This window comes from Pezoporus wallicus, unplaced genomic scaffold, assembly GCF_028554395.1.
Source record: "Pezoporus wallicus isolate ANWC-B61680 ecotype Strahan unplaced genomic scaffold, APGP_CSIRO_Pwel_v1 contig_10769, whole genome shotgun sequence".
Lineage (NCBI taxonomy): Eukaryota > Metazoa > Chordata > Aves > Psittaciformes > Psittacidae > Pezoporus > Pezoporus wallicus.
Window position 1 is genome coordinate 1,498,317 of NW_026635715.1, and position 70,481 is coordinate 1,568,797.

The 70,481-nt window shown below is 57.7% G+C and overlaps 1 protein-coding gene across 1 annotated transcript; it reads right to left on the minus strand.

The window, feature by feature from the left end:
* Nucleotides 1-24,729: 24,729 nt before the first annotated feature.
* Nucleotides 24,730-50,055, minus strand: FOXO6 (forkhead box O6). The gene is made up of 2 exons (XM_057397891.1): nt 49,573-50,055; nt 24,730-26,804 (listed from the first exon to the last, which is right to left on the minus strand). The coding sequence occupies exons 1-2, from the start codon at nt 50,011-50,013 to the stop codon at nt 25,392-25,394; spliced, it is 1,854 nt and encodes a 617-aa protein (XP_057253874.1). The 5' UTR covers nt 50,014-50,055; the 3' UTR covers nt 24,730-25,391.
* Nucleotides 50,056-70,481: the final 20,426 nt, after the last annotated feature.

Sequence of the window (70,481 nt, forward strand, 5' to 3'; positions counted from 1 at the left end):
GTCAAGCCGGGGAGCCGGTGCCGATGCCCAGCGGTGGTGAGAGGTCCGGGTTGGACATCCCAGCACGGAGCTGTGTGCATGGGGAGGGGGGTTGGCACTGCCTCTCCCTCTCCTCCGCTTCCCCCCCCCCCCCCCCCGGCTCGCGCTCCCTCCTAATCCCCACAAATGCTAAGATATTTAAATGTGGTATTTTCAAATCTAATCAGCGTTCCAAAGCTGTGCTGCCGCCACTCACATTTAATTTGATCCATTTACCAGCTTTGTGGTGCATCTAATCAAAGAGAGGGAACAATTAGGTTAATGTCAGGGGTCACCCCGCGCCCTCCCGCGCCGCTCAGCAACAGGAGGCATCCACGGAGACACCGGCCCCCAGGAACAAAAGCAGGAGCCAGGGGTCTGTGGGGCCTGGGCTGGAGGTGGCCGCAGAGATGGATGAAGTCGTGGGTCATGCACATCGCAGGGATGGCTCGGAGGGTGGATAGGTGGGATAAGGCATCCTGCTTAGCTTCAGCATGGGAGGACATGGGGACTATCCCAGCCTCATGTGAGGGTGTGCGTCCTGCTCCAGCCAGCTCTTGACTCCTCTGGCCCTAGAAGAGGCTGTTCCATGATGTGATTCACCAAGCACATTACAGCTTGGTGCACGATAATCTGGATAATATAAGTCACTTCGTCTTCCAAGGACACAGATCATAGAATCCCAGCCTGGTTTGTGTTGAAGGGCTTCAACCCCTGCCAGGGGCAGGGACCCCTTCCACTAGAGCAGCTTGCTCCAAGCCCCTGTGTCCAACCTGGCCTTGAACACTGCCAGGGATGGGGCAGCCACAGCTTCTCTGGGCACCCTGTGCCAGCGCCTCAGCACCCTCACAGGGAAGAGCTTCTGCCTAAGAGCTCATCTCAGTCTCCCCTCGGGCAGGTTAAAGCCATTCCCCTTGGCCTGGCCCTACAGGCCCTTAGAGGAAGTCCCTCTCCAGATGGATACTCCAGGTCTGAAGCATCCTTGTGTGTCCTCCCTGCTCCATCCCCCATGCCCTCTCTTCCCCCTGCCCTAAACCCCCTTATCCCTATGGTTGTTACACCTTTCCCTGCCAATTCCCCTGTGAGCATCCCGACAGCAGCAGGATCTCCAGGATCCATGCCATCATCCATGTCCCAGGCCATCACCACCACTGACCGCTCCATGCCCACGTTCCCTGGGATGTGACAGCAGTGTGGCGCCTTGCTAAGCCATGTCCCAGCCTTCCCAGTGGCTTTTCTCTCCCCACACGAGCTATAGGGATGTTTATGCACTGGGTGATTCAAACACACTCTTTGCAATCTGCTGCAGAGGAGGGGTGCTTGGCAAGGCTCCCCTGCCCAAGCTGCGCAGGGACTCTGGGGCTCGGGCACAGCTGGGGGCTCCCAGCATAGACCAGGCTCAACACAGGTAAGTGGGGGCAGAGATGTTTGTCCCTGTCCCCTCCACAGACCTGCTGCCTCTGCTCAGCTTATGGGTACCCAACAGTGTTTGATGCCCAACCCACACCCATGGAGCTGGTGGGATGGATGATGAAGGACGGATGCTCTGGGAAAAGGGGATCAGAGGGAAACCTTCCACGTGTTCCTTTCATGGGCAGGAGGGTGGGAAGCAGTCTGGGGGCTCTGACAGAAGCTCAGTGCCCCCCACTTTCATCCTGAGGCTTGCCTGTGGCTGCAGGGTTTGGTCCCTCTCTGATGTCTTCCCTGGGATGTGTGCCCAGCAAACTGGCACTCACCGGTGCCTGCCCACCCTGAGCCCTCTCCATCCCCAGGGAGCTGTGGAAGGGATTTGGGACGTTGCATTTCTCAGCCCACCTTCTCCAAAGAGGCTTTTTTGTCCCCGGACAGAGCTGCCCCTCTGCAGCATGGGTCCACACAGCTGTAAGATGATAAGAGCTGGATCTTCAGCCCATTTTCCTGCATTTCAGCATGCGCAGGGCACAGCAGCATGGAGTTGCCCATTTCCTTATGGAGCACAATGGAGCTGAAGTCTCTTTATTGCGGAGAATGGGGAAACGTGAGACTTAAATGCTTGTTGGGGCCACCCTTAATTTAGAGTGGGCACTGCATTTCCTCCTTCCTTGTGCTCTCCTTTCATCCCCTTCACTACCTGCTGGCTCATTTCACCTCCCCTTCACCCATGGTCTGTGTGTCTGACCCAAGACTGCAGTGTCCCTCCCCTTCCTCCTCCTTCCTCTTCTTAGCAGGGCCTTAGCATCACCCCTGGTTGCGATGGGATGAAGGGTGATGGTTTTAAACTAGAAGAAGGAGATTCAGGCTGGATGTGAGGAAGAAATTCTTTATGAGGAGGGGGGTAAAACACTGGCACAGGGTGCCCAGGGAAGTGGTAAATGCTCCATCCCTGGCAGCATTCAAGGCCAGGTTGGACAGGGCTTGGGGTTTGAGGGTAGGAATGTTCAAGGGCAGGAATTCACTGGAGCGACCCTCTTGATGGGATGTCTTACGGAGCTGGGAGACAGCAGCATGAACCGGCAGCACCGGGAGCCCTCTTCCCTTGTGTCATCACGGGCCATACCCTCTCCCTGTCATTTTTCCCACACGCATCCCTCTCCATCACCCTCTTCCCCCTCCCATCTCCCTGTCTCTCCCCCTTATTCCCTTCTCCCACCCCACACTCCTCCTCAGCAGGGAGGAAGGCTGCAGCACCAAGGAGCATGCACGGGAGCGCATTGAGGACATGGGAACAGCATCGGAGAGACAGCGCCGGGGAGGAGAAAAACATGGGAACAGTTGGGAAAGCTGCCCCCCCGTTTGGCTGCAAGGAGTTAATACTGTGATCTGTTGTGTGAGTTCTGATGAGAAGCTAGTTGACATGCAGTGCTGGAATAATGAAACGTAATACACATTAATAGGACCTCCTTCTGTGTGATTGCTTCTGCTCCACTAGCCCCATTGAAGATTTCACTTTTCTTTTAACAGTCAGAATAACAGAATGTGACATTAAGTCTTTTACATGCAGCAATTTATTTTAAAATATTGGGGCACTCAAAACAGTATCCAGAATGTTAAATAAGATATGCATGAGATGGAAATCAGAGCAGCACTGCAGTGAGGAGACAGGAGTCAGACACAGCCCTTCCCAGGCAAAGGCAGCTCCACTTTTATTCTTAATTGCTGGTTCAGGCACAAAGGACCAAGTTGGAAAGAGCATTGGATGCTCTTAGCTCACAGGTCCAGATGGGAAGTCAATGATCAGTGGGGATCCCACCTTCCCACCCATCCCCATGGTCACAGATAGCACAAGCAGCCTGTGAGGTGCCCTCTCATGCTGTGGGTTCAGCCTGGTCCAGCACTCAGCAAGCCCACGGAGGGTCCAGTGCTGCCCTTTGGTTGTGTTTGTGATGGGAGCCGATGGATCCCTCCTGCTTTGCTGGGTGCTGGGGGTACTCTGTCTCCGTCCCCAGTTGGGTTGGACCTGTTTTGAGAGCCCCAAAGCTGGAGGCAAAGAGGGGCAGCTCCTCTCAGTGGGGTGATGGATGGTGGATGCATCAACAGAGGAAGGGCTGGGTGCCTGCAGGTCCTGGTGCTGGCTCCAAAGCATGGTGTAACCTGATGTGGCTCCATGTGCCAGTGGAGGAAGGGAGGAACCAGGATCTTAGAGGTTTCTCTGCCTTTTTCAAGCTGCACATACATGGTAAAATCATTTGAAATAGTAGCCTTGAAGGACCCATGTTCTCACCTTCGGTTCTGCACAACCTCCATCCCTTCCATAGGGTGATGTCCTGTAGGGTAGATGCCCATTGATTTCTACACGGATCACAGGGGGAAACCTGTGCCCTGCTGCACGAGGCATCCGCTTCCCCTAACGTGCCTCCAGAAGAACCACCACGTCCCCAGAGCAGGCAGAGACTTGCCTGTCATCAGCTGGCTCTGCCCTGCTGGCAGGGGCTGAGTGGCAGGTCCCCCCCTGAGCTGCTCCATCTGCCTTGCTCACTGCATAGGGAATGGCAATGCCACTGCCTGGGTGGCGATGGCTCCTTGGCTTCTCTTCCAACACTGAAAGCATTCCCATAGGGAACGCTGCCTGCTGAGCTCTTGATCACAATGACAGTGCCCAGTCCCTGCCTCCAGTGACCGTATCCCTGCTGGTGCTGAGGTCTCCTCTCTGCCAGGCTGGCATTCCGTCAGGAATATTGTGCTGCCAAAACCCTCATGTTTTGCATTCACCCTCCCTTGGACTGAGCTGTGCTTCCAAGCCAGGGACTGGGGCTCATCACTGTGGGAGCTGGGGGTCCCCATTGTGCCACCCATGGGTGGCAGGACCCTGTGCTGAGCCAGTTGTGAGCACTCTGCTGCTCCTGGAGCCCAAACCCAGCACTCGCTTGATCCTGACCTTTGTGGTCCCTCAGCCACTGTCCAGATGCAGCGTTTTGAGACATCCTTTCTGCCTGTGCATGGTGGCATCACCATCACGACATCTGGATACACGAGAAAACACCACAGGGGCTCTCAAGCTCCTCACACCACAGACTGCACTGCATTCCTCCCACAGCTCCTCTGCCCAGCCCTAGACGCTGGGTCAGAGGCCTGAAGCAAAGCTGAGGGGCTGAGGATGCAGTGAGTGCTCCCTGCCCACAGCACCCCCTGCTTTGCCCCTTGCTCTGGGGAGCCATCCCTGCTTGGCTCCACATCCCAGCGATCCCAACGCCAGGCACCTCCCTGCTCCTGCAGACCACGTGCAGAGCTGTCCCCATGTGCCCTTTGCTGGCTTAAAGCACCGCTGGAGACTTAGATTGTCCCCAGGCCAGACCCCCCCTTGGATGTCGTGCAGGGCAGTGCTTTGCCTCCTGCTCCAGCCCAGCAGCAGGACCCTCCCCTCTCTGCAGCACTGCCCTATACTCGTTGCAGGGGGTCGAGGGGGTGTTTGGAGGGGGATCTCCTCCCCAGTGACGCCTGCGGTGCCTGGAGGACTTGATGCAGGCACAACCCGTGCGCATCTGGCTTCAGCACTTGCTAAGTAGTGGGGGGAAAGAGCCAGCATCCTGCAGGAGAGCTGCTGCAGCGCTCCTGAGGAAGAGCCGCTTCTGGAAGCACTCCTCTTGCCTGCAAGCACTGGGAGCAGGCGCTGACTTCATGCTGCACAGCTGGACGGTGGGAGCCGCACATCTGGGGGTGCTGAGCGGGGCAGCGGGGCCATGGCCTTTGTCACCCATCTCCAGAGATCTGGAACCTCTTCACCCCAGAGAAAACCCGACCCATTGCTGTGAAAGGGGCCTGGGAACGCGCTGGTGTCCTTCCTGCCAGGCTTGTCCCCGCGCCAGCTCCACTTCAGTGTTATTCTAATTTAGGGAGCTGATGCAAAGCCTGTCCTGGCAGCCCCGCTCGGCTTGGGCCGGGGTTATTTTGGTTTAGCTTCAGTCATCTGAGGACAGGTCACGCTCTAACCCAGCCTCTCCCTGCACGGCAAGGGCTGGCAGCGGGTCACAGCCATCCCTGACACGGGTTAAAGGGACTCACTGCAGGAGCACAGCAGCTTTGGGGTGCTCAAGTGCACCTAGGAACACCACACAGGGCTTTGGCTGTGGGTTCGGGTGCCCTCCGCCCTGCACAGACACCCGGGGCTCCCATGGGGATGCTCTAAAGCATGTTCCTGAGCGCGGATCCCATCCATGAGAGCTGCTTTTATTCCCCTAAACCTTGGCAGGTCCCTGCAGCCTTGCTGGGGGAGGATTTTCCTTCTGGATGGGCTGGATGGACCTCACCCTCTGGCACCAGCGTGTCTGCTCTCCTCTGCCCTAAACACCCACTTATCCCATGGGACAAGTTAAATAGGGGAGCGCTGGGGTGGGGAAAGGGCTGCGGCATTCGGGAGCGTCGGCACAGGGGTGGGAATGGTGCTCTCTGGCACTGAGCTGCCCAAAAGTGGGGCTGCAGAGGGGGTGCTGCTGCAGGGAAGGGGTGCATGGCATGGCAGGAATGCCGTGGGCTCCCGGCACTCGCCTCCAGTACAGCCCGGCACAGCCCCACTGTGATAAACCCAGCCTCGGCGCTTCGGGCTTGGACACGGGTCTGCGTCTACACGTTAAATTCAATGTGCCCAGGGGGTGTTGCTGCAGACTGGGGCCAAGGAAAGCACAACACAAGTCTCCACGATGTCCTCTTAGCCTCCAGAGTGGGATGCTGAGCCTGGGAACGGTCCCCAGTGCCTCCATACCCAAGAGCTGGCTGTCTCAGGAGGAAGCTGTGCTCTGGCTCTCTCGATGCCCGAGTGCCTGTGTGCAGCACTATTCCCCAGCACAAACAGGCTCTTCTGCTCAGCCAGGACCACAGCCCACAATGGAAACACCAGCCCCATGCTGGGGAAGCACCTGAGCCAGGCACAGAATGGGGCTGCCCAAACCCACTCCACAAACGACCAAAGGATCCCAAGCGTGATGTGCTGCTGCTGGGAAACGGGGTGGCTGGAAGGGAATCAGCACCCGGCCCCAAGAAAGATGCTTTTCCCTTGGAGCGGAGCGTGAGGGTGCTTCCTCAGCACTGTCATGTTGTCACGTTGCAGCAGGCAGCCTTGCTGAGCCCTGCTTTCTGTTTAACTGAAGCCACAATTCCCTGGGGTCCCGGTCCTGGGATCCCAGGCACATGCGCTCTGCAGAAAGGGAAAGGAGCCGCCAAGGCTTTGGCATCCAGGCCCCACTGGATTCACAGAGACCCTTGAGGAGGTGGAAGGGCAGGACGAGGCTGAGGGAAGGAGCAGCAGCGATGCCATCACATCTGGAATGAAGCTGCAAAGCATCCGGGAGCTGTGCACACTGCGGGCTCCAGGCTGGAGTTGATGTTGAATGGGGACAACCCATAGGAAGCAAAGGCTGAAGGTGCCTGAGGGGATGGAAATGTCCCTGCACAACCCTCCAACAGCCAAGCAATGGCAAAAGAAGGCCATGGACAGCTGCCTGAAGATGGGTCTCATTCAGTGAGGTGTTTCCCAGCACAATTTGGTTTAAGGGCTCCACATCCATCCCACCTTAAGGACCACAGGAACGCTGCCAGGGTGAACGCTGCCCTGGTGCATGTGCTGCATTTTGGAAAGCTGTTCTCTAACACACACACACACACACACACACACAGGAAACCTGAGACCAAACTAAGCAAGTCCCTTAGCACCTCCCTGGGCTCAGCATCCTGCAGAGACTCCTGGGGCTGCTGAACCTGGTGCTCATGCTGGTGTCAAGCATGTGGCATCCCCTGACTGCAGGCTGGGAATGAAAATCAACCAGTGGAGCTCATTAGGCCAGGTTGGATGGGGCTTGGAGCAACCTGCTCTAGTGGAAAATGCCCCTGCCTATGGCAAGGGATGAAACTGGATGAGCTTTAAGGTCCCTTCCAACTCAAACCATTGTGGGGTTCATTCTGTGATTGACACCAGCCGCATGACTGTGCTCCTGGGCCGTTGAACCCAAGCAGAGCCAAGGACCAGCCTGGCATCCCAGGAGATGCTGATGGTGCAAAGGCAGCAGCCTATAAAGGAGCCTCAGCCTTGTTTCACTGGAGCTGGGTGATGGCAGGGTGATGGCAGGGCTCCATCACTCTGAGCCTGTGCAGGCCATGCTTGGCCATGCCCCACAAAAGCAATTCTGACCCTGAGCAAGCTCTGCAATCATCAGTGCTCTTCAGGGATGGCTGACAGCAACGAGCAAGAGCAAAGAGGTGCTGTGCCCCCTCCACCTGCCCTCCCTGGCATGGGAAGCTGCCGGGACACAGCCGTTATCCCAGGCTGGAATCACTTTGTCCTGCTTTCCATGCAGGAACACATTACCCCAGGAATCAGGTGGCTGGTGGGAGCACCGTGCTGTGTCTGTGTGTGTGTGCTGGCTGCTCTATGCAGTCATTACATGATATTTACGGTCTTTATTAAACAGCAAGGGGAAAAAAACCCCATCTGATACATGCAGTGAGCGATGGAACTCGCTTGGATAGGCAGAGAGCAAGCAGCATCCGGCCACGGATGCCCTCAGCACCCCGCGAGGGGCGAGCTCTGTGTCTTTAACAGTGGTGGGAGCAGGCTGGGAATGTTGCTGGCAGGGCTGCACAGGAGCCGTGACGGGGATAAAGCACAGTCTTGTTTAGCTGATGGAGAAAATGCCTCTTTCTGTGCTTATTTACCACGTCCGGTGTCAGGGCCCGCAGCAGGGGTGAGCACGTGTTGCCATCCCAAAGGGATGTGGCACCGAATCTCCCCTTGATTCAGTGCCACGCAGCCTGTGAGCTGCTGGAGGGGACGGTGCCTGCAGCCCTGTGTGCAGCACAGCCCATGAGTGGGTATTACCCACTGCAGACCAGCCAAGGGCCAGCACACTGAGTCCCTAAGGGGCTCTGAGTCCCAGGATGATGGGGAGGACAGGGACAGAGTCTCAGTCCCATGGCTCTTAGAAGCATCCCTCTCTTATCCCTACATGCACTCTAGCACCGAGGAGACATGGTCCAGCTCCCCGGGGACCCCTTGCAGCAGGGGACCCCCATGTCCCATGTCCTGCTGCTGGGGTCCTCGGATCCAGCTGCAGCCCCCTCGCTGTCATCCCACTGCCTCTTGAATCCCATTGGGAGCAGCGGTGCCAGCGTGTGCGGGAGACCTCCCTGTGTGGCTGCGGCGTTGGAGCTGTGGGTTTGTAGCCTGGCTGCTTCCTCGCTCAGCATGGAAGACACTCTACAGTTTTTAATTTGCCAAAAAAGCCCTCTTTTTAGTTTACAGGGACAGAAGGGGGACTTTTATGTGCAATCTGTACAGCTCTCCAGAAAGCACTTACATTTATGATGTTCATGAAATTTATAGCCAGTTGGCAGTGCTGCTTTCTCCTCTCCTCTCCACCAGCCACCCTGGCAGGATGGCAGACTATAATAAGCAAGCCACACATTCAAGTGGCATAAAAGGCATTTCTACAAGTTAGCCTCCTGCCCAGCCTTATAAACTCTAACAAGTCTCTAACAAGTAGGCAGGATCTCTTTATACCCAGGGAGAAAAACCCCTTTCAGAAATGGCCTTTTCACAAAGCCCACACCTTTCTTCTAATTAAGGTTAAATAGCTCCATGTTTTCTGGCCAATTTCATTCTTTCCCCTTATTCCCCTCTTAACAAGGCAGCCTTTAAAAAGACATCACTAATTGGTGTCTGCTTCTCACATACCATGCGTGCTTTGATAGTCAGTTAGAAAGCCTTCCCCATCGATCAAACTTCCACTGAAAGCCTGCTAATGTGCTCCATGTGTCTGCCACAAGACAAAGCCAAGTGGCGGGTCCCCAGCTCCCTTCTCCTCCTGTTCCCATACTCCCGCTAAGGGACCGGGGGTCCACAGCCAGGTTCTGCCCCTCGGGCACCCCCGGCACCGGCCTCCCTGGGAATAGCCCAGCATTGAGAGCAGCGCAGGGGAAGCAACGGCCCCTCGATGTGTGTGGCAATTCGGAACTTAATGGGGAGTGGTTAAATGTTAAGGGCAGGATCTAAAACAGAGCAGGCGGGAGCAATTGTCATGATGATGAGGCTGGAGGAAGGCCAGGGAGCTTTCCTGCGAGTCCCTGGCTCCCCAGTGCTTCCTGGGCTATTCAGTGAACTGCTCCCGGGGAGGGGGATGCTGCCATGGCAAGGGGCAGTGATCGGGCCCCCAGCTTTGGGAAGGAGGGAGCGGGGTTCCTTGGATGTGCTGTTCCCCTGCACCCTGGTCCTGGAACGACAGAGGCTGCTTCTGCAGCGGGTGCAATCTGCAGCTCATCAGCCCTGCTCCAGCAGCAGGTCAGAGCCGCCGCAGCGCCCTTGGGGAGCCACAAGAGATGGTTGTCGTTAGGACAAAGCCAGACCCTGCCCAGGGCCCTGCTTTATCCTGGCCCCGTTCCTCACCTCCACCCTCCATCCGTGCCCGGGAAGATGCTCTGCCATGGCCCCACTGGGCTTCCAGCTCTGAGCGGAGCAAAGCTCCCGTTCCATGCTGCTCTGTGGGGTCTCAAAGCACTGATGGTTTAACTGCAGTGATGGAGAGGCCACCCAGCAAGGGACATGCTCAGGTCCAGAGCGGGAGATCCCTGGTGTCTTTTTGGAGGCGATGGCAGCAACAGACACTGGAAAGGAGCCTTTGTCCATGACCCAGGCACCTCTGCCCGGCGAGGGGATCAAAGCAACCACCATGCAGGAAAGCAGCAGGGCGTTGCTGTGGTGCTGTTCTGACTCAGACATCCCTCTGTTCCCTACATCTAAGGAATTACTATTCATTTCTTAGGAAAAGTTGCCTTTCCCAGCTCTAACTCGTTCTGGCTGCCATACCTGCCCCTGGGGTGAAGCCTTCATGCTGCAGGTTTAGAGGTCTCTAGCGGGGTTATGAAGTTAAGCTTGGAAGTGTTGTCTTCCAGCATGGTCAAAGGGGCTTTTTCCTGGGGTAAGAGCCAAGGATTCCCAGAGGAGGCTCATGAGGGTCGCAGCCAAACCCAGGCATCTCTTTGGCATCGCTCTGTGACAGGCACATGCTTGGCACAAGATGCTCTGCAGAGCAGCAACCTCTGACCGCACGACCGTGGCGAGGTGATGGGGTGTCCCCAGAGGACACATGCACACACACCCCCGACTGTTCTTTAGCCCTTTGTGCTGCCAGAGCCAAGGAGGAGAGAGATGGTCGGTGGCCAGGCGCTGGCTCCCTCCCAATGCTCAGTGGGGCTTGTCAACACCATAGGTTGTGCAGATGGAGACCTGCCAGGGAACGGCGTTCCCAAACCTCCCAGGCAGGCTGGCAGGTGGCTTCCCAGCTCAGCAGCCAGGGATGCGGCTGGTGAGACGTGCAGAGCCCTGACATGGGTTTGGAAACCCTCCCGCATGCTTCTGACCCTGCCATTCCCACTCAGCCCTTCACGAGCCGGGCAAGGCGAGGGATTACCCGGCTGCTTACAGCTTCATCCCCATTTTTCCACTGCAAGACAGCACCGGAGCTGGATCTTCCCTCTCCGTGGGCCCACAGCAGCTCCTGGGCACGGCAGCACGTCCCCAGGCTGGTATCCAGGCCTGAGGGCATCTCCCAGCTCCCTCGGCAGCCAGATGAGGTGGGATGCAGCCGCTTCCATGGGCAGGCTGCCAGGGTAGAGACGCATCCCGGTGGCTCCAGCCCATGGATAGGCGGCACAGCTGCTTGTGCAGAGCTCATTCAAACGGCATTCCCGGTGCTGCCGGCAGCCTCTGGTTAACAGGTGGGAACCGAGAGCGCACGTTTCCCACTGCACAGCTCTTTGTTCAGCTCCTGCTGCTTCCCTGGCTCCATCCCGGCTGCCAAGCTCACAAATCTTTCCCCTAACAGAGTTAAAGGCTTCCCGGAGTTTGGCTTCCTCGGATAACACAGTCCCGTGGCCCACATGTTAACTGGGATCTATGGCATAAGCTAAAGTGGGACTGGCACTAAACCTCACAGACCCCTAAAGCCCAGGCCCTTGGCTCATCCTCACCTCTGCAGGGACCTCCATTTGCACCTATTGCCTTCAGAGGAGATGGAGCCTGGGTTGAAAACCATGTCTAAGAGGGGCAGGCAGCACACATGGCCTCTGCCTTCAGCTCCCTGCATGGCTCCAGGACTGGAGAGGACAGGAGCAGCCAGGTCCCATGGTCCTTGAGGCCATGGTGCTTGGATGAGCAGCACAAGGGGCTGCAGGACATCAGACATCAGGGCTGGGGTTGCCTTTTCCCTCTGCTCCCCACTAACGCAAAGGTGCTTCACTGATGTATCCGGACCTTCACCCCACCAGCTCCATGTCCCCCCAGTGCCTGACCCACAGGGACCCTGCAGGGCTCATTCCCCAAGTAACTCACCCTGAGTACTCAAGCACCTCATTACATGGCTGAGCTAATCCTCAGTGTCAGATGCACCACCCCACATCTGTGCTTTAAGCCAAGTGGCCCCACTGGTGCTCCATGCACCGCATGGCACCGGCTCTCCAGAACACAGAAGGAGCCTGCCAGGGGCTTTGGATCAGAGCAGCCCTCGTGTTGGGCTGCTGTAATGAAGTGCTTGGGGAGAGGTACATGAAACATCCGAGCAGCACTGGGAGTGTCCATGCAGGGTAATCACACTGCTGATAGCAGGGCTCTTGAATGAGGGGTGTAACTCAACAGAGGTGCACGGTGCAATCCAAGAAGCTCTGGGGGACCAGAGACATCTCCATGGGGCTGGCAGATGTGATACAGGATCTACGGGAAACCTGTGACCTTCTGTCGTGGCAGACGGTGGCCAGGTGGGGTACCCATGGGTGTCTCAGATGGCACTGGGTGTCAGCGGCAGGATGCTCAGGGACACACCTCCATACACAGATACCTGATACACATGTGCCTATGCATGTGCATGTGTCATAGACATCTGCCCCTCGGTGCTTCAAGTTCAGAGGAGGCCACAGGGATGCTGCAAGGGCTGGAGCAGCTCTGCTCTGGAGCCAGGCTGAGAGAGCTGGGTTGGGTCAGCCTGGAGAAGAGAAGGCTCCTGAAGGGGAGACCTGAGAGCAGCACCAGTGCCTGAAGGGGCTGCAGGAAACCTGGAGAGGGGCTTGGGACAAGGGATGTAGGGACAGGCCAAGGGGAATGGCTTTAACCTGCCCGAGGGGAGACTGAGATGAGCTCTTAGGCAGAAGCTCTTCCCTGTGAGGGTGCTGAGGCGCTGGCACAGGGTGCCCAGAGAAGCTGTGGCTGCCCCATCCCTGGCAGTGTTCAAGGCCAGGTTGGACACAGGGGCTTGGAGCAAGCTGCTCCGGTGGAAGGTGTCCCTGCCCGTGGCAGGGGTTGGAGCTGGAGGAGCTTTAAGGTCCCTTCAACCCAAGCCAGGCTGGGATCCTGTGCTTCCATGGAATTGGTTGGGAGCAGCTTGCCCTGACTCTGCAAAGGAGCTGCGGCACTTGGGGATCTTCTCAGCTTTGCAATAAGCTCGCTGTCTACCCTTTGGTCTCCCCGTGCCTCAGTTTCCCCACTTGCATGGATCCTGCCATGAACAGTCCCGAGGGAACGGGGGTGGTTCCTGTAGCAGTAAATTCCTTGTACCAGGCAGAGCTGCGTTTTCTTGAGCCCAAGGAACTGAATGGTGAAGGAGTGGAGGTGAGAGAGGGAGATCCATCAGCTGCACAGAAACGCACTCAGTGGAGGAGTCAGCACGGCAGGCATGAGCAAACCCATGCCTGGGGCTGATTGAAGCCCCCGAGATGAGCCCCATGTGCAGAGGGATGAGAAAGCCTTGTGGGGAGACCCGCAGTGCCCGCTCTGCTCAGCTTATCAGAGGCAAGAGTGAGAAGTGTTTTGATTGCAGCCTGTAAGTGCCTTCATGGGGATAAATCCCAGGTACTAAAGGGTCTTTAATCTAGTGGTGAAAGACAGAGCAAGAGCCAGCAGCTGGAAACAGGAGCCACGGGAGCTGTATTTAGAAAGGAGGCACATTGTTAATGGAGGCAGAGAGAGGGGATGCAGTGCCCAGGGGTGACTTGGACCCAGGCTGGACCCCCCTGGCAGAGGGGCTTCACTGAGCTTAAGAGCTCATCTCAGTCTCCCCTCGGGCAGGTTAAAGCCATTCCCCTTGGCCTGTCCCTACATCCCTTGTCCCAAGCCCCTCTCCAGGTTTCCTGCAGCCCCTTCAGGCACTGGAGCTGCTCTCAGATCTCCCCTTCAGGAGCCTTCTCTTCTCCAGGCTGCCCCAGCCCAGCTCTCTCAGCCTGGCTCCAGAGCAGAGCTGCTCCAGCCCTCGCAGCAGCTCCATCCAACAGCTCCATGTCCCTCTTGTGCTGTTGCCCCAGAGCTGGACCAGGACTGCAGGGGGGGGTCTCCCCAGAGCGCAGCAGAGGGGCAGGATCCCCTCCCTTGACCCATTTGATGCAGCCCCACACACGGATGTTGATGTTCTTCCTTTGTCATTGAACCAATGTTTGAACGTGGTTCTCTTGGAGGAGGGAGAGATGCAGCAGCAGCAACCTCTGCCCCTGCCAGCTACGGGTGCAGGAGAAGGGACAGGCAATGATGGAGGTTGCCTGTCTCCAATGGAAGGGATGCTGGCTGGGGCCAGGAGGACCACAGACCTCCCCTGTAGCTCCTCCTTCCCTCCCTAAGTGCATCCAGGGCTCTGGGTGAGGGCAGCCATCACCCACCCTGTCAGACACATCTCAGTGCCTCTCTCCCCGCTGAAGGGTGCCTTGCATGATTGACTTTAAATATAAGAAGTCAAAACAACCGAAGGCCGCCCATGGAAAGCTGCATTCCAGCTCCTGACAGCCCACGCGGCCTCCTCCCGGCTCATCAGCAAGGCTCAGCTCCCCCTGACACGACATTTCTCTTTCTCTGTCAGCTGGCAGAAGTCACCTCGCGAGGTCCTCGACGGGGAGGGGGACCAGGATGCGAATGGGTTTGTTGCTGCTTCGCAGATGAGCATCAATCTGGATGAGGCTGAGCGTGCCCCCGAGGTGAGAGTGCACCAGTGTCTCAGCATTTGATGGGTGGCTGGGGACGTGCCACCTCTGATGGAGGCATGGCAGTGTGTGCTGCTGTCACATAGGGGAGAGAAGGCAGGATGAGAGACGAGGCACCGTGGGTATCTCCTGTACAAGCATCCCAGGCACTGCAGCCTGCCAGGCAGAAATGCAGTGAGGGCAATGCACTGGAAGGGGGTTTTGAGGGGATTTGCAGGTTTGGTGGTGCTGGAGGTTGAGGCGTGGGGACAGGGAAGCAGTGGGAAGTGAGGATGTATTGACAGAGTGAGATCCTCTCCTCCTGGAAAGGAAGATGCCTTGCTCCAAACCCATGGGGTGACCTTAACTCTGCCCCTGGGCCACAGTGGCACAGCCCTGATTGCCCCTAAGACCATGATCACACTCACACTGACAGGAGACTGTGCCTGTGCAGTGCCATGCTGCCCACACGTAGGGGTCCTGCTGGGCACCGGGGGGATGACTGTCATAGAGAAAACAGGAGCTGATGGGCCATCTCTGGACTTAGATCTGCTCATACCAGCAAAGAACCTTAGGGGCTCAGGCAGGCTGGAGGCAGCATCTTTCTGCCCCAGAGACATCCCTGACCTCCCCAAATGGCCCTTCCCCTTGCAGTTTGCAGCAGTAAATGGGGCTCGTAGGCTGGCTTCTGAGACTTGGTGTCTCACCCAGGCCAGGATCAGCAAGCAGCATCCACCTGGAGCAGGACATGGGCAGTATTGCCAGGTGAGGAGAAGCTTGCGCAGGAGCAGGGAGGACCGAAGCCTGTTGTCTGCAGAGAGGAGGTCTTGCTTTGGCTGCAGGGTCTTCTGGATGCTCAACCCATGGGTCTGGTGAGAGGTTCATTCTTGTCTCAAGCAGATTAGACCAGAAATAATGGCAGAGCAATTACTGTGAGGAGACAGATACCAGGCACCCTCCAGACCTCTTGTGCCCTGTCTGCAGCCTCAAAGGCAATGAAGGAGCAGCTATTCACAGTGGGTTTTAAAGTTCAGATGTGCTGGAGCAGTGTCAGGAGCTTCTCCATAAACTGATCTTTATTCTACTCCTACATCAGCCATGGCACAGGGGTGTCAAGCAGGGGGTGACTGCCTTGAAGGGTCTGCGACGTGCAGTAATCACCCTCTAAAGTCACAAAGAAGGCAGACAGCATCTTCAAAGAGCTGCCAGAGCAAGGAGCTCTCACCTCAAATAGCACAGGCCAAGAGCTTTCACAGCCTTTTATGCATAGCCAAGAACTGAGAAGCATTTGCAACCCATCATCTTCACCGTGCCCTTGCAAAATAGCATGAAGAGCATGTGCCTATGGAGAGCCAGCAGCCACCCAACAAAAGGGGACAGATCTTGCTGTGGGAGCTCTTCATCAATCTCCTGCATAAGACTTTGGTCTGGAAAGCTTTGGTTTATTAGAACAGGGTGCCCAGAGAAGCTGTGGTTGCCCCATCCCTGCAGTGTTCAAGGCCAGGTTGGATAGGGCTTGGAGCAAGCTGCTCTAGTGGAAGGAGGGGGACAATGGCCAAGGACTGTTAGAAGTGACCGAGTCAACCCCCTGATGCTCACTGACATTGGTTGGGGTTTGTTCCTTCCTATGTGTGTGCATAAAGCAAATGTCAAAGCAAGCAGCGTTTCAAGATAAAATCAGTGTTAATAACACTGATTCTGATAACGCTGCTACCAAGAATAACTGTGTCAGCACTGAGAGAGGGCAGGGAGAGCCCAGGTTCCAAGCAGTGTGCACGTGGAATGCTGCAGCAGGACAGTGGGTTTAGGCTGGAACTGTCTGCCTGGCTGTCCATGCTATCACAACACTGATGGAAGGCTGAGAACAGGCTGAAGTTGTGTCTGGAAACCAATGGGGTTGATCTCAGGGTCCTGAACTGGAGACGGGGTGAAGGCAGGATGTGCTGGGTCACTGCAGGCTGTGTGAGGGGCTTGTCTGAGGGTCTTTGGTGCCGGCATGGGTGAGTATGTGCATGTGCAATGCAGCAAAGGGAGGGTCTCACTCTGTTTCTTTCTGCTGGAGCCCCATTGCCCTGTTCCTCCCCATCACAGGCGATCTCTCTGCTGCTGTTTCCCTCTTATTACTACCCAGCGCAGGAGATGGAGGATTTTCTGCCATTGCCTCGGAGCAAGCGTGCTCTTAAGTTCCTTCCAAGACTCACACCAGGGCCGCGGCTCTGCATGTGTGGTCTCTTGGACTGCGCAGCGCGCTCATAAATAAATAAGGAGAAAAGTTCTTAATCTTCATTCGAAAGCTCCTGGTATCACAATGCTGCTGCACAAAAGCCATCTTATTAGCCCCAAGTGCAAAATGCTGCCTTTTCTTGCAGAAGCTCATTAATTGCAGGTCACCATTCAACAAGAAAGATGAGGCACTTGAGTTCTTCAGGCTCTCATTAGCCACCGAGCTGAACAGTATGTGTGAAATTAACAGTCACCTGAGTACCTCTATAATTTCATAATTATTAGGCCTAATGGGTTAGTCTCTGCCAAATGGTTTTAACTCCTTCCCAGCCGGAGCAGGGACTCAGCCGCGCGCCATGCCAAGGTTGGCGGATTTCGCGACGTTTCTACCCATTTTAACAGCTTTCCTTGTGGAAATAATAATAAGGAGAGGAAGTTTCCAGGATCATGTACTGTTTGCATGGTTTAGCATATGTTTAGCTTTTAATTATTCATATACAGCGCGCCAAGGAAGCAGATAGCCTGTATCCCAGAGAGTGGGTGAAAGAGCTCTCTCTGCAAAGGGATTTTAATTGGGTTTAAAACGTGTTCTCCGTGTGTGTGTGTTTGCATTTGCGTGTGTGTGTGTGTGTGTGTGAGAGAGAGAGTTGAGCCTTTGGTTTCTCTTCTCCTTGATGATTACACTACATTATTTCCCGTCTCTTGCGTTTTTATTTATCTTAGGCTTAAAAAGCAGAATCGGAGCTGAGATTTCGGTCTCTGCTTTTGAACTCGAGGATCTTGGAAATGGCACTGCCTTTTCATGGGGATTTGCTCCTACTTGAAGCCAGCTTAGGTGGGGAGCCGGAGAGGAAGGCTGCCTCTCACCTCCAGGTACCTCACTGTTTTCCTTGCTTTTCTCTTGCAGTCCAGGTAGGAATATGCACAGCACAGCCCTCACTGAATTGGGGCGCCTCTGTCCCCTTGCACCCCATAGGTGGGCACTGGGCAGCCCTCCTACCTCCACAGCCTGGGGATATAACCCCTGCTCACCCCAGCACTGCCCATGCTGCTGGGACAACCCTGCCCCTTCCCATTGTCCTGGCAAAGGCTGGATCCAGGCACAGGGTGGCCACCACGTCCAGTTCCAAACATACAGTAGGTTGAGTACCTGTGAATTGAGGTTGCTTCTTAAAACACCTCTGCACCCACCATAGGATGGGTTCTATGGGGATTGATGTGCTCTTCGCCAGGACCCAGGATACCACCCCCTTTCCCATGGCTGGGCTCAGGCACAGGGTCCAACGTGCTGCAGGAGTAAAACCCTGGGAGCTCTTCTTGGTGAGGAGCTGTGGCTCCAGCAGCTTCTCTGGCATCAGCAGAGGTGGCTGTGCTGCACCAGCCCTGAGCTGTGCCCACCCTCAGCCCACAGCCTCCCCATTCATTGCCTCCATCACACTGGGGTCATGGTTGGGGTTTTCAGCTGATGCTGTCCTGACATCGTTTTTCATTGTACAAGAGCTAAGGAAGGGGGTGCATGAACCCCCCTGTGGCTGCAGTGGGTCTGAGCAGTGGTTGTGTCCTCACAGTGACTGCGACACAGCGGGGTCCCAGGGCTGCACCAACCTCCACCAGCAGCCCCAGTGCCAGGGGGCTCATGGCAGCAGTGGGGACGTGAAGCTCCCAAAGATGCTGTCTCCCAGTGAGAGCAGGGACGGGCTCCTCAGGACCCTTTTCAAGACGGGAACCAGCTGAGATACCTGCAGACCATTGGAAAAGACAGAGGCTTGGATGGAATCCAGCATCAGAGCCCATGAGCTAATGTTTTCATGGCAGCATCCAATTCCCTGCGTTGCCTGAGCTGGGAGATCAAGGCTGGGAGGAGGGAGGGTCTCTCTTCACTTAGGTGCTGCAGAAACGTCTCCTTGGATGATATTTCACCTTACCTCTCCTTGCCACATCTGTCAACTTCTGCTAATTACTGAGTTTGCTATCACCCTCTGCACTGATGTGAAGGGTAGGGAAAACAGAAAAAGGAGGTTAAGGGATTCTACAATTATAAATGATGTCTGGCAGGCTAAGGTACCATATAATGCATTATAAGCACTTAAAAAGCTAACCCGTTCTGTCTTCTTTCTTTGGCATAAATAATGGCTTTTTTATGAATAAATCATGCAGCCAAGGTCTCTGAAAATAGCAGGAACCTGGAGCAGAATGTCTCCATCCTCATTTTTGCTAGGACAGCAGAGAAGTCAGCAATCCACTCCATCAGCGCTGATAAACCAGGGCGAGCGCAACTCCCGGTAATGAAACAGGGAGATAAAGTTTGGGGAGGGTGAGCGGGGCAGGAGGGATGCTTCTGCCAAAGCACCGAGTGCACCCGGGCTCCAACTGAAACATAATGGACTCTGAGGAGATAAGCATTTCTTCCTTGCCCCATGAATAAAGCAAGACCTCGTAACTCACAGAGAGGCAAAGCTGCCAGCGACTTGAAAGCGCTCCCTTCTGCTTCTGGTTTGTGTTTCCTTCTAATGAAGCTCCTCCAAAGCCGGGGACGGGGGGGGCTCAAAGTGGGGCTGGAAGCGAGCCCTGCCTTTGCGTGTGTGGAGTCCGGCGCTGCGGGCGGCGGGACCCACCCGGACCTCGGCACAAAGGGCTCGCAGATGCGCTGCGCGCCGGGGGGAGCCGGCCCGGCCGACGGGGAGGTCCCGCTGGCCCCCGGGGCGGTGGGAGCAGGGGGAGCGCTGCTGAGCAGTTAGTGAGGCACAGAGACATGGAAGGGTTTGGGTTGGAAGGGACCTTAAAGCTCATCCAGTTCCATCCAGGGACCCCTTCCACCAGAGCAGCTTGCTCCAAGCCCCTGTGTCCAACCTGGCCTTGAACACTGCCAGGGATGGGGCAGCCACAGCTTCTCTGGGCACCCTGTGTCAGCGCCTCAGCACCCTCACAGGGAAGAGCTTCTGCCTAAGAGCTCATCTCAGTCTCCCCTCTGGCAGGTTAAAGCCATTCCCCTTGGCCTGACCCTACAATCTCTCTCTGAGGTGGAGGTGGACCCTGATGATCGATCACCTTACAAAGGGTCCTTCCTTGCTCCCTGCTCTGGCTGGAAATACCCCACTCCCGAGTGACCACATCAGGGCACGTCTGCAGGTTTCATGCTGCCTGTCAAGGCACACGTGGTGCAAGCATCGCGGGGTCGGGCTCCCTGTGCACAGCACCCTGCATCCTGTCCCAGTCCTGGGCTCTGCCAGCTGCAGTCCCTTTCCTTCAGGCACAGCCAATCTCTTGCTTGCGAGAAGCTAGTGAAGAAAAGCCCATCCCCTTAAAAACACTTTCCATGTGGGTGCAGGTATAGGAGCCCCTGCCCGTACTCACCCTGCTCCATGCAAGGATTTGGGGATTCACATTCACCTCATGGATCTCGGGCAGGACAGCGACTGCAAACAAGGTCCAGGGCCTCAGCCCACAACCAGAATGGCCCCTGCACAAGCCAAGCCTGTTGTGAAGTTGTGAAGCGCTTTTGTGCTGGGCAGGCAGCCCCCAGGCCTCCCATGCATCCCCATCATGTCCAGAGCTGCAGCACCAGTGTCAGAGACCATACAGCTCATGACAGTGGAAGGTGTCCCTGCCCATGGCAGGGGGTTGGAACTGGATGAGCTTTAAGGTCCCTTCCAACACAAACCAGTCTGGGATTCTATGATCCTATGATCGTGCCATGCCATGGACCATCTCCCATGGGGTAAGCAGCAGCTCCCTGTGCATCCACCTATGCGTGCACATATCCAGCGATCCTCCATCCAGTTATCCTGGGGTTCAAGCTCAGTGAGAGCTCAGCACACACGGGCACAGCCCTGTGCCCATCACTGGGCTATGGCAGCCAACAGCACTGGTACCAGCAGGCTCTGTCTGGTACATGTATGTGCAGCTCATTCACACTTGTTTGCATAACCCCTGTGACACACATCCCAGCAGCACCCACACTGGGGTCCAGTGCTGCCCTCTTTGATTCTCCCCAGGTCCCAATGGCTTTCCCAGCAGACCCTTCCCTCTCCCCTTGCTGCAGGGAGATGCAGGTTTCCTGGAGACAGCACCTAAAGGAGGCTCCACGCTCCTCCTCCTCCTCCTCAGGGTCTCCCTGCACACAGTGCAGCCCATGCCGAGGAGGGATGGTGGAGGCTGCGGCGCAGGGAAGATGCTCACGGTGCCCTCATGCTGTCTCAGCAGGCAGGCAGCCCCAGGCCAGGTGGTTGGGCTCCTTCCTTGGGCTTCATTCAGCAAAAGCAGCTTGTGCTGTTTCTCCTTCTCCCTGGGGTGGGCTGCTCATTTTTGCCCTGTAAGACAATGCCCTCTTCCAAAAAACAAAGAAATTATGAAGTACATATGAACATATGGTAACATATATTCTGGGCTGCCTATGTGGCCAATTTTCTGTATGTTACCATATGGTGCCGCGTATTTAGCAAAAATATAACTTGACTGTTTCTCTTTCCATATGGGGATTCTTTTGCCTTAATTAATAACATTGAGCAAAAACTCTTTCTAAGGTTTCCAAGATTTCTGCAAGGGAATATCTTATGACAGACACATGCTCCTGAAGGCTTTCCTCCTTGTTTGTCTATAGCCTTCTGTCCTCATCCTCTTTCGTGTGCTCCAAGGGCATCTGTGGATACATCTACCCGTGGGACCACAGGGAGGGAGATGCTGCACTCCTCAGCTCCCATGGGAACCCCTGTCCCCTCCCTGGGAGCTGACCTTCAGCTGGATCCCTCCAGCTCATCCAGGAGCTTTGAGGAGCTGAGTTAAGGAGCACGGGATCAACGGGGAGGCCGCTGGTGCAGTATTCATGGCCACACAGGGACTGCTGCCTTCAAAGGAGTGGGAAGCAGAGTACACTTCTGCAGCTCTCCAATTAGGGCTCTCAAGCACCAGTTATCTCATAGCAGAGCAGAATGTGTCCAAGTGTCCTCTCAGGACCAGCCTGCAGCCAACGGCAGCGAGATGAAGCCAGTGCTGGCTCTGTCTAGGCAGGATGGGATGGGAAGGGTCAAAGGCATGGCTCCGGCTGCCAGGCTCCATCCCGCTCTCCCGGCCAAAGCCTGTCCATGGACAAGTCTAAAGACAAACCCAGATGTGCCCCTTGGCCCCACAGGGATGTCCCTGCCCCATAGGCAGGCGAAGGCAGCGGGCAGAGGGGAGCTGGATGGGGATGGAGAGTGGGGACAGCAGCAGAGATGCTGGATTCCCACCTCTCCCAGTGCCTAGGGTCTCAGTGGGGAACCTGATCCCTTTTTCTCCTCCAGCACACACAGCGGGGTGGGAAGGGACACGGGCAGTGCCTGGGGTGGCTCAGCTTTGCTGTGGGATGGGTTTGTTCCTCCTGCTCAGCAGCAGCACATCTCAGCCAGCAGCTGCTCCCCATGGGGCTGTCCCCACTCCCTGCCTCCCAGCAGCACACAGGCCCCATGCGATGCTTTGCTCGAGTGGTCTCAGCCTTCCTCAGCTCCCAGATCCTCTCTGTATTAAAAATGATGAATTACCTAAAATTGTAAATAATGATATAAAATAATATAAATTATATTAAAATTAATTATCTAAAATGGGCAATTATGATGCAAAATAATATGAATTATAGTATAAATTATCTAAACTTGTAAATTCTAATACAAAATAAATTATATTATTAATGACTCATCTAAAATGGTAGAAAATAACACAAAATAATTGAATTTAAATTATGAATTATCTAAATTATCTCAATTATTATAACTTATATAAATTTTTATATTTCTATAACATAAATGTATATGTATATCATTATCTCAATTATTATAACTTTTATACATTTTTATTTTTCTATAACTTAAATTTGTATGTATAGATGATGTCCAAAGCCCTGTGTCCAGGTGGGACTGCATAGACCCCCCCCAAGCCACCCATCCCCATGCACTGTGTAAGACCAAACACCCCCCCTTCTCCTCGGTGGCTCTCCCCAGCTTCACCCATCCATCCCTGTCGCTCCCCTCTCGTCCCATGGCCACGCACGCACAAGCAGCGGAGGCAGGAACGCGGCCTTGTAATATTTAAAACAATTTTATTCATGAAAATATGCTGTACAATGCACTATACACAGTTCTTTACATTGCCACATACACAAACTCTAACAGCACGACCAAGAAAGTTACCATTGCCTACGATAGATGCGTGGTGAGAGATGACGCCTGTCAGAGACCCACCCCCCCCAGTCTGTACAGTTATAAATACGAGGGAAAGGACGGAAACTGCTCTCTGAAGCCAACCCATGGGGCCCCTTCGCCATCCCCTCGCAGGGACAGGATGCTCCTTGTCCCCAAAGGCTGCCCTGTGGGGCAGGAGAGAGGGAGCGATGGAGCGGGGCGGTGGGGAAGCTGTGTCCAGAGAGGGAACCCGGAGCCTTGCACATAAAATGAAGCCCTGGTTTCCTACCCCCACCAGCCCCCCCAGGACCAACCTGCCCCACGGCACGGAGCCCAGCACCCCGTTTCCATCACCGCCACCCCGCCCCATCCTGGTACCCGCACATCCCCTGGCTCCACGGCGGGACCAGCCCGTGTCACCTCTCCCTCCAGCCACCCCTTTTTTGCCGGGGGTCCCAGCCCTCGGGGGTGCCCCCCCCACCCCCCCCCCCCCGCCGTCCCTCGCACCGCACAACGACTGCACACACGACGCTGCACCAACACGACTCCACCGCACACACGAGAACCCCACGGTCACGGAACCACAAAGACACCTTCGCAATGGGACGTGCCCCGGGGCAGGGGGGAGGCGAGCGGGACAAAGGCTGGGGGGGGGGGGGGGGGGGGGGGGAAGCGGAGGAGGGGGCTGCTTCTTTCCTACTGCTGGTGCGGCTTCCCCTGCGCCATGGTGGTCCTATCGGTGACACCCAAAGGGGGGCTTGGGGGGCCCTGTGCCTGAGCATCCCATCTGCAAATGCTGGTGTGCTGCTGGATGTGTGCCTACAAGAGCCAGGTCCCCTTCCCTTTCTCCCATGCTTTGGGGGGGGGGGGCAGAGCCCCCCCTTTTCCTCCCCTGCTGCCTTCCCTGCCTGTCCTTCATGTGCAGAACTGGGGGTGCCAGGGATTAAATAGCCATTTGCAGTCGGTTTCCGACCGTGTTAATTATGCCTGACACGAGAGGTGGTGTATAAAAGGAATGTGGTAATGCTCCTGACCCTAAAGAATAATTCCTTTTTAAAAAAAGCATTCGAGAAAGGTTATATATAATAGAATATATTAAATTCTGTACATGGTCAAAGAATGTAAACATAATGAATTAACTTGTAAGAGCATCTTTAGAGACTCTGCCCAGGGCGAAGGTGAGCGCTGGCGCATGGGGCTCCTCTCTCACACCCATAGGTTAGGTGAGGTGCCCACCCATGGGTCCCACCTTGCCCGCTCTGAGCTGTGCTTCCCCTATGGCTCAGTGGGACCCAGCGCCTGCCCCATGGTAGAGGAGGGACAGAGGGAGAGGGGATGAGCTGGACAATGTGCTGGTTCAGTGGGGTAACCCGCGCTGCAGCACGGGGCAGGGGGTTAGAGACAGCCCATGCTGTGCAGAGAGCCCCGTGGGGCAGAGCAGCAGCTCCCACAGCCTCTCCTCCCACCCTCCCCATCTCCTCTGGACCAGCCCGCAGAGCAGTGGGGCTGGTTTGGGCTCCTGACACATCACAGGACCACGTGTGGATGGTGGTCCCTGTCCCCATGGTGCAGGGCTGACCCTTCTTGCTGTCATTCCCCCCACCCCAGCAGCTCTCCTGGCATCCCAGGGATGAGCAGGAATGATGGACGCTGTCTGGAGTCACTCCTGACACCGGGACTGGCCCCTAGGAGCCCTGTGCCACCTCCCTGAGCAGCGTGAGTCACCGCAGGCCTGCCCACCGCATCCCTCTTCCACCCCATCACCCAACATCCAACACCACGGCCAAGCCAAGATGAGGCGTGCGATGGGGAGCAGCCATCGGCGTTGCCCACAGCCTCTCTCCTCCCCTCCCTTTCTTCCTTCCAATGCAAAAGCTCAATGGCAAAAGAGTGCATGAAATCAAATAAATACACCCCCCTCCCCGACCCTGCGGCTGCCCCCGGCACAGGGGACCCAGCCCAGCAGCACATCACTCCAGCAGGACCACGTTGCCCTCCATCACCAGCCCCTTCCTCACTGCTTGGAGCCATTGAGGTGGCCTGGGCATGGGGCTTGGCAGAGCTCCGATCTCCACCGGGATCTAGGGGTGAGGAGCCCCCCCCCCATGCCGTGGGGCAGGGTCCCTGCTCCTGACACTTGTACTCAGGGGACTCGTTTCCCAAGGGGGCTCAGAGCAAAGGGTCCCTTTCCGAAGGGGGGTTCCCATGCCACCAGCCATCACTGCTCCATCACCCAGCCCAAGCACAAACCAAACTGGCACCGTCCCAGCGGGGCACTAGGACTGTCTGGAAAGGTTTTCCCTTCCTGCTTCCCCCTCCGTGGACCCGGCTGACTCCGGCTGCCTCTCCTGGCTGCCTGCCCCTGCATCCTCAGAGGATGCTCCCGGGAGGACCCAGCAGATTGGGCACATTTTTGGGCTGGGGGCTCAATATTTGACCCTAGGGTTTGCGTTTCGTGTTCGACCTCAAGCTCAGACCGACGGCTCTAAGCCCATCTTAACAAACAAAGGCAGAAGAGAAAAGGAAAAGAAAACCCAAATGAAGTTAGTCTCAAGGTTCCCCTCGTGGCTTCTCAGTGGCGAGCCCCCCACCCTGGGGGGAGCGTCACCCGGGCACCCAGCTCTGGTTCGTGGGCTGCGGGCCCCCGGGCAGCGTGGGCACATTGAGCCCGTTCTGCGGCGGGAGAGCCGAGTCGAAGTTGAAGTCCATCTCATCACTGTCCATAAAGTCATTCAGGATGATGGACTCCACGTCGCACTCCAGGCTCCCGTTGAACATGTCCAGGTCCAGGTCTGCTGGGAACCTGTCTTGGCCCAACACGGGGGGATGGACAGCCCCCGGGTAGGGGCCCTGCAGCGAATCCAGCAAGCTCATGTGTGCCCCTTGGTTATTAGCGTAGGAATGCAGATGCCCGTGGTGCGGCATGGCCGTCATGCTGCACGTGTCACTGGGCAAGCTCATAAGGCTGACAGGATTAGCTAAGGCACTGGTGTTGACCGCAGGGTGGTGACCGGCTGGTGACGGGTGGTACAAAGCATTGCTCTTCATGAGAGAGCCCGAGTGGGACGGGTACGAGGACAACCCCTGCTCCCCGCTCCCGCACAGCAACGGGTTGTGTCTGTGGCCACGGGCCGGCACCATGGGGCTGGCCTGCGGCAGGGGCAGGTCCCCCGGGACCATGCTCTCCTTGTGCGCGTAGGAGATGGAGGAGAGCAGGTCCTGCAGCGAGGCGTTCCTGTAGGAGCTGACGGGCGAGAAGGTGGCTTGCTTGTTCTCCTGGATGGTCTGCATGGGCAGGCGCCGCATGAGGCTCATGGCGGGTTGGCTGTAGATGGTCCCGCAGTAGGTGTTGGTGGCAGCACCCATGGTGGAGCACTTGGAGTTGAAGGTGAAACTGGAGCTCCGCTGCCGCAGGGCGGCCGGGGGGAGCTGCTGCGAGGGGCTGATGGTGTATCCGTCCTGCAGGTCCTCCAGCATGCTCTCCCCGAGGCTCTCGTTCAGGCTGATGGTGCCGGTCAGGTCGGTCAGCCGGGGCAGCTCCACGGAGCAGCGGGTGTTGAGGGAAGGAGACATGGTGCTGGAAGGGCTGGGGTACATCAGCGGGGAGGAAGGGGTTCCGTCATCCTCCTCCAGCTCATCCGGCTCGTGGTTGGACATGATGGGCGAGAGGCGCCCGCTCAGCGTGCTGGCCGTGGAGTTGGCCCGTGTCCTGAAGTCCGCCCAGGCATCGTACTCGTCACTGGCGTGGGACGCGGGGCTCTCCGACCACTTGGCTTGCTGGGACGAAGGACTGTCCTCCCCGCGCTCCTGCGTCACCTGCAGCTGCTTCTTCTTGCTGGCCTTGCCCTTGATGCGCAGGAACTTGCTGTTGTTGTCCATGGAGACCGCCCGCCGGCGCGGCGTCTTCCCGGTCTTGCCGCCCTCGGGGTTCAGCATCCACCAGGAGCTCTTGCCCGTGCCCTCGTTCTGCACGCGGATGAAGCGGGTGTGCAGGGACAGGTTGTGCCGGATGGAGTTCTGCAGGGACAGCAAGGACAGAGGCAGGGTCAGCGGCGGCTGCCGCGGCACGGGCAGGAAGGGAATGCCCACGGGGATGGGGGGGTACATGGGGCATCATGGGGGACCTGGGCTCCATCCCCTGGGATGGGTATAGGGGCTCGGGGGGCTCATCTGGTGGGTCTATCCCACAGCACGGCCGGTATTTCACATGCAGGAGCCCACAGGTCACGGACCATCGCTGCATCTACCTATTGTTAGAGACATGGCTGTCATGGCAGGGAGTGAGGGGTCTTAAGTACATGCCTTGAGTCCAGAGGAGGCCATGGGGATGCTGCGAGGGCTGGAGCAGCTCTGCTCTGGAGCCAGGCTGAGAGAGCTGGGCTGGGGCAGCCTGGAGAAGAGAAGGCTCCTGAAGGGGAGACCTGAGAGCAGCTCCAGTGCCTGAAGGGGCTGCAGGAAACCTGGAGAGGGGCTTGGGACAAGGGATGTAGGGACAGGCCAAGGGGAATGGCTTTAACCTGCCCGAGGGGAGACTGAGATGAGCTCTGAGGCAGAAGCTCTTCCCTGTGAGGGTGCTGAGGCGCTGGCACAGGGTGCCCAGAGAAGCTGTGGCTGCCCCATCCCTGGCAGTGTTCAAGGCCAGGTTGGACACAGGGGCTTGGAGCAAGCTGCTCTAGTGGAAGGTGTCCCTGCCTGTTGCAGGGGTTGGAGCTGGAGGAGCTTTAAGGCCCCTTCCAACCCAAACCAGGCTGGGATTTGATTCTATGACATCTCTTGCTGCTGAGCTGCAGTTCATGGGATGCCACCCCAGCTCCCTGCGCCTCAGTGTCCCCAGGGTCTAGAAGGGAAACACAAGCCACAGCACCCAAAGAAGAACATCAGTCCTGAGTGCACAGCCCTGATCCCAGCACCATCCCTGGGCTCGGGGCTGGTTGGTGACTACTGGAGGGAGCAGGGACCACGCTGCAGGAGGAGCGGAGGGATGGGGAAGTGGAAGAAGCCAAGGTTCTGGGGAGAAAGTTTGGTGCTGCTGCCAGTGTACAGCGGAATACTAATGAAGAGGCGAGCGCGCTCCAGCCTCATCTATCATATTATGCAATGGCTTACTTCTCTGCACTTCATTTATTTGGAGATTGCTCCCAGGCTGGCTCCTCGCCAGCAGCCACCAAATCCAAGTCTACAGAAATCAATCTCGCGCTGACTGATTAAGCCGTGTTTAGAACTAATTGCTCCTTCGTGTGTGGGGAGAATAAATTACGGGCTTTAATTTCACATCTTTAAAATGCAACTGCAGGTATGGGCTGGCCGTTAACCCCTTCCTGCGCCGCTGGGGTGGGGACAGGGAGCAGCTCATGGACACATGCTGCCCGTGCCGATGCTCAGCACCTTCAGGTGGGGAGAGCAATCTTTGACTCAGCAACACCTCTCCCTTGAGCCATAGCACGACCTAAACTCCCCTCTGCACTACCAAGCCGTGGGACACAAGCAGAGCCCGTGGCCATCACCATGTTTGCAGAGCCAGAGCCACCAGCCTTGCACCACAGACAGGGTGATGGGTGATGGCTGGTCACTGGATGGTCCCCATCCCTTCCTGCCCGTGCTCCCCGGGCCTGCTCATCCCAGGATGCAGGCGATGCTGCAGCCCTCCACAGCTGGGACCAAGGTGCTGTGCAGAGCACGGAGGGAGGGAATGGTGTCCGGGGGTTGGGAATGCCATGGCTGGATGGGGATGACATTCATTGCAGTGCTTCCTCCCACTCCGCAGCTCCAGCACAGGGCACCCAGCAGCACCCCCGGCCCCAGGGGGTCAGGCTGCCCGAGGGAGAGGAGCAGGGTGGGCTGCTGCCTCTTGTGCAGCCGAGCTTCATTAAGAGCCAAAAGACAGCAGCAATTAAGAGCAAGGCGCAGTGAGCCCGGCTCTCTCCTCATTAGCACCCCGAGGAGCTCCACTGGCCATGGCTCAGGGCGCAGGCACAGGGCAATGGGCTGCAAAGGGGCGGGCCAGGAGCTTGTTAACACCAGGCAGGCAGGGACCTGCTTCACTCACCAGCACACCACCACCCCCACCAGCACCCTGCATCCCACAGCACCCAGCATCCAACAGCACACAACATCCTACAAGCACGCAGCATCCTACAGCACCAAGCATCCTACACCACTCAGTATCCTACAGCACCCAGCATCCTACAGCACCCAGCATCCTACAGCACCCAGCATCCTACAGCACTCAGCAGCCTACAGCACCCAGCATCCTACAGCACCCAGCATCCTACACCACTCAGTATCCTACAGCACCCAGCATCCTACAGCACTCAGCATCCTACAGCACCCAGCATCCTACACCACTCAGTATCCTACAGCACCCAGCATCCTACAGCACCCAGCATCCTACAGCACCCAGCATCCTACAGCACTCAGCAGCCTACAGCACCAAGCATCCTACACCACTCAGCATCCTACAGCACCCAGCATCCTACACCACTCGGTATCCTACAGCACCCAGCATCCTACACCACTCGGTATCCTACAGCACCCAGCATCCTACACCACTCGGTATCCTACAGCACCCAGCATCCTACACCACTCGGTATCTTACAGCACCCAGCATCCTACACCACTCGGTATCCTACAGCACCCAGCATCCTACACCACTCGGTATCCTACAGCACCCAGCATCCTACACCACTCGGTATCCTACAGCACCCAGCATCCTACACCACTCGGTATCCTACAGCACCCAGCATCCTACACCACTCGGTATCCTACAGCACCCAGCATCCTACACCACTCGGTATCCTACAGCACCCAGCATTCTACAGCACTCAGTATTCTACAGCACCCAGAATCCGCTTCCCACAGCACCCGCATGCCACATTATCCAGTGCCAAGCTGTCAGGGAGCCGTGGATGATCACAGGGCCCAGGATGTGGGGCTCAGCCCCTGGCATGGGGTGATGTGCAGGGGACATCAGGGCTTGGCACAACCTCGCTGACAGCAGCTGCCTTGGCAAGGGTCTGGCAGACTATGGCAGGGTGCAGGGGGAGCAGGTACCAGTCCCATGATGCCCCCAATGCTGCCCTGCCCTGTGACCCAAAGCCCTACATCACTTCTCATAGCAACCAGCACCTTTGCTGGGTCTCCCTTCATGTCCCCATCTGCCCCCACGTCACCCCTGCCCTGTTCATCGCCCTGCCCCAACATCTCCCACCAAAGCAGAGAGACCCTCCAGCATTCCATCCCCACGCAGCACCGCAGCCCTGTGGTACCCAAACCACACACGGCAAGGAGCACCGGTCCCCATTGTGCATCCAGATGGTGCCAAGGGACATTATCCACCACTTCGGGCTCTGCAGAGGGGCAGGGGATGCGCTGGGTAATGGAGACAAGGGCTGGAGATGGCACCAGGGACGAAAGCCACGGTTGACCCCAATGCAGGATGAGGCTGGAGCCCCTGCCAGCCGCTGCTGGAGGCTTTGCCAACCTGGAAGACCCCAAATACCATCCCAGTGCCCATCTGCCAGGGCTGGCCCTGCTGCAGGGCCTGGAATGGGGATGGGGGGGGCCGCTGGGAGCTGTGGGCACCCACAGAGCCTCCTCACCCCCCCAGGAGCCCTTCTCCACGGTGCCTCATTGTCAGGGGAGCCGGCAGTGTGAAATCGGTCTGATTAGCAATTAGTCCCATTGTAAAAGGATTAGCCGGACCCCATTGTCTGCATGAGTGACTCGACTATCAATTTGCATCTGGCAGAGGATGATGATGTTGATGATGCTGCTGCTGCTCCCTGGGAGCTCTCCCTGGTTCCCGTGTCCTCCTGCCCGACAGATGCTGTCTGGTGAGGCTGTGCCCAGGGGGTGGGTGCTGGTAGAGCCCGAGATGGGCATCGATGCCAAGCACAAAGGTGCAGGATCTGAGCACTTTACTAACCCCTGGGGGTCTCTCCTCTGACGTTGGGGTGCCCACAAGGCACAAGTGGAAGGGGGGGGATTGACATGTGTGCCCTGAGGAGAGCATGGGGTTGGGGAAACAAGCACAGTTCAAGGAGAAGGCTCCTGAAGGGGAGACCTTAGAGCAGCTCCAGTGCCTGCAGGGGCTGCAGGAAACCTGGAGAGGGGCTTTGGACCAGAACCTGTAGGGACAGGCCAAGGGGAATGGCTTGAACCTGCCCGAGGGGAGACTGAGATGAGCTCTTAGGCAGAAGCTCTTCCCTGTGAGGGTGCTGAGGCGCTGGCACAGGGTGCCCAGAGAAGCTGTGGCTGCCCCATCCCTGGCAGTGCTCAAGGCCAGGTTGGACACAGGGGCTTGGAGCAAGCTGCTCCAGTGGAAGGGGTCCCTGCCCGTGGCAGGGGTTGGAGCTGGAGGAGCTTTAAGGTCCCTTCCAACCCAACCCAGGCTGGGATTGTATGATCAAACACGATGCCTTTGGCGGGTGTCCCCAGTGACCGTCCTCCCCTGCACAGCACCCCTCAGGATGAGGCACCACCGAGGCTCTTGCAGCCTCTGCCCCCGGGAACGTTTCCTCCATCGCTGCAATTCTTACGTGCGCGCAGTAAATCAGCACCAATTAACCCCGGAGCCGCCCGATGCCGCCGGAGCCTCGTTAGTGGCCCTGTCGCTGCTGCCTCCTGGTACCAGCGCCTGAATCTCCACCAGGTAACGGGCTCATTATGTGCAGGGACCAGCAGACACAGCCCCACAGACACTGCCCCACAGCCCCCACCGCCAGCCCCATGCAGCCCCCATCAGCCCCAGCGCTGTCTCGCTGCCCCCCCGGGGCCCTGTCTGGCACCTCCCGCTGGGGCAGCCGGGGCTTTGCCCCCCCCTTCCAAGCGCATCCCTCCCGGGTACGGCGGGGCTGGGGGCTCCGCTCGGTGCGTTCGGGTCAGCGCACGGCGGGAGCTGAGCCGCTCCGACGGGCCGATAATTGACCCAGACGCCCATTAGCGGCGCATCGGGCCGGGTCCAGCCCGCAGCCGACACCGCGGAGCCCGGCGCATCTCCCAGCAGCGCCCGTGCGCACCTCGTTAGGAACCGGTAATCCCCCCCCCCTCGGCGTCCAATGGGGCTAATGGGGGACCCCATGCACAGCCTTGCCCTGCCCCACAGATCCGCGATGCTATGGGGCAAAGGATGGGGCCAGGCAAGCTCCATGCTCTGCGGTGCAGGAGTGGAGCTGCGAACCCGCAGTGTGGGGTCTGGATGTGTGAGCCTGGGGATGGTGCTTGCCCACTGGGAACCTCTGCTGATCCCTGGGGCTGAGTCATGGTGCGGCCAAGCCCAATCACTCTTGAAGGAGAAGGTCCAGATGGGAACAGCCACTGTGACCCCAACCCACTGCCAGACTCACTTGTCCCAATCCAGAAGGAGCCTGGCTGTGGCTGCCTGGGTTTTTGGGCTGGTTTCAGGACAAACAGGGGTGCTGTGACTGCTGGATGGGTTCCCAGGGTGAAACCTATCCCCTGCCTGGCTCTGTGCTGGCCCTGACCCACCTCTGCCATCCAGCTCATGGCTCGCAGTGGGTCTGATCGCTGTGGGCTTGGCAGCTGAGTTTGGTGCCTCTCCCCTCCCGAGCGTGAGCTCTGGAAGCGATTCCCAAACCCACCAGAGATGGGACCGATACAAATCAAGCCACACTCTGCTCCTCACAGCCCCCCCAGGCAGACCCCCTATGCCCAGCCCTTGCCCAAGGGATGCCAATGGGACATCCCCGCTCTGCAGCCCCAGAGCTCTCAGCACACAGAGCCCCACATCACGGTGGGTGCCAAGACATGGATAAGACCCCGACACAGAATGCAGCTAATAGAGGGCAGCTCAGCCCCATCAGGAGGCTCCTTACACCCAGCCTTGACATGCAGGGGTCTCACCCCATGGCTTGGCACCCACCGTGACACAGTGCCCCAAAGCAGTGGCAACAGCCGCAGGCAAGCATCCCTATCCCGGCCCTGGTCCTGATGCTGCCAAACAGCTGGTTCCAGCCAAGTTCTGCATTGGGAGTGCTGCGGTTGCCATGGCAGCCTGTTTATTTTAGCCCTTTCCAAACCCAGGAGCATCCTCCCTGCCCTGGCAGGTCCTGTTTTGTCCCCATCCCTGGGCACCTTGCTGAGAGCCCAAGGAGCACCCAGAGCACCCATCCCCTGGGTCTGGGATTCTGTGAACACCACAGCCAGCGCTTCACCACCCTCCTTGTAGAGAATTTCTTCCTCACATCCAGCCTGAATCTCCCTCTTTTAGTTTAAACCCATCACTGCTCATCCTCTTCAACAGCCCCTGCTAAGAAGCCTCTCCCCATCCTTCTCATAGGCCTCTTTTAGGAACTGAAAGGAGAAATCATCTCAGAGCTTCTGGCCCTGGCGCTGCTGCCCGCTCACCCCACGGCTGGAGGTGCTGTGCCCTGGGCACACGTCAGGAGGGACCTCACCGCGCTGCCGGGCACAGGGGACCCGTGCCAGACCCCACTGCTCATCCCTGGCTCCATGGCAATGCTTTGGGGCTGGCAGCAGCAGGGGAGTGCCGGGCATGGGGTGAGCATGGAGTCAGTGAACCCCTTCACAGCACCCTATGGGAGCTCCAGGCAGCACTCACTGCTGGATACCTCTGGATGCTCTGCATGGTGCCTGTATCCCACTGAGAGACACCAGCATCCCTGCTTCTGGGGACAAAACACCCCGGTCCCATCCAGCCCCCTCTCCAACAGGCAGGAGCAGGGGAGGTGCCTTGGAAAGACCCTCTCCACCATCAGCCACTTACCCAGTGCTGCTCTAATTACCCCAGAGCAGCTGCAGTAAATCACGCGGAGCTGCCATGTCATTTCTGCATGAAATTACAGCATTTTGTCTCCCCTGGGTTCAATTTCCTCCACACCAGGTTCGCACCGCAGCCAAACACCGCCAGCAGCTGCATCCCTGCTCCTCAGGTCCCATTCAGCTCCCAAGCCCTGCCTGTCCCCACGCTGAGCACCTCAGAGCTGCTCCACACCAGTATCACTCAGTCCCCAGCCACACACAGACCCTGCTGGGAGACACAGCGAGACACTGGGGGGGGAACACAACCAGAGCCCTCTTGCCCCGAGCATCCTATGTGACATCTCATCACTGCATCACATTGCAGAGCCCCCGCAGCTCATAGCCACAGCCACAGCAAGGTCACCACAGGGTAGGAGGGATGCTGCTCCCACTGAGAAACTGGGAAACTGAGGCATGGAGGAGCCAGTGGCAGAGGGGATGATGGGCTCCACAGCCATGGCTCCTGGAGCCAGCTCTGCCTGGTGAGAGCAGGAGAGGGTGCTGGAGGGGAAGAGGGATGGGGGCTCCATCCCTGACGTCCCCCATGTAGCACCCACTGCAGCCAGTGAGATCCTGGGGTCTCCCACTTGATGCTGGACAGGAACCAAAAGCAAATGTGCTCTGGGAGGGGAGATGGAACAGCTCCGTTTCCCCAAAGGGAAGGGTGAAAGAGAATCCATCACATCACCCCAGGGCTGGAGACCTCAGCCAGAGCCAGCTCAGTCACACAGCCCTGTCACCCACCTCTCCTGTCACACACTCCTGCTCCTGCAGCGGAGCAAGGCACGGGCAGTACTGGTGACACTGCTGGCGTCACCCCATAGAGTTGCATTGATGTGATGCCACCCTGGAGGTGAGCACAGCCACAGAGCTGCACCCAAATCGCCCCTCATCCTGATGCCTGGGCTGGGGCCAGAGGTGAGCACCTCCTCCAAGACCCATTGCTCAAGGGTGACCAGGAAAGCGAATTACCAGTTGTCCTGGACACTTCCCAACCTCCTTTGGCTATTGTCCCCTTGGGAACATCAACTCCCCACAAGCCCTTTGTGCGGGATGGGGTGGGACACAAGGTGGGTGCGTGTCCCCAAGCTCTGCCTCTCCTCCTGCCCCCAAAGCACCCATTCCCTGGGGTCCTCAACACCAGCCAGACCCAGGAGGCACCTTCAGGATGGACTGGGCAGTACGTGGCAGGCAGGGCTGCCTGCTCCAACCAGAGCTGCTGGGCTGTTTGCCTCATCTCTTCCAATCCCTGGGCCCATAAAGAGCAACCCCAAGCCTGTCCCCAGGCTTGTCCACAGCCACCCAAGGCCACCACCCGGTGCTCTGATTCCTGGTAGCGGGCAGGCGGGCGCAGCAGGAGGCAGTGGGAAGCTGAGGTCCTCCTCTACCTGCCTGCCGGAGCCGGATGCTGGGTTACCCGGGAAACGGTGATGACATCGCAGGGATGCAGGGAAACTCTGCCCGAGGTGTTCGGGATGCCATCGCTGTTGCCAGGGCAACGACGGGCGACATCCTGCAGGTAACCTGGGGTGATGGAGCGGGGCTGCACCCGGCATCCTCTGCCTCCTCCTCCTGCACTGGGTGCCCTGGGGTGGGCAATGGGGTTGGCCCGCAGGAGGAGGGGACATCTCTTGGGGACATTGACACCCGACCTGGGGCTGCTCTGCTGCCTTTGCCTCCCCGCAGCAATGCCCAGGGTTGTGTTCCCCTGCCTGCAGATGCCCAGCCCATCTTGAGGGCTCTACCATGGGGCTGGCAGCGATTCCGCTCTGGGGAGCAGCACCCCTGGGATGCCTTTGGATTAATCAGAGTCTCTGCTTTTCCCTCCAAGGGCTCAGAAACACCAGGGATGCCCCAAGGTTTCCCTCCAAGCCCCAAATTTCCCTGGTTTTAAATCTCAGCTGCTTGTCCCCACCAGGGATGCACCACCCGGGGCAGGGTGTCCTCCCTCTCTCCCAGCCCTATTTGATCACATAGGGTGGCAGGAAAGCCACAACCCGCTGCTGTGGGTTGCGCTTCAACACACACAAGCTGGCAAGGGGCGGGCAGGGATGCTTCCAGACCAGTATAAAACCAGCAGAAACAGGGGGAATGAGACACCAGAGAACAGTGGGGACTGCTGGGGGCAGATGTGGGATGCGGGCTCTGCCCCCCCCCAAGGACAGCACTGAGCAGGGATCAGCAGCCACCCACAGCCCAGGCAGCAGGCAGCAGATTCCCTGAAGGATGCTGCAAAGCAACAGGAACAACAACTCCCCTCCTGCCATCCCGAGGGAGCTCACAACCCCCGGCAGAGCAGCTTTCCCTCTAACGGCAAAGATTACATCAGCCGGAGCAGCCGGTCCCGCTGCCGCTGGAGGGAGGAGCTGGATCGAGCCCAGCACCAACACAGCCCCATGGGCCACTGACCCACAGCGATGGGTGCCAGAGGGACTGACTGGGAGAGGGGTGGTGATGCCATGGAGCATCCTCGGGATGTTGTTCATAGAACACTGGGGTTTGGGTTGGAAGGGACCTTTAAGCTCCTCCAGCTCCAACCCCTGCCACGGGCAGGGACACCTTCCACTGGAGCAGCTTGCTCCAAGCCCCTGTGTCCAACCTGGCCTTGAGCACTGCCAGGGATGGGGCAGCCACAGCTTCTCTGGGCACCCTGTGCCAGCGCCTCAGCACCCTCACAGGGAAGAGCTTCTGCCTAAGAGCTCAGCTCAGTCTCCCCTCGGGCAGGTTAAAGCCATTCCCCTTGGCCTGTCCCTGCATCCCTTGTCCCAAGCCCCTCTCCAGGTTTCCTGCAGCCCCTTCAGGCACTGGAGCTGCTCTCAGGTCTCCCCTTCAGGAGCCTTCTCTTCTCCAGGCTGACCCAGCCCAGCTCTCTCAGCCTGGCTCCAGAGCAGAGCTGCTCCAGCCCTTGCAGCATCTCCATGGCCTCCTCTGGCCTCGCTCCAACAGCTCCACATCCCTCTTGTACCATTGCCCCAGAGCTGGATCAGGGCTGCAGGGGGGAATCTCCCCAGAGCTCAGCAGAGGGGCAGGATCCCCTCCCTGAGCTGCTGCTCACTCTATGGGGGTGCAGCCCAGCACACGGGGGGGTTCTGGGCTCAAGCTCACACTGAAGCCGGGTCATGGGGAGCTTCTCATTGACCAACACCCCAAGTGCTCCTCAGGGCTGCTCCATCCAATGCTATGAGTCTCTCTGGAGCCAAAGACCCTGAACCTCCACCCTGCTGGGCTCAACCGGTCACTGCTGCTGGCGCCTGCTCTAGTGGAAGGTGTCCCTGCCCATGGCAGGGGGCTGGAACTGGATGAGCTTTAAGGTCCCCTCCAACCCAAACCAGGCTGGATTCAATGATTCCATGATCCCCGTGGGAAGGCAGCTGCTCCCATCACCTGGAGGGGTTCAATCCCTCCTCATTTGATGGAGTGGGGGGGACACCTCCAGCAGCTCCATGGGGTCCCTGTGCCGTGGGTGCCCCCTTGGGTGTCACCGCATGCCCAGTGTGCCAGGGCTGATGTGGGGGAGGACGGGACCCCCCCATCCCGCTGCCATCCGGGCTGTATCCCAGGGGATCTGGCAACCCTTCAGCCACCCCCCCCCCCGTTCCCCCTGCTCCGTGACACGGAGCTGTAATTGCATTAGACACTGCTGCCCGGGCAGCGCAGCCTGAAAACCATCCCGAATTCCTGGGCACGGCGCCCGCTCTCTGTCTGCAGCCGGTCCCATTCCCCATCTCCTCCAGCACTGACCCACAGCCTCCAAACCCTCCCCATAGCGAGCGGGTCCGGCCGGGCTCAGCACATCCCCATCACCCCATGCAGTTGATGCATCCAGGGTAGCACAGCACTGCGGGGACCCCCCCCCCTTGCCCCCCATCGGGGTCCCCTGCGCTGATGCAGCCCCGCGCCAGCTTCCTGCGCTGCAGAATGTACCGCGGCCCCGCGGCCGCAGCCAGGGACACGATGTGCTCCCTGCTCCAGGCCCTGTTTTTCCTGGCCCCGCTCCTGCTCCGCTGGCGGCCGGGCGCTGCCGCTCAATGCAGCTTTTGTTCGTTCCCCCCCCCCGCCCTCCTTTCCCCTCCTCGCTTCCCCGCACACCTCCAGCCCACCCCTTCGGACCCTCCGGGAGCCATCCGGACCATCCCTCGCCCCTGATCACCCCCTGGCTTCTGCCGTGGCTCTGCCACCATCCCGATGGCTTTTTGCATCGCCAGTAGGGCAGCAGGAGGGGCAGTGATGTCCCCATAGGGCAGCCCAGCAGCTCCAAAACCGCACATGCCTCCAGCAGCATCCGGGAGCTGGTGCCCTCCAGAGCACCTCTGTCAGCCCCGAGGAGGGAGATGGATGTTGCGCCCCTTCCCCTGCCCATGGCCTCATCCTGCTCCATGGACACGCAGTGCAGATCCATTAAAAAGTCACTCTGGGTACAGCCCATGTGGATGTCACCCCCTCGCAGGGCTCAGCACCACAAAGACCCCCTGCTCCCCACGCTGATGCTGTCTCACTGCCACTGCTGCCAACTGGGACACCCACAGCCGCAGGGCTGCAACCCATCTTAGAATCCCATAATGGTTTGGGTTGGAAGGGACCTTAAAGCTCATCCAGTTCCAACAGGCAGGGACACCTTCCACTAGAGCAAGTTGCTCCAAGCCCCATCCAACCTGGCCTTGAACACTGCCAGGGATGGGGCAGCCACAGCATCCTCACACCCCCTGGAAAACAGGTATTCGAGTCCAACACAGCCGCTTGTTTCAGCTTCTCCTCTTTAAACATTCCCTTACAAACCACAACTGCCCCTATGTCCTTCCAGCCCAGGGAGCCAGCTCCTGCCTGCCCAGCGCTGCCCATCCCCAGCCTTCCCCTTCTATCTGGGCTGGCTGACCCAAATCTGCTTTTCCACTGTGGAAAACCCCTCCTCACCAGCAAACATTGCCCAATGGACTCACAAGCCAGCTCCCCACACCCCAAACCTTCATTGACCCAAAGAGCCAACCCCATGCCCGCTGGCTTGGCACAGGGATGCCAATGCCACACACACTGGGAACGGGTACAAATACATTGGGATAAACCCCAAATGCTTGGGCACAGCTGAGCATGAGGCCGGTCCTGCCCCACAACCCAGGCTGTGGGGCAGTGCAGGGTGAGGATGAGCTGTGTCCCCAAGAGCATCCTCACAGCCATGTGCTGCATCCTGCCCCCGGGAATGGCAGGGAGGTAGAAGGGACACACTGAGGTGCAGAGCTGCTCTGGACCCTCATCACCCCCAGAATCACCCCCGGGTCTGGCTGTTGAGTGGTACAGCACACACTGAGCTGTGCACATGGGGCAGCCACGGGGATGGGACCCCTAAGTCCCTCCCCACGACAGCACCACCATCCCCTGGCATCATGGCAAACACCCAGTGATCCTTCCTCAACCCCTCCATCCCCCCCATTTCTCCATCCCCCATCCCTCCATCTTTACATCCCCCCCCCCATTTCTCCATCCTCCATCCTTTCATCCCTCCATTTCTCCATCCTCCATCCCCCCCATTTCTCCATCCCCCATCCCTCCATCTTTACATCCCCCCCATTTCTCCATCCTCCATCCTTTCATCCCCCCATTTCTCCATCCTCCATCCTTTCATCCCCCCATTTCTCCATCCTCCATCCTTTCATCCCCCCATTTCTCCATCCTCCATCCCTTCATCCCCCCCATTTCTCCATCCCCCATCCCTCCATCTTTACATCCCCCCTGCCTCCTTCCCTTCATCCCCCCCCAATCCCTCTCCACCGCCAGGGACCACCCTAAACCCGCTCCCACCCCCAGCACCCCACAGACGCCGCCTGCTGGCACTGCTCCTGTCTCCCCAGCCCCTTTTTCTTACGCCCCCCTCTTTCCTGGCACCATCTTTCCCCCCCTGGCAGCGGGAGCGGGGTCTTCCCTGCATCCGTCTGGCAGCTCAGCCCCTGTCGCCGCGGGGGCATTAGCACCAGAGCTGCGGGGAGCTCCCGGGGGAGAAGTAAGTGGATCAAAGGGTTTTAGCAGCAGACGGCTCCCAGACAAATCTGGATCCTCTTCAAGGCGGCCACTTGCGGCTACAAATGCACTTTGTGCCTGCAGCTCCCCAGCCAGGAAGTTTCACACCGGCTTTATTGCGTTTAACCCCTGGCTGCTCCCAGCCTGGATCCCGCACGGATGGGCTGCGGGGCAAACCCAGCCCTGCAGGGATCGGGGAGCTGGGTGGTTGTGCACAGACATCTCCCCTCCCCCCCCGAAAAGATGGGGGGTTAAAACGCCCCATTGACAGTCCTGCTTATCCATGGAACCACGACAAGGGGAAACTGAGGCACGCAGTATGGGGGGGATGCTGCTGCTCCCTGGGTCACACACATCAACATGCACACCCATTGCCATCCCCAGGCTGCAGGTCGCAGGTGACAGATACCCCCATCCCTCCATCCCCACATCTTTCCATCCCCACATCCCTCTATCCCTGCATCCCTCCATCCCTTCATCCCTACAGCTCTCCATCCCCACATCCCCCTATCCCTGCATCCCGCCATCCCTGCATACCCCCATCCCCACATCTCTCCATCTCTCCATCCCTGCATCCCCCCCATCCCTACAGCTCTCCATCCCCACATCCCCCTATCCCTACATCCCTCTATCCCCACATCTCTCCATCCCTGCATCCCCCCATCCCTGCATCCCCCCCATCCCACCCTGCACCCCGGCCAGCCTGGCCCCACTTATGGCCCCCCAAAGCCAGCTGGTGCTCTCTGGGCGAGCTGGGAGCCAGGGCAGGGAGGGGCTCTCCTGGAGCCTCTGCTGGGATGAATTATTCAGTGTGGTGATAAGTACAGGAGCCCCTGGTTCTGCTCACTCCCTGCAGGCAGGAGCAGGATTTGTGCCAGGAGCAGAGAGAGGGACCAAGGCCATGCCCAGCCCCATCTCACTGGGGCTGTGCCACCATGGGGCTGCCCCAGAGAGGATGGAGGGGACCCTGAGCATCCTGAGCCAGCTTGGCTGGGTGGCCGTGAAGTCCTGCCCTGGACCCCCAGAGCTGGATAAACTGGGAGCTCTGGGGTGCTAGGCTTGGCCCCACTGCAAGCACTGCCCACCCCATGTCTCCTCTTGCTGCCCCGTGGGGGCTGCAGCACCCCACACTTCCCAGCCCAGCACCCTACATTGCATAGCCCCATACCCCAAATCTTGCAGCACTGCACCCCAAATCTCCCCATAAACCCCAGTTGTGGGGTCACTCCCTCGAGTCCCCCCCACACACAGAGATGCACCCCTGCCTCCTGGGGATGGCACAAAGGACCCCACTGCACATCCTGAGGGTACCCCCACGTCCCCCCTGCCATGTCCCCACCTCCCAGCCCACAGGCACCAACATGAGCCCAGCACAGAGCTGCTGCTGCCATAAAGCCCAGTGCTGATGCAGCCGCTCCTTGGCTCCAGAATAGAGCCAAAATAAGAGGGGGTCAGCCAAAAAATACACAGGGAGGGCGAGCGGATCCTCCCGCCAGGATCCCAGTGCTGCTGGGCCAGGAATGGGGTGCAGGAAACCTCGGCTCCAAGGTCCCAGCACATGGGAGGACGCATAAGGACACAGGGAAGCAGGGATGCTCTGCGGGTACCAAACGTGCCTGGTGGGGTGGGGGGCACCCCTAATAATAATATATCAAATATATAATAATAATAATATCTAAAATATATAATTATATAGAATATGTATAATAAAGTTACTATTATAAATACATTAATAATATATTCTAATATTCCAAATTATATCATATATAAAATATAATAATGATAATAATAAATGTGTCCTGTGGTGCTGTGCCGGCAGCAGTGGGGAGGTGGATGGATCATTTCTGAGCAGGCATTGGCATGGCACGGCACAACGTGGCACGCAAGGAAAGGCTCATCCACAGCTCCATAGGGGCCTGAGGCAGCACCTCCTTACCCCATCCCCAAGGCTGGGGACCCCATGGCATAGTGAGGTCACATCCCCTCAGCATCTGAAGCACCCCAAAACCTGGCACGGTCCCTGCCCATGGACTGGGACTGGATGAGCTTTAAGGTCGCTTCCAACCCAAACCAGGCTGGGATTCTATGAAGAGAGGTGATGATCATTGGCACAGCAACTGTGTTCCACCTGGGGAAGGCTGTGAGCACAAGGCCCTGCAAAAGAGCCTCTTTGTCTTTGCTTTCTTGTTCCCCCTCCAGCTCGCAGGTAATAGCCACGAATGGGCAAACCCTCCTTTAATGGACTCTTAATAATGCTGTAATTTCCCTTTGCAGAGAAAGTTTTCCAAACAGTCAAAGATTCAAAACAAAGCAATGATTGTTCCTATTAGCATTAAATTCTACTCTGGGAGAGGGAATAAATCAAGCAAGGGGATTCAATTCAAAACAGAACTATAAAAAATCCAATAATGATTTTTTAATATTAATAAGAAAAATATATTGTTATGCACCCTTAGCATTTAAACTTCTAATCCAATCAGCGCAAAGTGCAGAGATAAATCACAGCCACTGAGGAGAAGGGAACAACCATCAGGCAGGCAGCAATAAAACGCTGTCTTACATCCCTGGGACAGGCTCGGCTCTGACAGCCTCAAGAAGCAAAAAAAGGCCAAATTTATGGTGCTGTCGCTCCTGAAGCCTGTTAATTCCATCCCTGCATCACCCCACGCATCCTCTGCTCCACCTAGGGCAGGAGCTGAGGGCAGGATGATGCCTGAACCCATCAGCATGGTGCTGAGGAAGCAGGGACTGGCCCTTCATCATCCTCCTTAAACTCAGCTCCCAGTGCAGGGTGGGATGGATCCCAGTGCCCTGCACTCACTGGGGGAAGGAGCCTGGGGATCCACTGCTAAAGGAGGTCCCAGGCATGGTCTCTGAATCTCTGCCAGCCTTAGATGTTCCACTTGGCATTCCCAATCCCACGCTACCAAACACATCCGAGATCCTGGGCAGGCTCCAGGGATGCTCGGAACCGCAGTGCACTCTGATGCGGTACCCGCTCCTGCCAGCATCCACACACCAGGATGGAGCTGATGGTACCCACTGGGCCCCGCTTCCCTCCCCATGTACAGAGGGGATGGTGGGCAGCCCCCCCATCCCACAGGCCGGGATCACAGACCAGGAATAACCCCCGAGAGGCCGCCCTGTGCCATCCTGCTTGAACCCATTACAGTGAATGGCTCAATGATGCTCCGCTGAGGTTATTCCCACTGGCTTGGGCAGACGATGCGGGATACAGGGACCAGCAATGAGCCCGGATGAGTGGAGAAATGCCACCCTTGGGTCCCCAAACCTCAGTGCTCCTGCTGAAAGCATCCCCATCCAGAGGGAAGGGAATGCTGAGCCACGGCAGGGAAGGAGGAGCAGCGAAGGGACAGGCCATGCAACAGCAGAGGACAAAAGACATCTCAGGCACACAGGGAGATCCCGGCATCTGGCATGCTGCTGACGCCACCAACCCGGGCGAGAGGGCATCTGGGGACAGGGGATGGACACGCTGCTCCAGGAGCACCCTGAGGCTTCATTCCTGTGGCTCCAGCTCCTGGGGGGATTAATGACAGCTATTACAGGTCCCAGCCTGCCATGTGGAGCCTCTCTGCTCTGCTTCGGCTTCGGAAGGTTTGTGACGAGGGTTGGGGAACAGGATCCAGGCTTGGCCCTGTGCTACCCACCCACACAAACTGTGGCATCCCATCTCCGTGTGGCAAAGCTGCTCATCAAGGAGCGCCCAATCCCTCCTGGCACTTTGCAATGTGTTTTAAGGGAAACTAATAACAACAGAGGTGATGAATCCCTGCATCTGGCATTTGGGCTCTCCCACTGCCAGCAGCCAGGGCTGAGGTGGCAGCAGGACCAATGTGTGGCACTGGGAGCACCAGGCTCAGTGGCTGGTCCAGCCTGAGGCTCAGCCCTGCACTGCAGGGATGCCCAGCAAGCCCGAGGAGCAGGAACCTGCATCCCACATCCCTGCCAGCCTGGCTGATGGAGGAAATGCCAGCGGTCCCCAGGGTGGCACGGTCACCAGTGCCTTGGTGATGGAGCAGCGCCACCACTCACAGCACTGCAAGGCTTTCCCACTGGATTCCGAGTGGGATCTGGCACCCTGGCACACGGCACTGAGGTGGGAACGGAGCAGGCACAGCCCCACAACACCCATCTCCTCCGCACCCCACCACTGGCCTCGGCTGCAGCCTCCTCCCAATCCCATGGGATCGGAGCCAGGCTCCCAGGGAGACACAAAGGCTGCTCCGGGCAGGGTGCTGGCAGCAGCACAGCCCACGGGCAAGGGATGTGCCTATGGGGGAGCACCGGGAGCCCGGCCACGGGTACCCACATGGGGGGGTTTGGGGAGAGGAATGGGGGCACTGAAGTGACCCAGCCGGAGCTCAGAGCAAGTGTCTGGTCTATAAATGGGCCTGCCTGCAAGGCCCCAAGAGCCAACAGCCCCAACAGCCCCATAACAGCCCCAACAACAGCACAGCCATCCAGAGAACCCCAGCAACAGCCCCATAACAAACAGCCCCATAACAGCCCTCGCCTTTCTGCTCTTCCTGGCTTTACGCTTCATTTCGTTGGGGTTTGGGGTATTTTTCCCTTCCCATCAATCACTGGCGGCTGCTCCTGCCCCAGCTCGGGCTCCCCCCACCCACTGCCCCCCACAACAAGGCCGCTCTGTGCCCTCCCTGTCCCAAGCCCATGCCCCAGGAGAGGACAAGCCCAGCATAAGTCCAAGGATACGGCTGCCATGTGCGGGCACGCATGGGAGCGCACGTGGCGAGCCCGGCACACGTGTGTCACACATGCACGGGAACACGTGCAAGCTCAGCCGTGCATCGCTGCCTGCAGCCCCCCGGGCAGCACAGGCAGGGCTCTGCCTGCATTGGGGTACCCGGGCAGCGGAACCCATCCCTAAGGGCTGCCCCACAGGGCACACAGGAGCAGCAAACGTGGCTGTACCACAGAGCGGTTTGGGTTGAAGGGACCTTGAAGCTCCTCCAGCTCCAACCCCTGCCACGGGCAGGGACACCTTCCATAGAGCAGCTTGCTCCAAGCCCCTGTGTCCAACCTGGCCTTGAGCACTGCCAGGGATGGGGCAGCCACAGCTTCTCTGGGCACCCTGTGCCTCAGCACCCTCATCACTGCCACATCCCTGGGTACAAAGAGCCACCAACCGCAGCAGACAGCAAAGCCCAGGAGCCTCCCTGCTGCCATGGAGCACAGCACAGCACGCAGCTGGGTGCTCAAAGGGCAGGGTGATGGGGATGAGATCCTTCCTGAAGGCCCCAGCCACACACACACTCCACCATCACCCTGTCCCGCACTGGACACCAGCCAGACCCACGGGTGACAGCTCAGGATGCTTTGGGATGTTGGAGCATCCCTGCTGGGAGGGAAGGGACCAGCCAGCTTGCCCTGTCCCAGTGCTGGCTGCCTGCTCCTCCTCATCCCTGCAGCGGGTGAAAGCAAGCTTTGTGCTGGGGTTCCAGCTCTCCTGCCTGGCTCCCGGCCAAGGCACCACACCAGAAGGGTGCCCAAATGGAGCTCCCGTGTGTCCTGCTCTAACCCACGGTGCCTTTCACCTCGGCACACAGCAGGAGGCAGGAGCCATGGGAAGCAATGGGCTGCTTACCCAAACCGTTCCTTGGTTCTATGGCAGCAATGGGGCTTGGGGTGCACCCCAGGGATGGAGGCTGCTGCCTGGGGCTGGGGGTCTGACTGCACCCAGACCCCACTCCAGTGGTGGGGAAGGGAGATTCATCCCTTCCTGCATGTTCCCTCTGCGAGAGGAACCCTAACCCTAAACCCAGGGGACCCCCCATTCATGCAGCATCCCGATGAGGATCCCAAGGAGCTCCAGCTCGCTCCCACATCTCACCTGGCCCAAACCACTGCATTGCCCCAAAACATTTACAAGGCTTTTAAAATACAAACCCAAACACCAAGAAACGCATTTCCAGCCCAGGACACTGCATCTTCCATCCCAGCACCGGGCAGGTGGGAAGGAGGGATGAAGACCCGGACCCGCAAGTGAGGATGGATGGAGATAACAACAGGCTGTGAGAGCTCTTCTAGTCCATAGGACCTTAACTGGAGTTTATATTCCAGTGGTTATTAAAAATAAAGGGGGGGATTAGGGGGAGAAGCAGAGAGCAGAGCAAGCTGTTCATTTGGAGCCTTTCCCTTGGGTTTAATAAAGCCCCACTCACTGCTGTAGTATCATTTTTATGCTATCATAAAGCTGGACCATTTAGCAGGTTTGTGTTACTTCAGCAGTTAGCGCTGCATGAAAAGCGATTCCAGAACAAGGGAAGGGGGGGGGGGGGGGATAATTTATAAGGAAGAGGGAAAACCTCCAAAAAGAGGGAGAAAACTGAGGCGGGAAGGAGGAGAGAGCCTGGGGGCTCCTCACAGTGATGCCACCAGCAGCTCAGGGGAAGCAAGAGGGCTCTGCATCCCTGTGGGAAGTCGGGGATGGATGAGGAATCCCATGCTCCAGGCCTGGGATGATGAAGAGTCATGGACCCCAGCCCAGCATCCCATGGGTGCTGTGGGAAAGGGTCGGAGGGGTTCCCAGGGGCACTGCATGTGCGGGGATGGGAGCTGGGGAGGCTTATCCAGGGATGGAGCAGGGGAGTCCCCTCGAGGGCTCCTCCAGCCCTGCTCAGCCCCAGCACATCCAGGAGCTCCCGGGCTCTCCCGGCCCCTCGGCAGCTCCCCACGGGCTTCTCCGTGCTGCTGGAAAATTCTCCATATATGGAGAGGATGGGAATACGTGAGCAGAGCCCAAACCCCCCCAACGGGAGAGCCCTGACCCCGGCCGTGCCCCCCCTCCGGGGCCATGCAGCACCCTCATGCTGATGGCAGCAAGCTGGTTGTGCACCCCAAAGCCAGGACACCCCCGGAGCTGTGTCACCCCAACACCCCCCTGCAGCACCACCCACTGCCCTCTGCAAGGGGGCAGTCATCCCCATCAGCCCCAGTGCTGGTTGGAGCCTCTCCAGCCGCATGGGCAGCATCCCAGTTGGATGCAGAAGCCCCCATCCAAGCAGGGCAGGGGCTCGGCTCAGGGGGACACCAGTGATGGAGCACGCAGGGCCTGCAGCAGCTTCCCCAAAGGAAGCTTCTTGTGTGCCTACATGGACAGGGCCATGGTCCTGCTACCCTGGCCGGAGCTCAGGGTTCCCCACACCCCATGGGGAAGTGAAGCCCCTGGAACCCCCAAACCTATGGCCAACGAGATGCCCCCACCCCAACACCCTTCCCACCCCTTTTCCTCCCTCCTTAATTCATCTCCATCCTGCCCTGCAAGGGGATGGTGGCACTTTAGGTGGGGGGGGTGTGTGTCTCTGCTCCTAGCTCCATGGGCCCCCCACCCCAGGAGCAGCCAACCCAGCAACGTAAAGAGGAGGAGGAGTAGGGGAGGGCTGGGAATTAAGGATTTCAGCGCTGTCAGAGCCGCAGCAGACAGGCATCCACCAGCTGAGTGCCTGATTGTTGTATTTTGGATGTCAAACCGGAGCAAGCAGAAACCTTTAGAACGCCTCAGCGCCGCTGCCTTTCTGACGGAGGGTGTTGGTTTCCCATTAACAAGTGGGAAGCGTGAGCTGGAGCAGAAAACTTCAAGCGCTTTGGAATTGATAAAACAACAACTCCCTAATTAAGCAGAACTGTCAGTCAATGGGTGCCCGCTGCAGCAGCGCCTGGAGCACGAGCCCGACGGGGGGGGTGCCACCTTCACACCCCATTAGACCTGGTCCTGATGCTGAGCACGGCCAAGGGGTTTAGAGCTTGCACCTCAGTTTGTCTCCCCATCAAACCATGCCACGCAACACGCAGGTTGGTGGGAAGGAGACCCCAGAATGCACCCACCCTGTGCAGTATCTCGCCCCTCTGGGATAACTATTCCCAGCTTGGGGAATGTATCCCGATGGAACATCACACACCACGGCCAGACACAGTATTCCCATGGCTGGCTGGAGGCAGGAAGGGGTCCCGGCAACAGATCCTAGCGCAGAGCAGAGCAGAGTTTGGAGAAGTCACCACACAGCCATGGGATGCCCCATAGGATGCCGTGTCCGCAGCGGGGCTCCCAGCTCTCCACCACTCACACTCCCAGCACAGGGAGGCTGTGAAGCAGCAGCCCGTAACCCAGGACCACGCTGCGACACTGCTGCACTGGGGAATGAAACACTTCAAACCCATTGGGCTTCCCCCAGGCCGGGGCAGGAGGGACCCAGCATCTCCAGGGGCTCTTCCATCAGCAGTTCCTTGCCACAGCATCGATGCCCATCACCTCGGTGCTCCCTCAGCTGCCAGCCACACTCGAGGCACTCGGGGGGACAGCCAGAAGGGACACGGGGCTGTGGGGAAGGTGTTTAACCCCTGGCACGGTGGGGTCTGATGAAGGCACCAAGCAAAGGGGGCCCCCGGATGCTGCTTCTTGCCCTGCCAGTGTGGCATCGGGCACCAGCAGCATGAGGGCACCGTCCTGGTGTTTCACTGGGCAGCCCTTGACCCCACCAGGGCGGCACTGGGTTGGGATGGGAGGTTTGAGTCGAATGCCAGCACCTCTCCAACTGGGAGATGGGCCAGGAAGGTGGAGAGCGTCCCATCCCAGGGTGCAGCCATGAAAATGCACCCATGCACCCACCTGCACGGCTGCTGCAAATGTCCCTTCGTGCCAGCATCAGCCAGACCCTGACCCTCTCCCCTTTGCACACCACACACCACGAAGCCTCCAGCAACACACACGGGGCTGCCTGGGAATCCCTTTGCTCCTCATCCCAGCCCTGACAAAACACATCCCCAGATCCCATCAGCACACGTCCCCCATGGTCCAGAGCCTTGGGGAGCCCCTTCACCCCCAGCACATGCCCGGGGCCACACAGCTCTCGCTCCAGACGGAAGGCTGAAAGCCCCACACACACCACAACCACCCCCTGCCACCGCCACAGCCCCCAAACCCTGCCCCAGTGACTCTCCACACTGGACTCTCCACCAGCTGCTGCTGCCCCCCCATCAGGAGCGGGGCAGAGCAGAGAGGATGCCCAGCCTCCGTGCAAGACCAGCTCCCATGGCCCGGCCACCGGTGCCATGGACAGAATCCAGGCTCCCTGCCCCGAAATAGCCCCGTCTGCAAGCGAGAAGGCCCCCCACGGCCGGGACACGTCGTGCCAGGGCCGGGGTTGGTACCAGAGCCTCCAAAGCCTCGTTACACACTAATCACACTGGAGGTGACAGGGCTTAGGGGAGGGCTTAAGAGAAACCGGCTCCTTTTTACTGACACCATCTGGACACAGGGATCTCTTCCCCCTTCCCGGGCGAGCGTTAGCTAGAGGGGCAGGAGCCAGCGTGACCCCCTAGCACCCAGCACCCTCAGTGCTAGGACAGTCAGCGCGATGCATCCCCGAGTGAGAAGGGGGGAATCACTGCCCGCAGTAGGGATTTCCAACAAGCCCACGGTGCGGTGCCAACCGGGAACAGAGCCGGGAATGCCAGCATGAAGCCAGCGGGGGACCGCGTGATGCCTGCGTGCCCGCCGGGATGGTGGGGATGAGACCGGGGGGGTTCGGGACGACACACACTGGGGGAAGCCAGCCCGGAGACACGTGTTTGGACGCGACACCGGAGGGCAGGCACCCGGCACGGCTCGGGTCACCGCGGGCACGGCCGTGATGCTGCTGGGACCGTCACTCGCCGTCTCCCGGTGCCCGCACACCGCGACCACCCGCCCGGTGCCGTCCCGCGCTCCCGGGGCTCAGCTCGGCCCCAGGCCGGCGGGGGAAGCGGGCACCAGCTCACCCCGGTTCCAACACACAACACCACGAGGCGCCGGCTTCCCCCGGGAACTTAACCAAGCCCTCATCCAAGTGGGGATCCCCCAAACACACACACACACAGCCAGGGGCAAAGCTCCGGTTGCGCAGGGGGAAGCATCCACGCGTTGGGAAGGCGGGAGGAAAGTTGTGCCGGGGATGGGGTGAGAGGGGTCAGGTACCTTCCATCCGGCGGAGCTGTTGCTGTCTCCTTTATCCTTAAAGTAGGGGACGTATCGCACCATCCAGTCGTAGATCTGCGAGAGCGTGAGGCGCTTCTCGGGCGAGCTCTCGATGGCTTTGGTGATGAGGTCGGCGTAGGAGAGGTTGCCCCAGGCGTTCCTCCGGGAGGTCTTGGCCTTGCGGAGCTGCCCCACGTCCGCGCCGGGAGGCGGCAGGGGGGGAGCGGCGGCGGCTCTGCGCTCCGCCGGGGCCGCCGCGTTCTCGGTCCCCTCCGCGCCACCGGCCCCCCGCGCCGGGGGTCCCCCCGGGGCCGCGGCCCCATCGTCCTCCTCCGCCGCGAAGTCGGGGTGCGGGAGAGGCCAAGTGCAGGACCGGGGCCGGCTCTGCGGCTCGAAATCCGGGTCGATCTCCACCTGATGCGCCTGGAGCTTCTCTTCCATGGTCCCCTCCCCGCCGCTCCCGCCCCCCCCCCCCCCCCCCCCCCCCCCCCCGGCAGCCCCCTCCCCGAGTTACGGTCGGTTTCCACCCAAAAAAAAAAATTAAAGAAAAAAAAGAGAAGAAACAACCAAAAACCCCCCAAAACACGGGAGGGAGAAGAGTGCGAAGAAGGCTCCGAGCTCGGGTGGAGCGGAGGAGGGAGGAGGGGCCGCTCAGCGCCGGGTCCCGGCGGGGCCGCAGCCCCGGGTCCGGCCGCTTTCGCCCTACGCGGTGGCTCTGCCCGGCTCCGCGCCGGGGACCGGGAGGTTAACGGGAGCGGCGGGCCGGGGCGGGTGCCGCATGTCCATCGGTCTCTCCAGCAGCGCCAGGCGAGGCGGGGGGAGCGGGCTGGGTTTGGGTCGGTTTTGGGTCTTTTCTCTCGTTTGTTTGTATGGTTGGTTTGGTTTTTTTTTTTACCGGCCGCGGAGCTGCGGAGTCGTTCCCGGCACAGCGGCGGCGGCGGCGGCGGGCGGGCAGGGCGCGGGGGCTGCCGCATCCATCGGCGGACGCTGCAGCGGGGCTGTCGGCTCGGTCAAGCAGCAACAGATGCACCGGTGCGACCGGCGGCTGGCGGCATCCTCGGCGGGGAACCGGCGACCTCCGGGGGCCGGGCGGCGCTGGGGGGGGCACCTAGGCGGGGAGAGGCGGAGGGGCGGGCGGCCCGGCGCTAAGTCCGGCGGCGCGGCGGAGCCATGCTGGCGGGCGGCACGCACCTGACAGCGCCGGGCGAGGGCGGCGGCGGCGGCGGCGGCGGCTCCCCGCCCCTACGCCCCCCCGCTCCGCTTCAGCGGCCGCGCACCTGCCCGCCGCCGCCGTCGCCGCCGCGCTGCCGCCACGGCGCGGGCGGGCCACATGCTGGGGCGGCCGCCGCTCGGTCGCTCCTTCGCCCGCTCCCGTCTCCTTCCCTCCCTTCCTCCGCCGTGCCCGGCCCCGAATGCGGGCGCCGCCGTGACACCGGGGGGGAGGGCCCGGAGGGGCGGGGGGAGAGCGGCGGAGGGGAGTGCCCCGGCGGGGCGGGACGGAGAGAGCGGAGCCGACCGGACGCACCGCCCCCCCCAACCCTCCGGTCCCGCTCCTGTTCCCGTTCCCCCCCCCTTCCCGCCCCCTTCCCGCCCCTCCGGTCCCGGTCCCCGACCGTGGCCCCACGTGCGCCCCGGGAGAAACCCTCCCCGCTGGTGACGTCACACCGAACACGCCCCTTTACTACGGGCCACGCCCCCAGCCTCATGCCACGCCCCTCAGCCCTTCGACTACGCGGGGTCTGCCCGGGTGGTGACGCGCGTGATGTCATCGGGGAGGTGTGAGGTGTCGGTGACGTCAGAACCACGGTGCCTGCATCCCTTGCACCGGAGGATGCTCTGGGGCGGCCCTGGCCTCGGGCACGTGCGCTGCTGCTCCGCTGGCCCCATCCCATGTGCGAGGAGCGGGGCTAAGGTCACCCCCGCCTCCAAGGGCTCCCCAGGCAGCTCCAACAATGGGGCAATGTCTGATATAACGGGTATCAATTATTACAGAGATAATAAATCGATGCGATAGATGCAATGCAGCACGCTGGAGGGACCCGACATTGCTCTGTGGCATCCAACCTGCCTGTGGGCACCCGGTGTTCCCATGGCACATCCGGTTGAGGTGCTGCATTCCCGGACCCCCAACCTGCTGCCAAGCCCTACATCTGCTGGCCCAGGCGGGATGGACCTGACCCCGAGCCCCGCTGACCCTGCAGCCCTCAGCATGGAGCCAGCTCTACACCTCCCTCCTCCCCGGAGCGTTTCTCCTGGGATCCATCCCAAATTTCCTTGCTATGGTTTACACCCACAGTCTCCTTCCCTTATCCCAAGGGCCCCAGGGTAGGATCGTTCCCTCCTCTCTCCGCAGCCTTTTGCCCACTTGGAGCCTGGTGGTGTTTCTTCTCTCAGTCTTGCCTTTAAAGCCAAAACCCTCCCACATTTCTCACCCGCTCTTCCAGCCTGGATTTCCCAGCCGAAGCTCAGCTCCCCATTGCCAAGCCGAGCTGGAAGTCCCACTCTGCACAATCCTTCCCATGCTGCTCCTGTGGGTCCCTTTCCCTCCCTGGGTTCTCCAGCATCATTTCTCCTCCTCCATCATAATGGGTGCATCCCCCTGCGATCACCCTGAGCCACCTCATCCCTTGAGTGACAGCACTTGGACCTCCTTGCCCTGTCACCCCCCTGCTTCATCAGCACCCTGTGCTGCACAGACATGGTCTTGCTCACCTGCTGCCTCACTTTCCCCACCTTAAAGCAGAATTTGCCCCTGCAGACAAGGCTGTATGCCCATGGTGAAGGTGGCAGCCTTCCCCCAGCCTGTCTCCAGAGCACCATTAGGTGCTAACGGCCTCAGAAGGATGTGAACAGGGGGACCTCCAGCATGCACCACAGCATCCGCTACCCAGGACAAACCCCTGTGTGCTGGGAAACCCAGCAGCATGCCAGCCATCTGAGAGAGGCAAAGCCACACATGCAGCGCATCCTGTGCCATGAGAACCAACCCGAGTGCTACTTGGAGCCTTTGGAAGGCAGCGTGTGCCCATCCGCTGAGTGCTGGGGTCCCAAGCTGCACGGATGCAAACACTTCCAGGGAAGCTGAAAGGGGAAGAGGGGCGGATGGAATAAGGAGAGTGGAAACGTGATGTTTTTCCCTTCCCGAAATGAACTTGGGTGTTTTGACATGAGCGGAATAAACATTTTGACACTGCTGAAACAAGAAAGTCAAAGTGATTCTGGGAGCCTTCTTCCTGGGGGAAATGGCAGGAAAATTGACAAGTTCCCAGGGAAGGATTTGATTCCAATAGAATCCCGTTTTCTGATGGAAAACCATCCCAGGCAGCGTCTTCCTTCAGCAGGTTTCCAGGAGGGAGCTGGGTCTCCTGCTTACCAGGCACCAAAGTCATTCCCTAGCAGAGAAGGAAAGCAAAGCTGCCTCATCCTGCCTGGAAAAGGGAGGGATGTGGGGTGACAACACACCCCTGTGCTCCCTGGGGTTGGATTCTCCAGTGTCTCGTAAGGGCTGATGCTCATCCCTCCGCCCATGGAAGGGGCACAGGCAGTCCAACAGCAGCAAGGATTGTCCCCTCCTTCACATCCCTGTTCAGCCTCGCATAGCAGAGCATCAGAGTGGGACTATATTGGTTGTCAAAAGCAAAAATACCTCTTTTTGTTTGGGGACATCTCAGGAAGGGAAGTTTTGAGCTGAAAACCCAAATTGGTGCATTCTGAAGGGCTGGAGTTTTGCTGAAAAACCACGTGGACACTTGGGAATGGCCTAGGAATAGTCTCACGTAGCTGACAGCTCCATTTCCGATGTGATAGGAGATGGGTGGGAAGCTCCTGACCAACCTTTGCTGTAGGTTTTGAATTTTCCACCACAATGGCATTTAGGGAAAAATCTGATCTTTAATAATAGTAATATTCAATAGTCGTTTCCAGTGCTAATTCCTGGTAGCAATTCCAAGTGATTAAATATCCCTTTGCTTTATAGAGAGCGCTGTATGTCATGCAGCAAGTTCATGAACCCTCTAATCTCACCTTCTGGCACAGCTACCATGGCCAAACATGAGGCAGTAAAATCCCTACAGCTCAGCACACTGTTCCCTGTCTCCATACCAAAAGGCTGCATCAGCTCCCTGGGCTCAGCATCGCCTTGACAGCTCTCAGACACTTGTCACATTCTCTCCTTATGGGTGCTTTTGGTGGCCAATGTGGAGGTGAGCAAAAGGGCACCCCAGCCCCAGCATCCCTCTGGGTACCACACTGGGGGGTCCTCAGCATCCCTGTTGGGATTCATCCTGCACCGTGGCATCTGCATCTAAGGATCCCCAGCATCCCTGTTGGGATTCCCCCTGCACCATGGCATCCACACCAGGGCCTTGGTTACGCCTGAATTTGCAAGGCCAATTCCTTAGGGAATCAGTTCCAGCTTCTTCAATAGCTTCAACCCCTATTTGCATTTAGAGGCAAAACCCTTCCTCTCGAGGTTGCATGCTAATGCAGCACCCAGGAATCCCTGCATGATCGCTTCCTAGTTAGTCTCATCTGCCTGAGTGAACTGCAAACTGTTAAGCACATGGAGTGTGTCAGCCCAGATATTATCAGAACCCAGACTACCTTTCGCTGGCACCCACGGCTTGCAGACACACAGCAAAGAGTTATTTAAATCCTTTCCAGCTGCCTCCCATGTTCCCAGAGAGCCTCAGCTCCGACAGGTCCTTTAACCCTTCCCCTCCTTAGGTGATGCAGTTTGGGGTTGCTCCTTTCTCCTCTGAGCTTTAGGCACCACCGTGGTCCAGCCACCCCTATGGGCTCCTCTCCATCACCACCAGAGCTGTCTCCCACCACCCTCCACCTTGCTCACACACCAGCAGCAGCCCCAGCATCCCGGATACCCACACCCAGCCCTCCAGGTCTGTGTTCCCCCCAAACTTAACCCTGAGCTTTGTATTTCAATTAGGAACCCCAAAGCCTCTCAGCCTCCAGCCTGCGGATGCTCCATCCCTCCCCATCTATCCCAGCTTGGCGCTCTTCCTCCCTCCTCCTCCTCCTCCTCGGCTGCCTTCCCGGAGCACATACTGAATGCGCTGTTTCACGAGCCTGCCTTGGAGCAGGAGCAGGAATCAAGAGTAAAACCCCAGTTTGCAAGGCCAGCGTGGTTGAGAAGGGCCATCTGGCTGGGCTCGCGGTCCAAGCTGCATTTGCTGGATGGTTTTGAAGGTCACTGAGCAGGGGCTGAACACAGTTCCCTATCTCCACGTATAAATAACTGCATTTCCAAGGGGAGAGCAGAACATGCCTGTAGGAAGGGTCCGGGGGGACCTACGCACACCCTGCCTGCTGAAAGGGGAGGCAAAGCAAGAAAACAGGGCTGCAGGAGCATGGACCCATGGACATGCATTCATGTACACACAGGTGCATACAGACATACCCATGTGTGCAATCTCTTGCGCACACACATGCATGCCACATGCACACATCCATACATGCACTCACGCACGTGTGCCCATGCTCATGCATGTGCCCATGCATGTGCACGCATGTAAATGCACTTGCACCACGTAAACACACATGGGCACGTGCTCAGGGGCCCTGGTTCATCCAGCACCCTGGGCACAGGGTGCCCAGAGAAGCTGTGGCTGCCCCATCCCTGGCAGTGCTCAAGGCCAGGTTGGACACAGGGGCTTGGAGCAAGCTGCTCCAGTGGAAGGGGTCCCTGCCTGTGGCAGGGGTTGGAGCTGGAGGAGCTTTAAGGTCCCTTCCAACCCAAACCATCCCATGACTATGATTCCAATTCCCATGCCCTGCCCTGCATTGCACAGGCTGGGCTCCAGCACCCAGCAGTGCTCAGGACCTCCTCCCAGCCACGCTGACACCACTTCAACAGGAGCCAGGCTCTGCTGATACCCTGGAGAGCCCTGGAGGAGGTCTCTGTGCTCCCACTGCTCCCCGGTGCCCGAGCCACCACAGCCCAGCCCCGCTGTGTCCCTTTGCCCTGGCAGAGCAAACACTCGGGGCTCCTCGGTCATCGGCCAGGAATGAAGCATCCTCTGCGTGCACAGGGCAGGGAGCCAGCGGCTGCAGGCAGGGGAGGCAGCGCTGCCAGTGTCCATCACTGCATGACATGAGGTGTGGGTCTGAGCATGGGTCAGCATCCAGCCCGCTCGGGGCTGACACTGCTGGGCTTGGGTGCCAGCACCACGCTGCAGTGAGGAGGCTCCCCCCACCACAGGCACAGTGATAATGGGGGTCTCACCCTGTCACAGCACCAGACCCCGGTGGGTCCTGCACCCCTGAGGTCGCAGGGAGCTGAGAGCATCTCTGCACTGGTCCTGGGATGCTGGACAAAGGGATGCACTGGGATCGTTGCCCTCCTGGGTCTCTGCAATGGACTTGTGCCCATGTGCAGTCCCACACAGCTCCCCAGATAGTGCTGGGGATCCAATGTCCCCTGGGGAGCCCTGCTTTGGGTACAAGGCGATCAGGAGGTCCCAGCAGGACAGGCAGGAATGGGAGAGCCTATCCAGAGGCAAAGATGGAGCTGGTGATGCCACAGCCCCATGCGAGGCTGGAGAGGAGATGGGGGTGAGTTTGGGAGGCAGAGGAGGCACAGATGCTGGAGGGGTGGGTGTCTCTCAGCACCCTGAGACCCTTTGCTTTGCCTGGGAGAGGTGGAGAGCTGTGCTCCACATCTGGGACACACACCATCCGTGGGCAGTCCTAAGGCTCTTCCCCTTGCACCCACGCTTGCAGCCGGGGGCTGGCTGCCTGGTGCAGGTCCACAAAGCGGGGTTATCCCTGGGGATGCCTCCAGCTCACCGGTGGGGTGAGACCTACACCCAGAGCCCGGGCACGCAGCCTTGAACCCCTCCATCCGCACCCCACGGGGACTGCGCTCTCCCCCTGAGCTGAGCCGCTGCTTACCCCCCTTTTCCCGGCTGGATGAGCAGCCCGGTCACACTTTGGGGGTTTCTCACCCATGACCCCCAGTGCTGCAGAGCCCAGCCAGAGCTGTAATAAGCAGAAGCGGTGCTGGGGACGTTCCTCCCCTCCAAACCACGCACCCGCAATGGAGCCCCGTGCCAGGGAACATCCACATTCCCAGCGGGCGCCAGCACCCCGAACCTATGGAACCCCTCGCAGCCCTCTCCTATGGGATCACCGGGAGGTGTCGGGATGCTGGCACAGGCGTTGCCAACCCTGCTGCAGCACAGGGAGCGGCCGCGAGCGGGAAGGAGCCGAAGCAAGGCGGGAGCAGGGTGCGGACCCACTGCCTGCTCCATGTGCCAGAGCCTTGCCGGGAAGGCTGAGGCGGGTGCTCAGCCTCACCCTATGGGGCTCCAACAGGGGCCCCGCTGCCCGCAAACCCCACTCACGGGCTCCCTGAGGCCGCAGGGTCTGCCCCCATCATGTGGGAGGTTACAGACACCCTTTCGTGCTGGTGAGGGTTGGGTGGGTTTGGTCCCCCACCCGCTTTGCGCAGGTATTTGTCAGAGGCTGTTTCGGAGCGCTCGGGCTGCGCTCCAGCATTCCTGCGGCTCCGGCCAGCCGGGACCTGCTGACCCGGCAGCGCAGGACATGCAGTTCCCTGCCCCTGCCCATGGGGAGGAAGAAGCACCGGGCATTCCAAGAGCCCAGCTCACGGCGCAGACCCTGCTCCTGCATCCCACAGCATCCCGCAGCAGCAGTGATCCCAGCCGGCAGCAATCCTGGCCCCTGCCCCGGGGCTGAGCTCCTGTCCAGCAGCTCTGCACATAAACAGCACGGCCTCAGCCCGCGGGGCCCTCCCTGCACAGAGAATCCTGATGGATGTGGTCACCGGCTCCCCCATTGCCTTGGGAACATCCACGTCAGTCCCTGACGCTTGGTTTATGCTCCCAGCCCGCAGCAGTGCAGACCTCCTGCCTTCTGCCCCTCCAACCCTGTCTGCCCCAGTTTCCCCTGACCCTTGCAAGGGATGTGCTGTGCAAGGGACAGTGCTATGGGATGGGCAGTGCTGCAGCACAGAGGTGATGTGCGAGCACCTGGGCAAGGGCAGGAAGGGACCGCTGAGACCTCATCCTCACTCCACACGTGCACCAACAGAGCTCCAAACCTGGCATGCCCTCGGCCCCCAGGCACATGGAGATGTATCCCAGCAGCAGCTTGGGAGAGGTGCAGCCCAGCATCGAGCATCTCTCAGCCCAGGGAAGGGTCGGGATGGCCCAGGCTTCCCAACCCAACCTTTGGGAAGCACCACCTCCAGCCAGCCTGTGGTGGTGGATTTGAGCCCATATTCATAGAATCATTGAATCCAGACTGGTTTGTGTTGGAAGGGACCTTAAAGCTCATCCAGTTCCAACCCCCTGCCACTGGCAGGGACACCTTCCACTAGAGCAGCTTGCTCCAAGCCCCATCCAACCTGGACAACTTCAGGCTTCACCCTTCCTTTTTCTCCAGGGAGGGCCTCCTTGCTCAAAGATGCTGGTAAAAGCACCCACCCCTCAGCTTCCCTCACCCCCTGCTCCAAGGACGTGCCCTGCTTTGCTCTGTGACCCCATCACCATGCAGTGCAGTCAGCAAGGACAGCTTCCAGCATCCCCTGCCCACACCAGCCTGCCTGCATCCCCGGCCCCAGGGCAGCGGTCCAAGCGATGGGCAGAGCCCGAGTCAGCCGAACAGATGGGCTTGGGTACGAGCAGCCAAGAGGCCCTGTAAATACATGTCATGTTTGGAGGACAGGGTTCCCACCGGTGAGTATCTGCCTGGCTGGCTCTGCATGCTCTGTAGGCAGGGGGATGCTCGGCTGCTAATCCATCTAATCCTGCTCTAGGCTGGATTCGCTTTAAAACATAAGTGGCTGAGAGCAGTTTTTGGTCCATCTGACTCAAATAGTGGGCTCTGATGGGGAGAGGCAGAACCACAGGAGCCTTATTTACATTGATTTTCACTGAATGCACTGCTTGGATCAAGGAATTAAAGGATTACAAGGCAAGAGCAACCTGCAAATCAGGCGAGGGCATCCCAGTGGCACATAGGATGTGAAGATCTGATTAGCCACTTGCCTGTGCTTTAACCCCTGTTTAGTGCCCCATTTCCATACTCACAGCCAGTGCCCAGGCGTGCATGCAAATGAAACAGGGCCTCATTCTTGATGTTTTGGACAAAGACCAGAGGGATGTTGGAACAAAACACCTAAAGCACCGCAGTGGTGCAGCCCTGGGAGCTCAGCAGATCTGCTCACTGCTGGAGCATCCCATGGGGACAACGGGATCCTCCCGAGCATGCAGAAAGCAGCCATCGGGGATTGCCAGCGATGGTTTTTCCCACCCCATGAGCTGAAGAGCATCGAATGGATGCTGCAATGACCTGGGCAGAAGCCTGGAGAGATGTCTGCTCCGCTTAGCTGGGGCAGGACCTGCTCTTGTATTGCATGGACCATGTTAGGGTTAGGATTGGGGTTATGTTATGGTTATGGCTATGGTTATGTTTAGATCTAAGTTAGGGTTAGAGTTAGGGTTATGGTTATGGTTATGGTTAGGGTTACAGTTAGGTCTAGGTCTAGGTTAGGGTTAGGCCTATGGCTGGTAACACAGCTCTGGTCAACCCCACAAAAACCTCAGGAAGGGCAGCACCAGGTCTGGCTGATTTTCTTGCATTAAAGCAGTGCATCATCTCCAGAGCACCTTTTGCTTGGCTTTTGGGAAAGGGGCAACCATGACTTCAGTGGTGTTCCAGGATTCCCGAAGGGACCTGCACCCACTGTGCACCAGGCAGCTTCAGTCAGGAGCCAGGTCTGGGTGATCATCTCAGGCTCACAATCACCTCATCCTGCTTGACACGGCCGGACCCAGACAGCCCTTTGCAGAGCTTCCCCTCAGTTCAGAGACACCCTGGCTGCTCTGCCTCCTGTCTCCACATTCCCTGGTACGGAGCCAATGCCCGCGTCCACCCATCCCCAGTGTGGGAAATGCCTGACCCAGATTCAGGGCTCATTTGCAAGTCGAGTTCCTCATGAAAAGCCGGTTCTTGATGCTGCATCTGACCATGAGTAACTCCACGTGGTTGCACAACACCGGCTTGTGCCATCTCGCTTCCCTTTCCATCCTGACGAAACCTGGTGGCTGGGCATCACCTTCGGTCGGTGCTGGCAGGTCCCTGCTGCACATGGGCAATGCCTTCCTAAAGGCACCAACAGGACTGGGGCCACCTGGTTTCCCAGTCCAGGAAAACCTGTTTGCAAGTGAAATACCTTCAGCTTGTAAAGGAAAACCTGACTGCAGGAAAGCTGGAGAGGGGCTTTGGACAAGGGCCTGTAGGGACAGGCCAAGGGGAATGGCTTTAACCTGCCAGAGGGGAGACTGAGATGAGCTCTTAGGCAGAAGCTCTTCCCTGTGAGGGTGCTGAGGCGCTGGCACAGGGTGCCCAGAGAAGCTGTGGCTGCCCCATCCCTGGCAGTGTTCAAGGCCAGGTTGGACACAGGGGCTTGGAGCAAGCTGCTCTAGTGGAAGGGGTCCCTGCCTGTGGCAGGGGTTGGAGCTGGGGGAGCTTTAAGGTCCCTTCCAACCCAAGCTAGGCTGGGATTTATGAGTCTCTTCCAATGGTCCAAGGTGTTCCTCTGCCTGTGGGGGTTATAGAGGAGCATCCACTGCAGAGCAAGCATCCAGGTTAGCACCCTCAGCACCGGCTCTCCTTCCCTGACCAGCTCAGTCCTCATCCATGCTGCAGGTGCTGAGCAGACCACCCCTGTGTGACAGACCGGTGAGGGGATGTCCCACCAAGGACCAGGGAGCAATACCTCCCATGACATCTATAATCAATAACCTGGGACTTCTCATTTTCTCTTCTGCTGCCAGCCCAAACCTGAAGATCATACAGAGACCCTGGCAGGGTTGAGCCCAGCACGAGCCAATGGAGATTGTGATGTTCGTATGAAACATCGATCAGTTCCTTGCTAATGCTGCAAAGGCAGATTCCGACACTGGAGAGGGCACCACGTTTTGTTTTAAAAGGGTTCTTTCCATTCACAAGCTGTGTCATTAAAAGCTTCAAGTCCTGACAGTGAAACCCTGTAGCAGATAACACAGTCTGTGCTGCTCGGAGGCAACTGCTCCTCTTAACCTGCTTTTCCCCAGCCATCTCCCATGGTGTTATCTGAATTGCCCCCAGCCATCCAGGCCTCTGATGAGAGACTCCTGAAGCTGGTACTGGTGACTTCTTAAATAATACCCAGAACTGCTTATTGATTGTAACGTCCCCCCCCCTCGCCCCAAGGGCTCGGGTGTAATCAGTGTCTCAGTACAGTGGCACACAAGTGCTGCTCAACACCAGCTCCTGCCTCGAGCGTCTTGTCATCCACCGCCTGCATCCCATGAGCATCCAGATGAAGCCCCGCACCCAGCCCTCTCACCCCACAGCCATTCCTCCTCCTTCCACAGCGAGTGGAGGATGCAGAGCACGGAAGAGAGACACTCATTTTGTTTGCACACCAAACCAGAGCCATTTGTCCTATGCCGCAGGGACAGGAAGGGGTCCCACTGCCACCAGTGGGCTGTGGAGCCCTTGATGCTGGCTCTGGGCAGCCAGGGCTGAAATGATGCAGTGCTTCATCCAGTGGGGCCGTGGGGTTCCTCTAATGTGGGTAGAAGGACCCGAGTGCAGGGTGATGTGCCCCAGGCAGCCCAGCGAGGGTGGGTACATGGGGCACAGGCACCCTGTGCTCAGCAGTGGTGGCCTGGAAAGGGAAATGTCCTCTGGAAACCACCACCGTGAGCTGCTTTGCAACAATAGGTGTGCAGGGAGCTGCCAGCGCTGCAATCAGGTCTGTAGCAAGGAAAGCTGCACCAAATAGGCTTCTTATTATGAAAAATCACTGAGGCAGGCGAAGCAGGGCAGCCTGCCTGCAGAGCCAGTGTGCAGCTTCACTGTGAGGATGCAGTTGGTCCCACAACACTCCTGACCTTACACCACATCCAAGCTTCCCACTCAGGGATCTCCAGTGCTGAGTCCTGTTGGTGTGTGACCCCTGCTCCAGGACACCTGAGCATCCCTATGTCCCCTGCATCATCCTAATGTACCGCAGCTCCCAGGCAGCAGGTCCCTGCACAAGGCTTCCAAGCATCTTATTAGACCCATCCTTGGGTTCTCTCTATCTCCTTTCTTGTTCCTGGGCTTGGAGAAGGTGACAGCAAGAGCTGGATTTGCCAGGGATTCCTGATTCCACAAACTGAAGCTTTAAGGAAAGCATCAAATGCTGCAACAGAATGGAAAGGTTTTGCCCGTGTTTTCAGTCCAGGAATGCAAGAGCCTGAGGGACATGGGGGAGATGGCAGGCTCAAGAGGCAGGTTACATGTGCACATAATGGAGTGGCACGAAGGTTGAGAGAGCTAAATATTAAACCCTGTCAGCTCAAGCCAGGAAAGACTTGGAGGAGCAGCTTGCTAATGGTGTAAAAGCTGGTAATAAAAGCCTTTTTCAAATACATCAGAAGCAAAGAGCCTGCCAAAACGTCTGCAGGGCCAAGAGATGGGGAAGACGCAAGAGAAACGCTGCGAGGAAAAGGTCACAGAGATGAATGATCTGCAGCATCCTTCGCAGGAGGAGCTGTGCAAGGTGCCTGTGCCAGGGCAGCGCTTTGGGAATGGGGCTTTGGGAAGCATTTCAAATGGAAGCATCCGTCAGAACTAGGAGTGAATCACTGGGATCAGGTGGATTTGAGTGGGGAGATGTGAGTGGTGAAACCCCTGAACTGTGGAGCTGCGGTTATCCTGGTGCCGCAGGAGTGGGGAGAGCGGATGTGCCACCCTCTGAGAGGGACCCAGAGGGGCTGAACAGAGCCTGGCTCTGTACTGGGAGTGCACAAGGTTTGTGGGGAGATGCTGTGTTAGTTTATTAGACTCTATGGCTGTGATGGGTAAAACCAGATGTTCCCAGCACACAGAGGTGTGCTCTCAGCCCTGCGGGGCTCGTGCCCCCACACAGCCTGATGCCATGCTCCCACACCCGTGTCTCTGGGGAAGGGGAGGATGTGCTGCCAGCCCCATCCCCTACTCCTCAGCCACCACAACCTCAACCCAAGCTGGTCATTAAGCTCAGCCCCTGGGCTGGTTGGGCTCTTCCCTGCGGATGGGGTGAGCTGTGCCTCAGACGTGCTGCTCTCTCTTAGGGAAACCGGGATGGCCAGGTATCACGTACACAGCTGCAGTGTGGATGGATCCAAGAGCGAGGAGCTGAGTAATCAAACTGCAGAGTAAATTCAGCACCAGGGAATACAAGGGGATGTACATGGGGAAGAACAAGGCTATAGGGATGTGTGCAAGGGTGGACTCATGTTACTGAAGGAAGCAGCAGAGAGTGCAACAAAACCATCAGTCCCGATCTCAGGGGTGGTCCAGAGGGCAAACTGAAGGAGAATAGCAGGGAACAAAGCAACACATTGTTTTGAAACCACATGAAACACACCTTGCATCCTTGCCATCAAAAAGGGAAATGCAAATGTCGGCACCAAAAGGCAGAGGGTGAGGGTATGGATTATCTATCTTCACCCTGGTGGAGAGAAACCAAGGCTGCTGTGGTGTGGGGAGGTGTGAACAAGAGGTTTGGCAGCAGGTCATGAAGCCATCAGCATCACCAGGAGGGGAGCACTGGTGTTTCTCACACCGCAGGAGCTGAGGTTGCCCCGTAGAAAGGGCAGGTTAAACCAAACCTCCTGTAATCCCACTGTGGGGTCCATGGCCACCCAATGTCATGGAACTCAAAAGGTCTTTGGGCTCAGACTGGGATCAGGACACACAGGATCATTGGAAGATGTAGGCTGGAAGGGGACAGCAAGGACACCCTGGCTACTTGGGACCAGAGCACAGGGATCAGGAGCATGGATGTAACTCAGAGAGCAAAGCTGCTGTGCCAAAGCTCAGCTGAAGGATGGTGAGCCTGTGCTGAGAGGCGCCAGTGCAAACCACAAGAAAGCCAGGCTGGGCTCCTTTGTAGCACTCCAAGCTTGACAATTAATGCGTGCAAGCCACTGAATTACAGGCTGGAGACACTGGGAGCCCAAATTGCAGCTAACGAGTGCTGTTGATTGGCTTTCCGGAGGCCATGGAGACACAGACACTTATTCTTAGAGACACGGATCCCAGAGGGACCACGGCGGACACAGGAGTCTCTCCCGCAGCACTCGCATCCTCTGTGTCCTGGTGCTGGCAGCAGTCGTGTTTCTCTTCCATGGATGGGGAGTGAGGCAAGGATACAGGGAAAAGGTGGCCACCAGCCCTCACCCCCATCTATTTGTTCAGCCTCAAGCATCCCAGCTAACTTTATCTCCTCTTTTCATGCCATAGACTTCCATCCTAAAGGGCATAACTGCAAGCGATGCGTGAGGCTGAGCAGGTACCAGTCCCCTGTGACTGAGGATGCTCTGGTAGCAGTGGCTCTGAGGGGGGGGGGGACAGATAGAGAAGGCTGGATGGGACAGCTGGGTTTCCTTAAGGCAGATCAATGGTGCAGAAAAATAACCACAGCATCAAGAAATCCTATGAAAGCATCACATCACCAGTGCTGTGCAAACACTCCCGCATCTCTCTGCTTCCAGACACACCAACCGGCGCAGGAACGTGTTTGCAGTCAGTGCATGCTTCCCATGACACTACCAATTAATTGCTGGAGGTATCCGAACACTTGGTTTTCTCTCCCTCTCACCATGTGCTCCTGTCCTTCCTCTCATCTCCACGCTGGATTTTTCCTCCCTGATTATCTCTGTGTTCATGCTCTCCAAGCACCAGCCAGGCATGAGCCTGGCATCTCCCGCTGCGGGTCAGCTCCAGCACTGACTGGAGCAGCCAAGGGCAACCAGCTGGAAAATCACCAGCATCACTGCTCCAAGGTCAAGGCAGCCCTGTCCAGGGCAGGTCTTCTGCTCTGGGGCAGCTTCATCACCTTGGGAAGCTTGTCTGGTGCACGCAGGATGAGCTGATTCAAGTGCTGGACCGCAGCAGCCCCCCCTTGGGGCAGTGCTGGACAGCCCAGGGCACTCGTGTGGGCTCCTGCAGTGGTTGAGAGACAGATCTGGGGCTCCCACAAAGGCGGCGCTAGAGGTGAATGAGCAGGTTTGTAGGGGAGGATTTATTCACCAATGCAAAAAGCAAACACCCAAATCCCACCATTGAACCGCATGGCTGCACACCTGAGGATGTCCCCAGTCGGATGCTACATTTCTCAATGCTTACAAACTTGGTTAGGGCTGAAAAGGCTGATTTCTGAGGCTGTCATCAGCTTTTGGGGCAAGAAGGATGCGTGTGCCTTTGGCAAGCTCCCCAGGCAGGAGATGGATGTGTCCCTTATGCCCCTCACCTTGCTCAGGGTGAGACAGGCTCAGATCCTGTCTCAGCTGGATGCACAGCAAGGACCTTCTCCCTTCCCAGCTCTCGTTGCACTGATATCCTTGTGTCCTGGTATCCATGACACCTTGGCTGTATCCAGCTCAATGCCTCCAGCTTCAAAACCAGCAGTCTGAAAGGTGGGAAAGTGCAAGGGTTTTGGGGGGGGATTTTTGTGTGTGTTTGAGGTTGTTTTGATTCCTTGGAAATCCATATTCCGAGCGGGTGCACCATCAGGAAGCAGAGGAATCTCCAGACTTCCTAGAGCTGAACTGGGCTGAGTTGCAGGGTGTCGTGTACCCAGCTCTGCCGGGAGCTTGGACCAGGCTCTGTGGTGGATGCTGAGGCTGGGCACCACTGCATGTCACCACATAGACATCAGTGGGATTCATGGATGGACCCCACTGACTTGAAGATAAGAGCTTCCCAAAAAGGCTTCACTGCCTTCCCAGCACAGCCAGCCTGGGAGAATGAGGTTCTATTTTCTCTGGGTCCCCCTGAGAACAATGCTTTTGTCCCAAGGAATTTACAACAAATTCCCTCTTATCAAAACCCATCATTTCACCAAAACCCCCGTGGATGTCATTTTCTTCAATTCTCCATTTATTTTGTTGAAATGATGATTTCCCCTTTCTTTTCCATTTTCAACATGCTATTTCCCATGTCTTTTTGCCAGACCCTGGCTACCACAGGTTGAAGAGCATCAGCCTTGTTCCTCAGGGGGATGTTGGTGCTGTAATTTTTGCCTTGTTAGTGCCTGATTTTACATCTTCCCATTTGAAAAACAGCACAAAAGGCTGTGGGTAAAGAATGAAGCTGAAAAGCTAAACTAAACAGAGTCCATAACAAATCTGTGTCTCCCACTGTTGGGGTTCGTAGTGGCAAAATGAAAGCAGTGGAGAAGGTGGGAAGGAGGATGCACAGCTCAAATCTCACCCAGGTCATGGCTGTTTTAATCAAGTAATTAAAAGTCTTTCTTCCTGCTGGGGAAAGCACATACACCACAGACAATTGGGGCATTTCTTCCCCAATGCTATTGCGTTCCCATCCATAAACTTCACCCCTGAGCAAGCTTGGTGCTGCCAGGTTCTGACAGATGTCTCCGAACATCCCAGAGGCTGCACTGATGTGCTCAGGATGCTGACTTTAGGAGGAAGGCTGCAAGTGATGGAGAAGAGCGGGACCTGGACCAGGTGACCTTTAAAGGTCCTTTCCAGTCTGATTCTGTGAAGACTCAGAGGGCAGGATCCCATCCCACAGCCTGTGCCAGTGGGCAGCCCACAAGGGCTCGATTTCAGCCGTGTTCGTGAGCAAAACCACAACCTCCAGCCATCAGCCGTGCAGCACCGGTTAGAAGCAGCCCCAGGGATCAATGCAAAGCCACCAGGATCCTGGATGGAGCAAGTCCAGGCCCGTTAGCAAAGCCAAGGACACGCTCGCTTGCAGAAGTGAAGAGCAGCGTGGTCGAACTCCAGCCAGAAGCTCTTCCCCATCGTCTACAGAAGCTGCTCAGCTCAGAGGGATTTCATGGGGTCACCCATGTTCTGGGAACAGGAACACTTTTGCACATGTGGTTGGACCCCAGTAAAGACATTCATCTTCTTTTTGGTAACGAGAGGTTGTCCCCCACCTTCTCCTGGGCATCTTCCTCGACAAGAAACATCTTGCATGCACATGTTAGAAACCTGCTGCTTCTCCATATCAGGAGGGGTTGTCTCCCAAACTCCTTTGAGGTAATGAGATTATTTTGGGATGACAAAGCTCCCTGGACAAGTTACAGGGACAGTGCATTGGCACTTGGTCAAAGCTAAATACCGCTGCACTGAGCAGTGTGGACAAAGGAGGAAGATCGAGCTAGCACGGATAAATCAGACACGAGGGTTATTTCTAAGAAGATGTAATTTAGACAGCCTGACGTTACAGTATTTCTTGGGTTAGGCTGACTGAAAGGAGGTCAGGAATCTGAAGTATGGGTGATGAGAAGTTATCTTGGAACCAGCATATTCACTTTATTGAGAATAGGGGTAAGGTGCCCATAAATCTTCCTAAGAGCATTTCAGGTACTTTTATGACTCTTGCATGGGATTTATTGCATATTTTCAGGGAAAAAAATAAATATATAATTTGAAAGAACATTGTCAACCAGTTTTATAGCTTTTATTTATTTTTTAATCTCCATTGTTTGCAAAGGCCTCCTCAGAGCTGGGAAATGCAGTTCTGCCCCATCACATCCAACACACAAGGAATTCTGGAATAATGAGCAGGGGCAGAGGCAGTGTGTGCTGGGCACTGATGGGACTGGGGGTGGTGGGTTTGGTATCCCTGCAGCAGAGCCAGAGCAGCACCGGCCACGCTTCCATGCGTGGATACCATGGATTTCAGCACAGGCAGTCGGTGTGCTGGGTTTCGCTGTGGGAGAGGAGCAGAGAGCTTTCCCATTGTATTTAAAAGCCCATTTTTCCAGTGGTGTTGAAAGACCCAATGCGGGGCTGGCATATCCCAAAGGCTGCCTTGGGAAAGCGAGCAGATAAGGACTGATGCTGCTGGGGAGGATGCTCTTCAATTGTGGACACAGCACTTTGGGACGAGAGGGTCTGAGTTTTAACTGGTTCCACCAGGACCCCCTTTTCGCTCAGACCCGGCTCATGCCCAGGCTGGATCTTGCCCAGATCCTGCAGATCCTGCCCAGATCCTGCAGGTTTTCCAAACCTGCAGCACTTCTGGCCAGAAATACAACCCTGGAGCCTTCTTTGGAAAGCCTGAGCTTACCTGACCTTCCCTGGCCTTCCTATTAGTAACTGAGATGATGCCCTTGAGGCTAGTCATGGCGTGGTGGTGTCTTCTCTGCCTGCTACCACGGTACAGCAACCCAGGGACAAGCCTGGACCCAAACCTCCCCAATGCCACACACTAAGGACCAGCAGAGCCTGGCAGGGAGGAGACCAGCGCTGTGAGCACTGATGGGCAGCAGGGAAGGAGCTGCCTGCATGGCCTCCATCCTCCTGGCAGGGAGGAGAGGTGGTGGGGCCAGAGGATGGAGTGGGAGGATGGACCAGCATCACTTCCAGCCTGGCTCCTTCATGGACATGGACAACCCCTTCCAAAAACCCCTTCCGAGGAACATTCCCTGGAGGCTCTGCAAAGAGGAAAGTTGGACACATCAACCAGGCAAGTCTGGCTGTTATCCCTGTTCTCTGTCATCATCACTGACCCCTCCAGCTTTGCGGGGTTTTCACCTCCTTCTCTCTCCCACAAAATGCTTTTCATTCAGTGACTGTTGTTCCTTTAAATACTTCATGAAAACTCATAAAACTCCATAGGAAATGAGCAGCAGTTTTCTTCTCAGAAAGGAGCTTGTGCCAGCAATGCAGAAAAACCCTCCTTGCTTGAGCGATGCAGGGAAAAGGAAAGAATAAAGGAAGGACGCTAGCGAGCAGGGAAGCAAGGAAGGTTGATTTTCATGTGTCCAGGACATCTGCTTTGCCAGAGATGCTGTGACCATGAACACCAGCATTTTTAAGGCTTGTTCCAGACAGCCCATGAAATCTGAATGACAAAAACGGGCTCTTCCATCCCCTGCTGCTAATCACTAAAGACGTGGCGTGCTCCGAGCAGAAGGGGCAGAGTGGAAACCAAAGCACCCCCCGTGCCAGTGCACTTTCCCGATTTGCTGCCGAGGGATTGGGATGGAGAAGGAGCAGGAGGAGGTGCTGAGCCTGACAGTGCAGCCCTGCAGGAGCCACCTGTCCGTAGCTGGGCTGAAGCTGCTCCCAGCATTGCTGCAGCCTCTCTGGAGAGGCCGTTTTGGATGGGATAGTTCGTTATCAGCACAAGCCCTTGGTTGGCACTTCTTGGGCCACTCTCTCGCATCACAGAATTAGACTGGTTTGGGTTGGAAGGGACCTTAAAGCTCCTCCAGCTCCAACCTCTGCCACAGGCAGGGACACCTTCCACTGGAGCAGCTTGCTCCAAGCCCCTGTGTCCAACCTGGCCTTGAGCACTGCCAGGGATGGGGCAGCCACAGCTTCTCTGGGCACCCTGTGCCAGCGCCTCAGCACCCTCACAGGGAAGAGCTTCTGCCTAAGAGCTCATCTCAGTCTCCCCTCGGGCAGGTTAAAGCCATTCCCCTTGGCCTGTCCCTACAGGCCCTTGTCCAAAGCCCCTCTTGCCAAAGGAAGGTTCTGACCACCTCTGTCCCAGCCCTCGGGGATTGTGCAGCAAAGAAGTAAATCACACAAAGAAAACCCAGCCCCTGGATTTCTCCTGTCCCAGGGCACTGGTCCTCCCCATCTCCTCAGAGAGGTCAGGTTGATGGGGTTTGATCTGCACTGCTTGTGCTGGTGTGAAGTGTCCCTGATGCATCTTTACACACAGTTTTCCTTAGCTTGGTCTTGCTCAAAGCCTCCTGACGGAAGAGCCCAGGGGCTGGTGGCATCAATATCCCAACCTAGGGAAGTTTCTCCTTGGAGTAAAATCACAGCAGCTTAAAAGCTTCCTCTGCAGGTTCATGGGTTTGTTTATTTCTATTGCCTTTTATCTAGTAACTGATCTATTTTCTTGCATTTTCCACAGTGTCATTGGAAGCTGAAGCTCACAGTGGGCTCAGCAATTAGTGGTAGCACAGAAATATAAGGCAAAAACAAGTATTGCTAATGAGCTGACACATTAAACAATGAGTCACACTTCCATAAGGAGCCCAAATCGAGTTATAACCCTAAATAAACAAGCTGTGAGAAACAGTTTACAAAATATGAATGTGTTACTTATTTAACTGCTGTTGAGAAGCTGTGATCTGAACCCTGAGATGTAGTTAAATATCTGTAACAAATAATGTGTGCTTCATCCAACGGGCACAGTGGAGCCTGGCGCCGTTGGGTTGGATGGACCCTGCCCCTGGATGCAGGTATGGGCAGCACAAGAAGCTTTGGGGTTGTGTCCTCCACCCTGGGTCCTTCCCTATCTCCATGTGGATGAGCCAGGGACTGCCCTGCACCAGGGAAAAGAGGCAGCAAAGGCTGAAAGCCAAGAGATGCTGGAGATGGGAATTTGCCTCCTTGCAGAGGTGTCTCAGGGCAATGTTGGGGTATCTCAGAGGCCCATGACTTCATTTGGGGTCGAAAAGGCAAAACTACAGATACATCATCATTGCTAAATCAGATGAGAAGCTTCCTGGGTTTTTTCCCATGCCAATGGCACAATGAAACATTCCAAGTTGACCTGAAATAACTCACTCCACATAAAGCGAGTTTTGGGTTTGTATCTTTTCCCTTCTTGGTTTTCCTTTCGCTCCCTCAATATTGGCAGGTTTAGAATGAAAAGCTTTCTGCAGGTGCAAATGGAAATCTCACATCTTCCTCCCCATCACTTTGCTTTCAGCCCAAAGGATTTGTTGAAGTGCAGCCAAATTCCAGATCTTTCCCCCCAGAATGACACTGAGAATTTATTACCCATGAAAGTGGTCCCTGCAGCTCTTGCACTAAGGGACCACAGGCTTTTGGCAGAGGTTCCTCACTGCTCAGCCATTAAACTTCGGTGTTACCTGGATAATGTCCCATCCCAGGGCCAAATCC

What these genes read in the sequence shown, in the direction of transcription:
- FOXO6 (XM_057397891.1), bottom strand. Translation starts at nt 50,013, where the DNA reads ATGGAAGAGAAGCTCCAGGCGCATCAGGTGGAGATCGACCCGGATTTC. An exon ending in ACAGCTCCGCCGGATGGAAG is followed by an intron (nt 26,805 to 49,572) that starts GTACCTGACCCC and finishes CTGTCCCTGCAG; the next exon opens with AACTCCATCCGGCACAACCT.